The sequence below is a fragment of the Rhodamnia argentea genome, chromosome 6 (assembly GCF_020921035.1).
Source record: "Rhodamnia argentea isolate NSW1041297 chromosome 6, ASM2092103v1, whole genome shotgun sequence".
Lineage (NCBI taxonomy): Eukaryota > Viridiplantae > Streptophyta > Magnoliopsida > Myrtales > Myrtaceae > Rhodamnia > Rhodamnia argentea.
This window is the reverse complement of record NC_063155.1, coordinates 12589663-12661295: the sequence shown is the minus strand read 5'-3', so window position 1 is coordinate 12661295 and position 71633 is coordinate 12589663. Positions and strand designations below refer to the sequence as shown.

At 41.0% G+C, this 71633-nt stretch overlaps 4 protein-coding genes and 1 non-coding gene across 8 annotated transcripts; 1 reads left to right on the top strand and 4 right to left on the bottom strand.

Moving 5' to 3' along the window:
• Positions 1-22559: 22559 nt before the first annotated feature.
• LOC115728815 (11S globulin seed storage protein 2-like) lies at positions 22560-24794 on the bottom strand. Its single transcript, XM_030659214.2, has 4 exons — positions 24423-24794; positions 23985-24274; positions 23286-23768; positions 22560-23174 (listed from the first exon to the last, which is right to left on the bottom strand). Exons 1-4 carry the CDS (start codon positions 24727-24729, stop codon positions 22782-22784), a joined length of 1473 nt encoding a protein of 490 aa, XP_030515074.2. The 5' UTR covers positions 24730-24794; the 3' UTR covers positions 22560-22781.
• Positions 24795-31986: 7192 nt separating this feature from the next.
• LOC115728823 lies at positions 31987-32768 on the top strand. The gene has a single exon (XM_030659227.2). It carries the CDS (start codon positions 32055-32057, stop codon positions 32637-32639), a length of 585 nt encoding a protein of 194 aa, XP_030515087.2. The 5' UTR covers positions 31987-32054; the 3' UTR covers positions 32640-32768.
• A 2221-nt stretch (positions 32769-34989) lies between these two features.
• Positions 34990-39468, bottom strand: LOC115728822 (pre-mRNA-splicing factor SLU7-A-like). Its single transcript, XM_030659226.2, has 10 exons — positions 39278-39468; positions 38599-38762; positions 38376-38488; positions 37455-37868; positions 37123-37258; positions 36699-36998; positions 36285-36501; positions 35916-36019; positions 35471-35539; positions 34990-35367 (listed from the first exon to the last, which is right to left on the bottom strand). The coding sequence occupies exons 1-10, from the start codon at positions 39291-39293 to the stop codon at positions 35290-35292; spliced, it is 1611 nt and encodes a 536-aa protein (XP_030515086.1). The 5' UTR covers positions 39294-39468; the 3' UTR covers positions 34990-35289.
• An 8453-nt stretch (positions 39469-47921) lies between these two features.
• TRNAQ-CUG lies at positions 47922-47993 on the bottom strand. Its single transcript has one exon. It is a non-coding gene; the product is annotated as a tRNA-Gln (tRNA).
• A 2781-nt stretch (positions 47994-50774) lies between these two features.
• Positions 50775-56438, bottom strand: LOC115727987 (protein root UVB sensitive 2, chloroplastic). Of its 4 annotated transcripts, XM_048281164.1 has the most exons (11): positions 56243-56437; positions 55988-56134; positions 55781-55869; positions 55601-55685; positions 55367-55426; positions 55191-55284; positions 54970-55067; positions 54589-54768; positions 52666-52788; positions 52084-52528; positions 50775-51468 (listed from the first exon to the last, which is right to left on the bottom strand). In XM_048281164.1, exons 1-10 carry the CDS (start codon positions 56252-56254, stop codon positions 52103-52105), a joined length of 1314 nt encoding a protein of 437 aa, XP_048137121.1. In that variant the 5' UTR covers positions 56255-56437; the 3' UTR covers positions 50775-51468; positions 52084-52102. The 4 variants fall into 4 exon arrangements, with proteins under 4 accessions (XP_048137121.1, XP_030514173.1, XP_030514172.1 ...); XM_030658313.2 differs by lacking the exon at positions 50775-51468 and having other exon boundaries at positions 51958-52528; positions 55988-56129; positions 56243-56438; XM_030658312.2 differs by lacking the exon at positions 50775-51468 and having other exon boundaries at positions 51958-52528; positions 56243-56436.
• Positions 56439-71633: the final 15195 nt, after the last annotated feature.

Below are 71633 nucleotides of genomic sequence, written 5' to 3'. Positions count from 1 at the left end.
ATAGGTATCGATCCAATGTATAAAACCCCCAAGTTGATTCATTCGATTAGGCTTGCATTGGCCTTCAATTTGATGGTTGAAGTTCACCCACGAACCTGCAAAATCACGCGAGTCACCCGAGGAAGAAGACATCAGCTGACCGGTTCGACCGGTTCGACCGGCGGTCGGACCGGTCCGAACCGGTTCAGACGTGTTTTATGCACAATTTTCCAAATTAATCAAAATCGGTAAGGAATTTTTGCAATTAATTTTCAAAATTGGACTTAGGGGCTTGGATATTATCTAGAAATGTAATTTTGCCCAAAATTTCCCATCAATTTATACAAAACCCCCAAATTTTAAATTTGCCCAAATTGGGGAAAACTTCAATTGGATGTGTAATTGATCAAATTGGACCATGAGACCCATTCCAATTGATTTAGAATGCATGAAAACATAGGGGACCAGTCCAATTTTTCCACGAAAGTCCCTCAATTAAAAGTAATTTCAAAAATTGACCAATTGAGGGACTAAATTGAAAAATATTTTGGGGATTTTGCCTAGTTCGTGCAATTCGCGCAATTGTGGGTGCAATTGATCAAATTGAAGTTCAAAGGGACTACGATTGAATGACTAGACACAAAATGTGCAAAAATTGCAAATAAAAAGATTCAATTGGTATTTTTTATGAAAATTCAACTCTAGGTGTTGTGAAGTAACTCCTAAAATTGAACTCAATTTTTGATTTTTCTTGAGGTCAATATGAAAAGGGAATTAAAAGAGAAATATTGAACATTTTTCTGTATTTTTGCGACCTCGAAAAGTATTTTTTATGAATTTTTCAAGTATTTTCCTATTTTCGAAAATAGAAAAAAATGCGAAAAACATGAAAAATTATTTTTTGTTCCAAATTGGTTCCTTAAGCTTGGCCAAGGCTTCCAATGTTGATTTTATAATTTTTGATTTTTTGTGAATTTTTAATGAATTTTGGAAAATAAAACTAAAGGAAAACCGACTAAAAAATTCAGTGTCAACAAATGCCCCTCTTTGAAAGTAATCTCGCTTAGAGGTTGCTTTCAAAGACAATGTGACACCTGGATCTTTTGTCGACTCTACTGGGGAAAAATCTAAAGAAAATAAGTCTTGACATCAAATTGCTTTACCTTTGCAGTTTAAGCTCTAACTCCGTGGGGAATTATTTCCAATTTATGCTCATTTCATGTGAAAGAGAGATGAGAAGAGAGAGAGACTTACCCGTAGCTCACCTGTCTATGGTTTGAGATTTGTTGATCCGAGGTTGAAAAATTGAATGCATGGAATTACCTGTGGACGGTTTGGCGCGATTTTGCAATGGTCGCCGTCCGTCACGGTGTCGAGTGGTGATTTGAAGATTTGGAAGGAAGGTTCACCCTTGTAACAAAGGGGTTTCACCTATTTAAAATGGGTTTGACTATCCACTAGGGATTCATCATTTAAAAAAGGGGGGCGGATAGGCTTTTGTCTATGCAACTACTCACCGTCTCGAAAGAGGAAGTTCACCCTTGTAACAAAGGGGTTTCACTTATTTAAAAGAGATTGGCTATCCTCCATGCGGGGACTCACCATCTAAAAAGCAGATCGGCTGCGTCTCTCCAACTACTAACCGTCCGAGGGGGGAGGTTCACCCTTGTAACAAAGGGGTTTCACCTATTTAAAAGAGATTGGCTATCCTCTATGCGGGGACTCACCATCTAAAAAGCGGATCGGCTTTCGTCTCTCCAAACTACTAACCGTTCGAGGGAGGAGGTTCACCCTTGTAACAAAGGGGTTTCACCTATTTAAAAGAGATTGGCTATCCTCCATGCGGGGACTCACCATCTAAAAAGCGCATCGGCTTTCGTCTCTCCAGCTACTAACCGTCTCGGGAGGGGAGGTTCACCCTTGTAACAAAGGGGTTTCACCTATTTAAAAGAGATTGGCTATCCTCCATGCGGGGACTCACCATCTAAAAAGCAGATCGGTTTTCGTCTCTCCAGCCTACTAACCGTCCGGAGAGGGTGCCATCTCGAGGACCTAGGTTGACTAGTGTACCTACGTAGCTCAAACCCTATTTCAAATTTTCAAAAAGGCGGATCGGTTTTCGTCTCTCCAGCTACTAACCGTCCGAGAGGGTGCCATCTCGAGGACCTAGGTTGACTAGTGTACCTACGGAGCTCAAACCCTATTTCAAATTTTCAAAAAGGCAGATCGGTTTTCGTCTCTCCAGCTACTAACCGTCCGAGAGGGTGCCATCTGAGGACCTAGGTTGACTAGTGTACCTACAGAGCTCAAACCCTATTTCAAATTTTTTAAATAAGCAGATCGGTTTTCGTCTCTCCAAATTACTAACCGTCTAAGAGGGTGCCATCCGAGGACCTAGGTTGACTAGTGTACCTACGGAGCTCAAACCCTATTTCAAATTTTCAAATAAGCAGATCGGTTTTCGTCTCTCCAGCTACTAACCGTCCGAGAGGGTGCCATCCGAGGACCTAGGTTGACTAGTGTACCTACGTAGCTCAAACCCTATTTCAAATTTTCAAATAAGCAGATCGGTTTTCGTCTCTCCAGCTACTAACCGTCCGAGAGGGTGCCATCCGAGGACCTAGGTTGACTAGTGTACCTACAGAGCTCAAACCCTATTTCAAATTTTCAAAGTTGAGAATCCGAGGACCTGGGGATGCCAAAAGACCCGCAGAGAATCCAAGTTAATCAAATTTTAAAATGCAACTTTTCCGAGAATTTGGGATCACCAGGGAACCCGCGAAAGTTGAGTCAAATATCATTGGAATGACAATTTTAAATTCCGGGGAGAAACTTAAGAATTCCAGACAAGTTTTCAAAGTGTATTTGCGAAAGAAATGTATCCAATCACAATTTCAAATTTTTACGAGGATGGATTCCGAATGACACATCCCGAGTGTTCTACAAAAAGGTTGTCTTAAAATTTTTCCAAAAGGGTTTTCCTTCATCCAAGAGGGCTTCTCACCATTTTGGAAAGGCTTTTCTTAAAATTCGAATCGCTCACGTAAAACCTAACCTTGAGGTTTCGGGATCATTCGAGATGCATACAATCCGACTAATCGTAGAAGGCATTTTAAAAGGGACCGTAATTCAAGCCAGGTCAAAGGCTTATCAAAGGATATTCATTTTGAGGTTTAGAAATGAATTTTGATCGAAATAGCTTCTTCGGTCTACAAGTCAAGAACCCTGAAGACCCGATAAGACAGGATTGTACTTACCTCTTTAAGCGGTAGCTTCCTCGTGTGATCTCTCGCATCAACCCGAAACACCTCTTAGATCGAAAAGTCTTGGTAACAAGTTGTATCTTGGCTTAAGGTGGGCTCTTTAAGAATGGCCATATTTTCAAAAGAGGGGTGAACTTTGGTGATCACCTTAACATTCTTCCAAAGCATGCGTTTGCTTTTTGCAATAGATTCATAATCGTTCTTTCTTCAATGATTTTGAGGATTTTCCTCTTTTCATCTTGATGATTTTTTTAGAATTTGCCCCTTTTCGGGATGCTCTTTTCATGGGCTTTGGCCTTGCTTTTACCAGGCACTTTGCTTTTTCTAGCCCTTTCATTCTTCATCATTTTTGCAATCGACCGGCTCTTTTGAGACCAGCATCAAGAATTTTTCCAAATTATGCATTTTGACTTATTGCCGGTAATTCCTTTGCTTGCCCCAAAGTGGGGAGGGTGATCACCAATAAGGGTTTAGAAACGAATATTCAAAGGTTCAAATTGGCTCTTCAAAGGGTAAGTGTTTGGGGATATAGAAATGCGAATGCTTTTCTTCGCTTTGAGGTGTCCCGAGTCTTTGCTAGAAATCCCTTGAAGCTATCACAAAAAGATTGATGCAGGTTAGCACAATAAAGTCTTACCCGATCTTTTCTCCAAGGAATCATCCAATGAACCCCCAAACATGCTCCGGTGTGGGGTGGTTCTTGGATGGGTTATATTCATAAAATTCCCCCTTTTGGCTCGATTGGTTATCAAGGGATATAAATGTGTATGGATAATTTTGAAATGGAAATGCCTTTCATCATTTCAATCCATGTAATCACCGCGAATGATCCCTACGTCCCAAAATTAAGCTCTTTCGCTCCATCACTCTCACTCATCACTCAAGTGTATCGGGACGTGTTTGAGGACAATGCTTGCCTCTTCTCATTTGAAGGATCATTCTTTTGAAAAGCTTTCAAAGCATGCCCTTTTATAGAAACTCAGGTATTTCATCAAAAATTCATCATTCGCAAAAAATCTTCATTGAGAGGGTATTCAAAAGACGTTTCGAAATTTGAAAGGAATGTTTCTTTGAAAAAGCTCTGTTGCTTTGCAAATCCAAATTTTTCTTAATTTCAAGCACGACGGTGTATGAAAATACTTTGTAAAGGAGGAGAACCTCAAACCTGTCTTCTTCAAATATTGACTTCTATCCCCCGTAAAAAACAAAAGGAAACAATCAGTTCAAGATATTTAAAAATTTCAAATCCCGGAGCGACTCCTTTCTACCTCCTTCGGATGTCGACTCCCGTTTCCCGTAAAAATAAAAGGAAACAAATCAGTTAAAGATATTCAAAATTTCAATTCCCGGAGCGACTCCTTTCTACCTCCTTCGGATGTCGACTCCCGTTTCCATCGTAAAGAACAAAAAGAAACAATCAGTCCAAGATATTCAAAATCCGTGATCCAAAGTAACGTATAACTTCCCTTTTGATCAATTGCTCGCAAAGTTCTTCATGATTCCCAATTCACCTGCAAAAATACGAATATATGCAAATGCATGTATGCAAATGTCATGCGAATGCAAAATTTTCATGTGACTCGATCCGCTCATCAACCGCTCCCAAGCTCAATTTTATTTCAAGGATAATATCTCTTCACGGCGTCCGCATTTACTGGACTTGTCAAATCTTCTCCGTCCATGTTTACAAGTATAAGAGCTCCCCGGATAAGACTTTCCGAATCACGTAGGGGCCTTCATAATTTGGCATAAATTTGCCTCCCGGGTGTTGTGCATTTGGAAGCATTTTCTTCACAACTAGCATCCCCGCTTCAAAATTTCTAGGCTTAACCTTCTTGTTAAAAGCTCGCCACCTTCTTCCGGTAGCTTTGACCATGACAGATAGCCCTTAATCGCCTTTCATCAATCAAATTCAATTGTTCGTGTCTCCGCCGGTCCCACTCATCCTCTCGTGAGTTCTATTTGAGACAGGATCCTTAAAGAGGGGATTTCCACCTCTACCGGTAGGACTGCTTCCATACCGTATACCAAAGAATAGGAGTTGCCCCGGGTTGAAGTACGAATGGAAGTTCGGTAGGCCATGAGAGCATACGGCAATCTTTCATGCCAATCTCTATATTTCTCAACAGTTTTGGCCAATATCTTCTTGATGTTCTTGTTTGCCGCTTCCACGCCTCCGTTCATTTGTGGGCGGTAAGGTGAAGAATTAAGGTGTCGTACCTTAAATTGTTCCAATAGTTGATCGACAACCTTGTTATTCGGATTAGAGCCATTGTCTCGTAATGATGGCTCTTGGCACTCCATATCTTGAGTTGATATCTCGCTTGATAAACTTAGCCACACTATTCGCGGTGACATTGGCATATGAGCTGGCTTCAATCCATTTAGTGAAGTAGTCAATAGCCACCAAAATAAAGCGATGTCCGTTTGAGGCCTTTGGGTTGATAGGGCCAATCATATCAATTCCCCACATGCAGAATGGCCATGGCTCGACATTTGATGTAGTTCGGTTGGCGGCGCATTTATCCCCGTCGCCGTATACCCGGCATTGATGACAGGGATCTAACATGCTGGTTGCAATCCGACTCGATAGTCAACCAGTAATACCCGAGTCTCATGATCTTCTTGGCGAGAAGGTGACCATTCATATGCGGTCCTCATTCCCCTTCATGAATCTCTTTCATAATGAGATTTGCTTCTTTGGAATTCACGCACCTCAACGGACCGAGTCAAAGGATCTCTTGTATAGGATATGTCCGCTGAGGAAAAATTTAGATGCCATCTTGCTTATGTACTTTTTATCTTCCGGTTGGACCGTCCTGCGGGGAATTCGCCCTTCGCAGGGTAATTCTTGATGTCATGGTACCACGGTTCTTCATCGGCTCTTCTTCAATGACCATGCAAGTATGCGGGTTGCTCCAAGATGTCAATCCTTAATGGCTCTATCTCAAGACCATTTTGCACTTGTAACATGGCTGATAATGTGGCCAAAGCATCAGCAAAATGGTTCCGAGTTCTCGCGATATTCAAAAGTGATCTCCTCAAAATGTTGGATCGCCTCCTCGAGGTACTTATGATAAGGAATAAGCTTGGGATCCTTTGTCTTCCACTCCCCTTGAGTTTGTAAAATGATTAGCATGGAATCTCCATATACCAAGAGCTTCTTCACCTTTAATGAGATGGCCAATTGTAATCCTAGTATGCAGGCTTCATATTCAGAAATGTTGTTGGTGCGGGGAATACCAACTTGGCTGAAACTGGATAATGTTGATCTTCGGGGGATATCAAAACCGCCCCCAAGACTTCGATCCAAAGGAGGTTCACTGCGCCGTCGAAGTACATTGTCCATTTGTCTTCAGATATATTCAGGATTTGACCTCCCTTGTTTTGCTCAAACGTCCTTAGGAGGGTTCTCGCCTAGCATATCAGCAATCGCTCTTCCCTTGACAGATTTTTGGGGAGAGGTTTTGATATCGAACTCGAAAGCAAGTATTTGCCATTTAGCCATCTTTCCCAACAACGTTGGTTTCTCCAAAAGGTATTTGATGGGGTCATTCTCAAGTGACCAATTCTATATGATAATGCAAACGTATACTGCCTCAATCCGTGGAGGACCTGAACCAATGCTACGCAAGTCCTTTCCACTCGCCGGATACTTGACTTCGATGTTGTAAACTTTTTGCTCAAATAATATATGGCCCGCTCTTTACGATCCTTGGGGTTAGTTTGGGCAAGTAAAGCTCCCAAGGATTCATCATTAACCGTCGATATAGAGTTAGAGGAATGTTAGGGATAGGAGGTACCAATACCGGAGGTTGTACCGGATATTCCTTGATCTTCTCAAATGCTTGTTGGCATTCCGCATCCCATTTCACCTTTGCACCTTTCTTTAGCAACTTGAAGAAGGGTTTCGCCGTTTCCCGATAGTTGGGATATGAATCTGGATATATAATTCAATCTTCCCAAGAAACCCCTTACTTCTTTAACAAGAATAGGAGTTCCTATTTCCCATATGGCTTTAATCTTGGAAGGGTCAATTTCAATACCACGGCCGCTCACCACAAATCCTAGCAGCTTTCCGGATCTTGCGCCAAATACGCATTTCAGCAGATTCAACTTGAGCTTATACTTTCTCAATCGATCAAATAACTTCTTCAGCACTTTAACATGGTCTTCTCCAGGCTTGGACTTGGCAATCATATCATCCACATAGACCTCGATCTCCTTATGTATCATATCATGAAAAAGGGTCACCATAGCCCTCTCGATATGTTGCACCTGCATTTTTCAACCCAAATGGCATCACCTTGTAACAAAAAGTTCCCCATTGTGTAGTGAATGAGGTCTTGATCTTATCTTCTTCCTTCAAGCATGATCCGATTATATCCCGAGAATCCATCCATAAAGGAGAACAATTCAAAACCCGCAAGATCTGTCGACGAGCACATCAATGTGCGGTAGGGGAAAATCATCCTTGGGACTAGCTTTGTTCAAGTCCCGATAATCCACGCATATTCTAATTCTCCCATCCTTCTTCTTAACTCGGTACGATATTGGCGACCCAATCAAAGATATGGGACAGCCTCGATAAATCCAACTTTAAGGAGCTTCATCACCTCTTCCTTGATTTTATCCGCCGCTCAGGATTCATTCTTCCGGGTGATTGATTTATTGGTGTGCAAGAAGGATCCGTGGGCAAAGCATGCTCCACAATCTCACGATCTAGACCCGGCATGTCAAGATACGACCAGGCGAAGATATCTTGATATTCCTTGAGTAACACCGTCATTCTTAAAATATCTCGCAGCATGAGTGTCCTCCTATTTTCACTTCCTTGACGCAAATGAATCTCCCAAATTAATAGTGATAGGTTCTTCGAAATAGGAGGCTTAGATTCTTCGAAACAATCCCATTCTTTCTTGATATCGCTCACATCAACCTCGTCTATATCAACTTCGCATGCATAGTCATCGAGCCGATCTCGAGTCACATATTAACCTGTTATGTATGGGTGGGATGACATGCCCGAAATGCACCATGAAAGGTTAGTATTTAAAGATGATAAAATTGAAGGATGCATGATTTTTATCATGAAAACATTTTTCAAATTCCAATTTTTTAGACAAAGAAAGGAGAACTAGTCCACGATCTTCCGGACATCCCGGTTCTCAAAAGCTATTTAAAATCCAAGATCATATGGCGGATCGGCCTCAAGTTTCATGGTAGAATCAATTGTCATCATCGGACCAATCCGTTACTCCACATGTCTCGTAATCAAGTTTGTGATGATTTTCATTAATAGATGCAACTAAGAACAATACAAGATCGCACTTCCCGGATCACAAGATGTGACCCAAAGGGTGCTAAAACATTCAAAAAGTTTTAAAGCAAGTGGAGTAATCAAAATGCATTAAAAGATAAAGTTCGAAAGAGCCTTTTACTCGGGGGTGGGGAAATCATCGTTCAGCCACTCAATTATCACGTTCACCCGATTATCCAGGAACGGGTTGAATAAGTCCGGCTCGCATTCTCGAAATGTCCTCATCTTCCAGCCATTTGCCTCCCTTAGAGAATACCTCGAATAAAGGGTTTAGGAGCATTTTTCCTCTAGCTTTCCATACATCGGTGCCTATGAAACGGCCACCTTGGCGTCCACGGCGTCCACGGTCTCCATAACAATTGTTTCGACCTCGGCCTCGACCGGTGTTATTTTTCGCTATTCCATTATAACCCGCACCAACCTTGTGGTCATTTGAGTCCAAATTCAAAGGGTTACGGATTCCCCGACCATGTTTCCCTAATCCAAGACACCGGAATAAATCCATTCGAGAGTAGCACTTTTCCCGCCATAGTCGCAGGTTTCGAAAGCTCGTATAGCCACCTTTGCATCCGGTGACACATGCATGACAGATACAATGTCAAAGGTGTGATAACTCAGCTCCTCCTCTTTTGAGGGTTCAATGTATGGGACCATCCCTTTTAAAGCGGCTCGATGCCCCGTCTCGCCATGGACGGTGATCAATTGACCCTTGACCACAAATTTTAACTTTTGATGCAGAGAGGAAGGTACCGCTCCGTACACATGAATCCACGGTCTTCCCGGGGAGCAAGGTGAAGGCGCTTGGAATATCCAATACTTGGAACGGTATAGAAAATGTTACCGGTCCAATGACAATGTCCAATTCGATCTCTCCTACAACATTCTTGGAGACTCCATCAAATGATCGGATGGTGGCCTTGGATGTCTTCACAAAATCTTCATTGATCCCCAAGCTTCTCAAAGTGCTTAGTGGACACAAAGTTGAAAGCGGAACCATTATCAATCAAGACGTGAGGCACCTCTTTTCCGTGACACCTCACAGCCTATGTAAAGGGCTTTGTTGTGGACCCGCCCTTCTTTCGGGAAGTCTTCGTCCGAGAAGGATATCTGGTCCTTCGAAGGATAGCACCCACAAAGTCTCCCAATTGCACTTCGTTAATTGTCTCCCGAACATGCACCTCATCCAAAGACCTTCAAAAGGGCGTCTTTGTGCTTTTCAGAATTTTTGAAGAGATCCAAGAAGGAAATCGCAAGGGCATCTTCCGTAGCTTGGTCAACGACATCATATTCACCGGTCCTCACGACCGATTGCAACTTCTCAACCTCTTCCGCAGCTTGGGATTCTCTTTTCGTAATCCACTTCTCTCGGGGATAACATCTTCCGGATCTCATTATGGCGTCAATCTCGCCCGTTCCATAATCCCAATGAACCGCCCTTGAGTTGTACTCTTCCACAAAGCGGTAATTTAATCCTCACCGGTATGATCTTTTCTCGGTAGTGATTCGATGTTGATGGTTTTTCCGAACTAGAAGCTTCTAACTCCCAGCCTATCAACTTTGTTCAAATCAATCACAAAACGAATTGGGGCATCTACCATCCCAATCATTTCATCCTCATGAACGTCATCGTGGTTATGTTCTAGACCTGGCCTTACCAAGTGGCATTTTCTTCATCGAAATCCTCTCGCCTTTCTCTTCGACTCTCAGATAATCCCTTCAATCCTCATGCCAATCTCCACCATATGTTGGAACGATGAGTACGTGTATGCATACATGCGATCAAAGTATTCCGCCGGAAGTGACTTTAGTACAAACTCCAGCATTTCTCTCTCCGACAACGGCGGCTGCACCATTACAACAGCGTGTTTCTTCCACCTTCTTGCAAAGAGCTCAAAACTCTCATCTTCATCTTTCCGGATGTTCAACAAATTAGCCTTAGTGAAATAACCCCTAATCCCAGCCTTCAAAGTGACGTAAGAAGTGCTCCGATAAATCCTCCCACTGGGACCCAATCTAGGTCAATTAATCGAAACCATGCTAATGCGGGGCCCGTTAAACTATGTCCGAAATTCCGGATCAATGTTTCATCATCTTCATGGTGGCCAATCATTTGGCGGAGATAATATGAGATATGCGCCGAGGACACCCAGCGCCATTATACTTCGTGCGGAAGGTCACTCTCGGGTTCGCACCTTGAGGCGGGACGTTTCTTGCTTGAGTAAGTGGCGTAATCAGCCTCCTTCAACTCATCCATTTTCCTCGACACGTCATCTCCTTGTTCTTGCAGTAGAACGATCTTTCGATTCTCCGTGTCTCCATGGTCCGCCGTATCTCCAGAATCCGCACGCTTTCTTCTATCGCCATAGTATTCCTTTTGGTCGTCAATTGCGATAAATCTGCTACCATAGTTGTTAAATGACGCATGTGCGTCTCAGATTAGAAAGTCGCATATCGACCTCTCGATTCTCCCTGTTCATTCCGAGGAGCCGCTTGGTCCTTAACTTCATCGATCGTTCCCACAAATTCATCGCTTGCGGGGTCATCCATTCCACCCCACCCATCGGGGACTACATCTCCGTAGTCAACAAAGAAACTCGGGGGCGCCCGAATATAGCACTTTAAAGTTGTACCCACCACTATCTTCCCCAGGTTATCAACTATTTCGCCCCTCTCTAGGGCTTTCGCAAAATCTTCTATCGCCTCGGCGGGCCTTATCCAGACGGACTTCATATTCGTCTATGTCTTCAATTTCTTGACCATCTTTGATGCTCATCAAATATCCCGAGGGTATTTTTAAAAGAGCTCCCCTCGTAGGTTTCATTGCGAACTCCTCGTACAAAGATGTCTACCGCCACGTAGGTCCCCTTGAAAGCGACATTTTCCATTCTTCCTATGACGCCCAAGCTAATTAATTTTTCCAAGCAAGCCTCTTTTTGCTCCCGGAAATACTCTCTCCTTCCGGGTATTGCGAGGCCAATGTCAAGATATCCCGCATTTTACTCATGTCCACTATGAATTCCGGAACCTCATCCTCTTCACCTCCAAAATCGCGTTTACCTCGCGATGCTCGAGTAGCGGGTTCCGCTGCACATTTGGTTCAGCTTTATCAAACTCTAGAACTTTTCCGTCGATCAATGCTTGCACCTTGAACTTCAAAGCGAGACAGCTTGTCCGCGTTATGCCCCCTTTCTCCCATATGGTATACGCACGTCCGGGTCTCATCATACCCAGGAAATCTTGGCGGGTGAGCTCTAGGTGGCTCTTTTGCAACTAAGCGATTTTCCAATAGCATGGGTAACAATTTGGATAAGGGTCGGGGTAGTGGGGTAAAAACAACCGGGTTCTTTTTTCCGAATTCCGGTGGTTTGGAAGTAGTCCAGAGGACGTTCCTTGGGTAGGAATTGAAGGCGAGAAATTTCGGGCTTTGGCGGGTTAGGGACAAAGGCTACTTCTCCAGCTTGCTCCCTAATATCCCTTCTCAAAGGGTATTGGCATTTGAAAGGCGCCTCGTATCTTCTTCTCTCTTAATGCCCACTCGTGGCGTTCCGCCACCTTGATTAGGTGCGCAAATGTCCGACACCCGCAGGTGTTCGGTTTGTCGAAAAATTCAAATGGAAGGGCCTTGAGAAACAGATCTATTAGTTCTTCTTCCGGGACGGGTGGCTTTACTCGCACAGCCAGTGCTCTCCATCTCCGGGCGTAGGCGCGAACGGCCTCGCTCTTTCCTTTTACGGTCCTTAAAAGGTCCTCTCTAGTTAGGGCGGTCAAAGTGTTAAATTTGTATTGCCGAAGGAACTCGTCTCGCGCGCTTTATCCCAATCGGCGAGCCTCTCTCGGCTCCAATTCAATGAACCACGCCAGGGCTGCCCTGTGATAGGCTTTCCCGGAAAGTGTTAACCAAGAGTGGAATGTTGTCGGAGAATCGGGACATTCGGCGCAAGTAATACTTCAAGTGCGCCTTGGGACACCCGGTCCCATTATATCTTCTTACAAAGTCCCGGTTCCTTGTAATCGCCAGGAACTTCTATCTTTTCGAACGGTGCAACCTTGTCGAATCTCGAGAGCTCATAACCTTGACTCGCCAAACACTCTTCGATCTTAGCGAGCCTCTTAATTTCCTCTTCCATTTTGAGGACTTGCTTCTCCTTTTTCTCCGGGTCAATCACAATGGGAGGATCCTTAGGCGGTCTTTCCGGATTCGTAGTTGGATTAGCGGCGGGCGCCGGATTAGCATTTGCTCCATCGGATGGCCCCGCAGAGCTTGAGAATTAGGGTCAACGGGGTATCTCCCCCGGCTTGCAATCATCATTGCCTTCATCTCCGCCACCATTGTGGCGATCACATTCATTTGATTCTCCGGATTACCCACACGAGGTGCGAGCTCTTCTTGTTCCATCCTTAACTTGCGCGTTTTGCTACGAGTCCTCGTATTTATCGCTCACCTGTTTTCGAGGATATCAAATCAGTATGGGAAATATTAAATGATTGGAGACATTGATCCGTGGTAATTGACTTTTCTATATGTATGCATGAAATGCTCATAAAAGAAATAATATGTATTTATTACAAACCAAATTGTTCAAAAGTATCTAAAAGATAACAAATATGTAAAATCTAAATGGGGGAATGGATCTATCCAAGTCGGGGACGCTTCCACTCTTCTTGCTCTTCCGATCCATCGGAATCCCACAAGTATGGGTCTTCTCCTTCTTCCGACATCCACTGCTCCGGATCCTCAAGAATGTATGGTTCTACTCCCGGTACATATGGTACTATGTACTCCGGCTCATATGACTCCACTTCTTCAATCCGAGGAGATACGCACTCGGGTACATATGGCTCTACCATTGATTGGCGATACTCCTTAAACTTCTTGATATACTCCTTGGAAGCTCTATGAATGTTCATCTCATTATCCAAATAATCCGGCCACTCAACTTGTTGCAGTGGGGAGTTCTTCAAAGCATGAAGGATAAGCTTGATCCGAGCCCGATACAACTCCTTTGTTTCCTTAGTGAGCTTTCCTCGTGTCATATCAAATGAGAAAATCCCGGGACAAACATCCGGTGGTATCTCTTGTAGAACTCCAAATTGCCTCACCACTCGAATGGGGTAATACGCCACAGCGCCGGTACATCCCAATAAGGGAATAGGGTTATCTTCAATACCCGAAATGCGAGCTTCTACGATCTTGGGCCAAGTCAAACGCCATCTAATATGCTCGGGTTTCAAATTGTCCAATAGCTCAACCCACTTTTTGAATGAGTATTTGGGTACAAGGGATTGACACTTAAGGAAGGATCTAAGGGGGTGAACGTGCTCATTGATCTCATAACACCCCACCCGGAGTTGGAAAGTCTTTATATGAGAGGTGAACCACAAGTGGAGTAATCCGCTAGACGCTTGGAAAACGGCCTTTTTTGAAGACTTGGAACGATTCAGGGAGAGAAAAGTCTCAGCTAAGATCATGTACGAATAATCCCAAAGCGACAACACGCTTGTCCGGCTATATGGGTTATGGAGGGGTCAAAAGTAGTCCTAGAAGTCGGGAATAGAACGAATGCAAAGAAAGCCAAGATAAACACCTTTCCCGATTTATGACCGGTTTCGGTGGGTAGAGAGGAATAGTTATCGAAAAGGAACGAGAATGTGAATTTGTTGGAATTGGACTTGCAAACTTTTTCAATTTCAGAAGTTTTAAGGCGAAGGAAACTCGATAACGAACGAGTGGAGTCCATGTCCAAAGGGGGTTGAGCTATACGTTCTTCAAATTTGGCCCCGATAATAGCGGTATACTCCTCAAGCGTAGGGGTCAATTCCAATCCTCGAAAGTTGAATGTCATTGTTCGCGCGTCCCATGCCTTGGCTAGTGCTTGAATGAGCGCCGGTTGGTATTCCACTTTGATCAAATCTACAAGTCGTCCCAAACGTCCTTCCACATAGGCTTTGTTGACGATGTCGAGGCGATCCCACCATATAGCGAGTTCCTTGCGCGGTATTGGGATGATTTTGATGTCTCCATTCCCCATGATCTACAAATGCAAAAAATGATGATCCTAAAGTCAATTACCACAGCTTTAATATGCATATGTATGTAATGTGATGCAAATGCGCTAACCAAATTCCATGTCATCTTTTGGTAACATGAGGGTCAACTACTCCCACTTGACCCAAATAAGCCAAATAGGGTAATTATGGACCAAATCTCACCCAAAGATGGCATGTAATTTGATTAGGATCGTTTAAGCGTAATCGGGGTAAAAAGTCGTTCACAAATTGACAACTCATGAAATTTACAAGTCTAATACAATAAAGTCAAAAAAGATAGAACATGATAATATCTAGAGATGTTCGGACAATAAATGTCGATGAAAGTACATAATAGACTCAAAATATAATGAAACCTAGAAAATGCCCCAAAGTCGTACTAATCTAGACAGTGGGAATGGTATCCTCATCCGATGAAATCTCTACTATCTCGGGAAGTTTGATATCTTCTTCATCATCGGAGGATATGGTGATGATTTCCTTCTTCTTGATCGAGGAGTGTTTTGGGGCCGTCTTGGTCGCACGTGGCTTTCTTGCCAACTTCATGTATAACTCCCAGATTCTTTCTTTCTCGCGCTCGAGTTCCAAATATCGTCCACATCGGGTATAATCGCAACTCTCGCTACGGATGCGGTTTCGTCCGTTGAGCTCTCGTCCGTGAACAAATCCGAAAATTCGGAATGAAGCGGGTACTCGGTCCTCGCGTCGAATGGTCCTCCGCTCCCATGTGAATACATCGGGTACAACAACACGACTTTGGGGCGCCATCTATCCTAAAAAGGAAAATTTGACTTTCAACCCCGATCACTTAAACGATCTTACAAATTGTGATGATATGTAATGAAAATGCATGATTTGCAAAATTTAAATTTACAAGTTCAAAATAAAAAGGGTAGAAAGCCTTACCAACCGATGTTACTCTCTTTTTTGGTTTTTGGTTTTAGGTATACCAACCATCCATTTCACATGCGCATGAGACAAGTGAGGTTTAACTCTAAAGAAATCAAAAAGGCTCGGGTATGGACCTAAAAAGGCTCCCGCTATACAAATCGAGGGCCGCCCACAAGCGCAATCAAACAACAAGTGGGTAGGACCATCAATCTTACATAGCGAGCGGGATCAAATATGGTCAACCCAAGTGCAATCAAACACAAGAGCTTCGCATACCGATCCCTATCTATGGCGACCTAAGAGGTGATTTCGCGGCTCGGGTTTAGGCGCTTGTGTGTGCAAAGGTCGTGATCCTCGAAATATGCAAGACATGCACCACAATTTATATTCAAAACACCGCTTCAAAATTTGCATAAATAAACAAACAATCCAAAACTCCATATCTCGCATCAAAAATGGTTAGCACAGACGCCACCCCTTATAACTCCCATCCGCATCAACATTTAACACTTTTTTGTTAGTGGACGTACCTCATCTTCAAGAGCATCCGGAGAAAACGAGGTTAGAAAACAATCAGCATTTTTATCGGCTTAAATCCTCTTAAAGACATCCCCACGGAGTCGCCGGTCTGTCGCGACCCTCCGGAAATTTCTTTCCCGGGGTGGAATAGGGCTAACGAGCCGATCCCTCCTTTTATAGACATATATATGGGGGATCGCGAGTCTCTCCCAAGACCCATTACTCGAATCGCGATGTCGGGTAAAATTTATCAAATATCGAAATTGACCTTGTGTGGTCGGGTGGCATGTGCGAGGTGTACATGCAATTCGGAGTCGCCACCGATCGATTTATTGGAAGGTACGATCGGAAAACCTTACCGAGCGGTCGGGAGAAACCGTTCGGTTCCGCGAAAACCAGAGATTTTGGGTCCGGGGACTTGGTTACGCCAAGTTTCAAATTTGACGCCCTTTCGGTTACCGATGTTGATTGTTTTTCTAACCTAAGATTTCATGCAGATACGATATCGGATGAGGTAGGTCCTAAAAAAATCGAGTATTCATGCGGATGGGAATTTTCTATCCTAATCAATCACAATCGAGGAATTAATGCGCAATCAAAATCATTACAAGCAATCAAATCAATCAATCAAGGTTTGATATGTCTAAAATGGCCCTATCGGCCCACACAAAAATCAATTTTGGGTATCGGGGTGATTTGGTAAAAATTTGGGGCGAAGGCCCGTAAGGGTAGAATGGTCATTTTTGGGAGTTCGGGACCCAAAAATCACAAAATTAGGGTCGGGCCAGTTGAATGTGGCCATTTCCCATTTTTTGTAATTTTATGGAATTTTTCTAATTTTTTTCTATTTTTTTGGAATTTTCATTTATTTTTTAAAAATATTGGAAATTTTCCCGATCGAAATTAATCGACCCTCGAAGTCTCAAAAATTTTCGATCCAGACTTTATGAGTCCCGAATCGATCTACAAATTTTTAGAAATTTTTTATGAAAATCGGGAATTTTTATGAATTTTCTAAGTATTTTTACAATTTTTTTGGATTTTTGGAAATTTCTTTTTTATTTTTTTTATTATTTTTATTACTAAACCGGACCGGGTCAACCCGGTCAACGACCGGTCAACCCGGTCCGACCGCCTCGGACTCGCCCGCAATACCTAAAACGACAACGTACGTATATACCTATTTATTTGATTTTTTTTATGAATTTCTAAACCTAATTTCTAATATTCTGAATATAAAAGAAAATAACGGACGGTTGAGATCAACTTCAAGATTAATCTCGACCGTCCGTGAGTCTCAAAGCAAAACGACGCCGTGTCTACTCCCGCCCACAAAACGACGCCGTATTTCAATTTCAAATGAACGGCCAAGATTAAGTCTTTGGATTCCATCTCGCCCATCAACTCGCTTAGGCTAAAACGACAGCGTATTGAACATTTAACGTACGGCCACGATCGATCCCCGAACTAATCCTAGCCGTCGCCTCGTCTAGCTATAAAACGACGACACTTTATTTAAAAACCTTGAACGGTCACGATTGGCTCTAGATCCGATCCGAGCCGTTCGTCCGCCTACGACTCAAAAACGACGTCGCATCCTTTAATATCGCGAACGGTCACGATTAAACTTGGACTCGATCCCCACCGTTCATCACGTCCCGTAACCAAAACGACGCCGCCCGGACTCTAATCAAACGGCACCGTTTCATTTATTTTCTATTTTCTTCCTAATATACCAATATCTAGAAAATATAAAAATTAGATCTAACGGTCCGAAATTAAACCTACCTAATTTTCACCACCGTTAGATCAAAGCCGATCGGGATTGTTCGCGCCAACGACCAAGCCACCTCGGCATGAACCGGACCTATCACCGAATGACACCTAGGACGCCGACTCGTTGACCATGACATGTCGCCTTCTTCTTCAACCTAGCGACGACACGTAATGGACGGCCGAGAACGCTCCGGCGAGATCTAACGGCGAGATCTCGCCGGAATGACGCGAGACCAACACCGGACGACTCGCTCGAGACTTCCGCATCAACATATCCAAAGATTAAGTGATTGTATGCACAGAATCAACATATATCAAGCTCACACAAGATCGAGATCGCATGGTTCAATCAAGCAAAAAAGAGCATTACAGTTCAATTCCTTCACACGTAAGCTCGAAGATGAGTTGAGGAAACTTACCTCGAGTCCCGATCGGACTCGCGAAGGCCGGAGAGGTCCGGCCGCGTTCGGCCGCACCGCGATGATTGGAGGTTTCGACTCGGGATGTTCGAGCAAGATTGATGCAAAAACCGGATACGAGCATGGTCGGTGAGGCTCGTGCATCAAAAGGCACACAACAATTTCACGAATCATGCTTAGGATGTGAGGATGCCATGATTACACAGTAGCGAGATAGGAAGATTAACTCACCGATTCCGGAGCTCGCAACTTGACCGAGCTGTCGCGATCGAATCCTGGAGCCTAAACGAAGCTTCTGGACGTGATTTCAAGTCTTGATTCGCTCTGGATTGGCCTCACCAAGAGCTCACGATCGAGCTCGAGTTCTCAACCGAGCGAGCGGGAGAACGAGCTCTCTCTCGTTTTCTCTCTCTCTCTCTAGCTCTATCAACAACTTGCGAAACGTAATGAGCCCCCTCTCGGATCGAGAACCTTCTTGGCTATTTATACCCAACCTTTGAAAAATGCGCGCGCGGGAGCTTGAGCTGGCCGAGCACTTCACACGCGCACACACGTGCCATTTGGGTCGCCGGACGGCGACGGAATCTGTTATGATTCCGTCCAAGTCCGTCAAGTCCCCGTTGAGCCTTAAACGAACACGAATTGCATCACGGTTTTGCAAATGTTGACTTTCTCGTGGCCGGAACTTTGATGGCCCACCGGAGCTCCCTCCGGCGACCATTGGTCGCGAAACTAATCCCAATCAATAGGTATCGATCCAATGTATAAAACCCCCAAGTTGATTCATTCGATTAGGCTTGCATTGGCCTTCAATTTGATGGTTGAAGTTCACCCACGAACCTGCAAAATCACGCGAGTCACCTGAGGAAGAAGACACATTACGGGACCGGTTCGACCGGTTCGACCGGCGGCCAGACCGGTCCGAACCGGTTCGAGGCGTGTTTATGCACAATTTTCCAAATTAATCAAAATCGGTAAGGAATTTTTGCAATTAATTTTCAAAATTGGACTTAGGGGCTTGGATATTATCTAGAAATGTAATTTTGCCCAAAATTTCCCATCAATTTATACAAAACCCCCAAATTTTAAATTTGCCCAAATTGGGGAAAACTTCAATTGGATGTGTAATTGATCAAATTGGACCATGAGACCCATTCCAGTTGATTTAGAATGCATGAAAACATAGGGGACCAGTCCAATTTTTCCACGAAAGTCCCTCAATTAAAAGTAATTTCAAAAATTGACCAATTGAGGGACTAAATTGAAAATATTTTGGGGATTTTGCCTAATTCGTGCAATTCGCGCAATTGTGGGTGCAATTGATCAAATTGAAGTTCAAAGGGACTGCGATTGAATGACTAGACACAAAATGTGCAAAAATTGCAAATAAAAAGATTCAATTGGTATTTTTTATGAAAATTCAACTCTAGGTGTTGTGAAGTAACTCCTAAAATTGAACTCAATTTTTGATTTTTCTTGAGGTCAATATGAAAAGGGAATTAAAAGAGAAATATTGAACATTTTTCTGTATTTTTGCGACCTCGAAAAGTATTTTTTATGAATTTTTCAAGTATTTTCCTATTTTCGAAAATAAAAAAAAATGCGAAAAACATGAAAAATTATTTTTTGTTCCAAATTGGTTCCTTAAGCTTGGCCAAGGCTTCCAATGTTGATTTTATAATTTTTGATTTTTTGTGAATTTTTAATGAATTTTGGAAAATAAAACTAAAGGAAAACCGACTAAAAAATTCAGGTGTCAACACCCACCTTCACACGAAGGCCGCCAACAGTGGTACGTCTTACTTAAGGATGAGTAGGGACCGTCTAGAAAGCCAAAACTTCAATACAAGAATTTAGAATCAATAAATTTTAAGGAAGCATAAATTAATTTTTACGATCCATTATAATTTTGCTCGGGTGTATATCATGTTTTACCTCAACTTGTGCAAATAAATCATGGAAGAGATTAGATAATTAATCAGGGGACTATATAGCATTCAGTACTATGCAAAAGAATTTAAGTAATTACACCAAATTCATACTAATAAGAATGAATAAATCAAAATCAAAACAAGGTACATAAAAAGTACTTCATGAAAAGTCTAAGTTGAACAAACAAAGAGATTTGAAAAATAGTGATCATACGATTATTAAAAATATTTTTTTGACATATTTATCGACCTAAAATTGTTTATAGTTGCAATAATATTCATATGGTTGTGCTTCACCCTAAAAGCCCATATATTAGAAACCAAAAGTCAATTAAATTCATGAACGGAGAATTAACCCTCAAATGGTTTAATAAAATCAAAGGTAAATGAAATATTTAGCCGTTGGGTCTATAGAAGTTGGATTATGATTGAAATTTACTCCTGATTCTTGGTCTTAAGTGGATTGGATTAATACTCCCGTCCCTCATGACGTTTCTAATTCTATGATTGTGTGTGGCAACTTGAATTTCTAACCATGATAAAACTGGATATGAGAGAATACGAAATTATGAATTTTACAATATTCAAAAATTATTCGATAAATCGCAATAATAAAATTTGGTATTTTTGTATTCTATCATGTCCATTATATGATAGTTATTGTGTATTAGTATAACTCATATATATTTCCTTATATGTGGTCCACAAAAAAATACCATCTTTCGTTGGTGTCATGATCCATATCTAATGAGGTGAAAAAAAAAAAAAAACACAAACTGCCAGGTGCAATAATAGCAAAATCATCCAAATTCCCATATTATGACTCCTCACCAACGAAGCTGCTTGTAAAGATAATAATGCAGGCCTAGAATTTGAAATGGAATGAATCTCACAAATTCTCATCTAATTAATCCACGATTATTATCGGAAATGCACAAACAGAAAGTATTGCCGTCTCTTTCTCAAGATTCATTGCGAAAGAACCCGAAAATGATCAAACGGAAAGAATCTCTCGCCAATTCATTGCTAAAATAATTGAAATACACAAATGCAGACCGATTTCAGTGATTATTTCATGGCTATTATACGATCTAATCCTTAAACAGAAAATGAGCTTATTGTAGCACTCTGGGGCTAAAATCAACTATGACAAGAGATGCAAACAAACTATAGAGACATCGACGAAATAGATGAGCCAAGAATATCATGTCTAGTAAACGAGAGAAAACACAATCATTCACCATTGCAATTTCGAAATGTATGGTGATTTGACTTTTTCACTACTTCTTTCGAAAATGAACTGAAAAGCACAGAGGATCTCGTGCTACTTTCATGAAATGTAGACATGAAATAGAGATTCAAAAAGGAGGTGGAGCTTCGACTCTCTCGGCTGCTTTCTTGAAGTTTCAAGATGAATCAAAGAGTCATGAAGGAGTGCTAAAACTTCAACGTGAACTAGAAGAGAAGGAGAAGGAAAATGATGGTTTCTCGGAAAATAACTTTTATACCATGCACTTGAGAAATCTTATTTACCTTCCCTCCTCCACATGGGATTCAGACAACAACCAAACATATATAAAAATATGGCTTTTATTTTGACTACCAAACATATCATATAAATATAGTTTACTGTTGGTCCATGACATTGGATTACTTTGAGATGGTTTTCTTGATGGAGGCGTGAAATGCCGATGAAATGGTTGGTATTTTTTTTTTATTTCCCCTTTTTTTATTTTCGTCGCCAATTGCTGTGCTGATTTCAGGCAGGTTTGGATAACTTACAATACAATCTCAATAAGAGTAGCAATCATATAGGTATAGCATGAGGAAGGTGCTCCCCACCTTCTTTACTTTGAGAAAGCAGAAATAATTTGATAAGCAGCAATGAAATGAATTCTTTCTTTTCTTTGAGCCTTTATTTACTTGATATCAAATCTATGAGGAACTGTCCTAAGGCATTCTAAACCTTGCTTTCCACAACCAAACAAAGAAATATCCCTTTATTCGTGGGGAAAGCTTATATCCCAAATCAAGGGCTAAGGGGTCTGCCTGTTGCGACTTTTAAACGTAGTTATAATCTTCATTCTTCAAAAGCAAATATCATTTTTCTAACAACCAAGAGGCAAGGATGCAAATGCCCCTTTTCTAATTTTTGCTCTTCTAAAGCAATTATCATTTTTCTTGTAACCAAGAGGCACAGATGTAAACGCCCCCGTACGAGACGACCCCTAAGGATCACAGACCTATCAAATTCAGACATTTAGTACGTGCAAGTAGTAGAGTACTGGAGGTGATATAAACAGTTGACCTTCCAATTCTGAGTAGAAAGTTCCCCGTGTCCAACCGACTACGCAAACCCTAATGATTGGATCAGCAACCCCTTTTATCATCAGAGCAAGCAAGCACATTTACATTTAGAAAGAAGGCCACTTTATTATTATTTGATTAACCCAAAAGTTCCTCATGAACATGCTCTTAGCTCACTTCTCAATCCCGCCAACAACTTAACCTTCTCTTACTGTAGAAGAAGGATTTTTTTCCTTTTGCGTCGCAGTGACCTCTACTACCCTACCATACCACAGTTTTACCATAACCTTCGTGCTACTTAGGCAACAAAATGTACGACGGACTAAAATTAGTCCGACAAGGACCGACTCCGGCAGCTCGGGGACAAGAGGAACGTCTGGTGCTCACGGTTGTATTTGAGCTCCTGAGCGTCCCTTGGCGACATCTGGAAGGAGTTGGTGATGACCTCGAGCGGGAGGGCCCTGAACACCGAGGTGTAACCCGCCAGCGGGCTCTTCATGGGCTGGCTCGAGGTCTTGAAGGTGATCCACTCGAACCCGCCGTCGCCTGCCCTCGATACCGTCGCGTAGAACTGCGGGATCACGAACATGCTGCCCTCGCTCACCCGTTCGTCAAACACGTTCTGCCCGTCCTGCCCGACTATCTGCACGTGCGCCTCGCCACGGGTCACGTACACGATCCTGTGGTCGGTCATCGACCAGTGCGGCGTGTACAGCGCATTCTGTGGTACAAAAGATTGGAGTTAATTGGACATGTTTAATTTGGACAATAGAGGATCTAGTATTTCGTTAAAAGTATGAATCGCATGTGGATTTCACGTGAGTCTCGTTACCGGAAGAAGACGGCCTCGCTCAGCGCTCATGTCCATATCACGCAGGATAGGGAGCTTGTGCATGTCGACGACGTTGACCCGCCCGGCCTGCCTCGAGAACACGTCAGCTTCCCTTCGGATGTCGACGTTCTGCTTGATCCTCATGGTGCAGAACATCTCGTCGAACCAGTTTTCCGAGGCCAACGACCAGCGACCGCCCTGTCCCCTTCGCCTTCGCATCCTCTCCTCCTGCTCCTCCTCGTACTCCTCATCGTACTCCTCGTCCTCCTCGGGGGCTACCACTCTCAGCCTCTCACCAACGTCGATCATGATTCCCCTGTTGTTCTGCTGTTGCAGCCTCTGAGCTATCTGCATCGGAACGTTGTAGGACTCGGCGAGGAGTTCGGTGTCAAAGGCTTGGAAGATGTTTTGGATGCTGTACCGCCCGCCCCGGCGGCCCTGTTGGCGGCCCTGCCCTCCGAAGCCTCCAGCGAGGAAGAAAGCCTGTTCATTTTCCAAAGTTCAGCCACATGCGATAGGTCAAAGTAGAAAAATTGCCCTAATTCCGTTTCTCTTTCAATAAAATGGATATTTAAACTTTTCGGTCTGACAAATTTCATGTTAATTTCACAATATTTACATGCATGCCCAAAATTTAGTTCGACATATCCGTGGATGCAATTCAAATGGACAAAAAGCTTGGGAATGATATGTCATTACCCTTAGCCTTTGATCGAGCTGGTTGCCCTGATTGTTGAGATCGATGATGGAGATGGCAATGAGTTCTTCATTGCCGTCGTTGTGGCACCAATGTACCGTGCCTTCGGGGATGGCAATGATGTCGCCCCGGCGGATCCGGTGAACCTTCTGGTGTTGGTCTCTCCTTCCCCTGTCCCCTTGCTGGCCCTCTTCCTGCCATCTCCTACCTCTTCCGCTGCTGCCGCCAGAGGATCGACCCGAGTGGTATGTCTCGGGACATCCCGGGTAGTTTATCCCCAGCAATCCCCGACCTGTGATCCGATTTCGATGTCAAATTGCATGAGATACATTTTTTAAGTTATGGAGTAAGGGCATGCAATTCCCGATCATGAAAGGAAAAAGCATGCAAAAACATTAATCATATGCGGAAATGTGGTTATGCCACGAAAATGATATGACCTTGCTCAATGAAGACCAAGCGAGGAGCGTTGATGAACTCCGGCAAGAAGAGCGCGTTGGGGTGCAGGATGTTGCGGACAGCGGCAACCCCAGCGCACTGGAACTGATCGTCATCCTCGGACCAGAGCTCGGTGAAGCCACCCTCGGACTCGAAGCGCTGGTCCGGCTGGGTGGCCCTGATCCTCCAGAGCCTGCATTGCTGGGCGTCGTCGAGCCCGGTCGTGGCGGAGCCCTTCCCCAAGGCCACGTGCACGAGCAAGCAGAGGGTCGCGGCCAGGAAAGGTAGTCTCAAATTACCCATGGACATCGATGTGAGAGAGAGAGAAGAAGAAGAAGAAGACCAAGAGAGAAATAACTAGTAGAGAGATGAGAGATGGTCGGGGGCGAGAGCGGTGGTTATATAAGGAGTGGAAGTGGGCCGTGTGGTGAACCGGTTCTGCATGTAATTGCATGGAAGGAATGTCGTGATGCCGAGGGAGTGAAGCCACATTGCATAGGGTTGGAGAGTGTGAGGAGCGAGTGTGTTATGTGTTGGACATGCATGGTGTTCTTGGTTACGCGTGCTCTCTGGCCTGGCCTTTGTGAGAGGAGGGTGAGTGTTGTTGCCGGAGAGAGAGAAGAGGGGGGTGGGTGGGGGTGGGGGTGTGTGTGGTGTTTGGGACCGGACATTTGTCTTGGTCGCTCTTCCATTTTTGTCCATTGCCATGCAAGAGATTTTTGTTTGTCTTGGTCGCTCTTCCATTTTTGTCCATTGCCATGCAAGAGATTTTTGTCGGGCTATGATTCCTATTCCCCATCGAAAGAAAAGCTCAGGATTCTGTTCATGGATGAGCGGGCAGGGGTCCGACGGGGGTAGCGTTCCATGACGCCGTAGAGCTTTCATAGTTTGGATTCTTATTTTATTGATAGTTTAAGCTTTGGCCCATAAATAACTATTGATATGTATAATCACTTGGTCTTGTAATTGAGAATTATAATAGAGAGAATAAATGTGAATTAGAACAAAATCTTGTGTCTTGCTTTTGTTTTCACATCTTTACCTTTATATTTGTGCGCTGAATCCTAACAAATTTTAAGCCTAATTAATCATGTTTCATATGCATTATATAGGCTTTGCTTCTATTGATGTTTCAGTATCCCAACGTTTTACTCATTCATGTATTCGGTTACTAGTTTTTCAGATAGGTCACATCCATACAAATGGACATTTCGATTGGTTGAATTGAAACTCCATTTGCAGAACAAGGATGGAGATAGATCCCAAGTGACTTGGTAGCGTCCCCCGTGTACTATATCCATCTACTGACTTCACTTATTCAGCCTTTTAATTTGGTTCACATCGCCAAAACCTTCCTCTCTCTCCCTCTCATCTCCCTTCTTTTATCTATGTGGAGGGGAGGGTTTGAGATAGATCTATCCCTCCCCTCTCTTTGTTAACTGATTTAATTCTCTATTTCTTTTTCATGTTTTTCTCTCATTTGTGAAGCCATTTTTCTTCCGACCTAGTTTAAATCCAGAAGCTTCTCTCTCCCATTTTCAAGAATATTTTTTAGCGTATATTTTTGGGGTTTCGTTTCTCTTGGATTTCGTTAGCGTACAAGTCGAGCTTTCAAAGGAGATCGGAGGAGCTTTGTGAAGGTTTATCTCTCACTATCAGATATGTATTCATTCATCCTTTTTATTTTGCATGGCAATGGCGTTGGGGACGCCGAAACCTAGCTGCGTACCATCGAAAGGTAAAGCCAAAGCAACAGATAAAGATCTCAGTGTGTGCTCATTACTAAAGACAGATTCGGTGGCCGGCCGCCGATTTTGGTTTGAAGAAGTCATAAATTTGGCTTTTGAGTTGTGACTCCTATTTTTGTTGTGATAATTTATCTTGTTATTTGGAGTTTATTTTGTTTTGAAGGGACTACGATGTTTCACTCTATTTTTTTGCGAATATAAATGAAATGTTGCTTTGACCAAACAAAAAAAAAAAAAAATTGCTCGGATCTTCTTCTTGTCAAAGGAACTTTTTTTCAACAATGCCTATGATTAGCGGGTTATAATTAGCAACGTATGCCGGTCATCCAAATGCAAATTTACCAAAATTGCTAAGTAGCGTAGGTGATATCCATGTTTGTAATCCATCAATTAGAAGACCCGGATAGGGAAAAATACGGCATTTCTCCAAATATACGACCCAAAAAGAAAAAAATCGAACTTTGTCCTTTCTTTCTCTATGTTTTTCTCCTTCCCTTTCATTCTATTTAAGTCCGTTTGGTTGCAATAACGAAACACACGGCTAAAATAATAGTTATTATGGGGTTGATTTAATGAATAACATATGTAATAAGGGTGAACAGTATAAAAAACCCCTTGGCAATCAAGATTCATTAGTTTAATATCCCATTCAAATAATAAAGATAGGGAGAAGTCAGTATTAAACAGGAGTGAGCATGAATTCCGGGCAAGATGGGGAATCGAATCGGACTGACCCTAAAATAGGTCTGATTCCCTATTCCTGGATTGAGGGGGTCAGTTTCCACTATTTTGAAACCGGCACTATGTGGTCCGGTCCTTGAATTGGAACTGAATTGGATCGGGAATCGAATAATCGGAGCAAACCGAAGGTAACCCTAAAACTAGTAGTTTAAAAGGATCTTTTCATCAATTTTTTCATACTAGTAGGTAGAAATGGCCATGGGCCGATTTGGGCTCGGAACCGGCCCGTTGACCAACCAGAATTGGCCCATTGGTCCGGCCCGCCGGTTCCAAACCGGGCAATTAGCCGTTGGGCTTAGGCCCAACGACTTTTAAGCCTTAAAAAAAATGGGGGAAAGAGCCGTTGGGCTCTTTCCCTTGCGGCCCATCCGACCGTTGCATTGCAACAGTCCACCGTCCCCCCCCTCCCCACCTTTTTTTTTTTCATAATTTATTAAAACTATCCTTAATCTTTATAAATACCTCTCTCCTCCTTTCATTTTTTCTCACAAATTTTCTCAATTCTCTCAATTTTTTGAATCGGCTTTCTATTCATTCTCTAAAAAAAAAAAAAATGGCAAGTGGAAGCGGATCTGATGACAAGGGAAAGAGCGCAATACCAATGGGGGATTCCGATTATCCTCATGAATATGATACTTGTGAGTTTGCATATTGGGTAGACGATGATGATAATATCAATGTTATTCCAAGCGTCGAGCACGTCCCAATGCAAAAAGGTCTTCATCCTCCTATCGACGTCGAAGAAATATGAATAAGAAAGGAGCCGGAACATGAGGGTACATCTAGCATATGGGAACACTTCATCAAGGAACATTTAGACGAAAACAAGTATTAGGTAAAATATAAATATTATGGGGCAACATACAAATTTACAGTTGGAGGCGGGTATGGAACATTTCAATGACATCCGAGGTCGAAACATCCAATGAAAGTGGGGATCGACACCAGCCAACAACAAATTTCTAAATATACCAATTCTAGCACTTCTCCTTTATTTTATTACTATGAAAAAGTTTATAAAAAAGAATTAGCTAGATTTGTTGCCACTGAACGTTTATCGTTTAATTTTGGTGAAAAAAATTAGTTTTAGTCATTTTATAAACACTGCACGTACTCCACAAGCATGACCTGTTCCTAGGAATACGCTTAAAAGCCAACTTATTGGGCTTCATAAAAAAGAATAGCAGGAGTTGAAATTTTTTTTATGAATTTTGATGGATGTGTGCATATATGTAGTGACATTTGGAGTGATCCTTAGCAAACTCATTCTTATATGGATATCACATATTATTGGATGGGTGACGATTGGAACATTCAAAAAAAAGTTATTGCATTTCGTGTTTTTGATGATAGGTATATGACCAATAATATTTATAGAGTAATTATGCAAGTTTTAGAAGAATATGATTTGATTAATAAAATTTTTTAATTAGTTTTGATAATGACGCAATAAATACCGCTTCCATTCCCGGTTTAGAAAGGATTTGTAAATCTGCTTTTGGTGGGCAATTTTTTCATGTTAAATGTGCTTGCCATGTTTTAAATTTATGTGTATAAGATGATTTATGAATTCTTGATGCTTTTACGAGCCTAATAAAGAAGCAATTAAATTTTTTATGGAAACATTTCCAAATTATGAAAGAATGGGGCAAATTTTGTAAAGCACATAAAAGAAAGCCAAAAAGATTTTTAAAAGATATTCCTACTTGTTGGAATTCTACGTACTAGTTGCTTTATTAATCTTTTGCATATAAAGATTTATGATGTACGTTTATTTCGAATAATGTTTCTGAAATTAATTTATTACCACAAGAGTGGGATATTTGCAAAAAAATTTAGTTTTTTTTTTAAAGTTTTTTACGATGCAACTTATACTTTATCCAGTGTTTATTATCCTACTACGCATTTATTTTTAATAGAGTGTATGAATATTGCTAGTGTTTTTTAAGAATACGAAAAAGATGATCGTTTAGCTCCAACTATTATAGCAATGTAAACAAAATGACTGCATTATTATTCCGAAATTCCTCTTATTTATTTGGTTGATTTTTTTTTTTATCCATGTACCAAATTAGATGATTTAGGTGATTATTTGACTACGTATTATGAATGTTTTCATTTGAATGAAGTGATAGATGTTAGAACTATACAAGCAATGGTTAAACAAGCAATAGTAGAATTGTATAATGAATTTTGTAATAGACATAATCTAGGAGGTGGTAGTGGATTTTCCCAACATAGTGACATACAAAGGGAGGAGGTGGAATTAGTAGAGGGCCCAAAATGCTTATGAGTAGGGAAAAAAAAAAAACAAAATGGAGCAGACAGATAATATTTTTGAAATAAAGATCTATTTAACTATTTCTTTTGAGTTTGATGTTTTCGAAGGCGGCACAAATTTCAACATTCTAGAGTGGTGGAAGATGCATTCAACCGAATTCCCAATCCTGGCTCTCATCGCAATACAGGTTTTAGCAACTCCTTGTTCAATAGTTGCGGTTGAACAATCATTTAGCGTTGGAGGTAACATTTTGGATGACCGACGTTCAAGATTACATCCGGATTCGATGGAGGCTTAGCTTGTGTTGATGATTGGACAAAGTCTAAACATCGACAACAAGAGATGGATTGCAACAATGAAATCGATTTCTTCGATGATGATGGAGATACCGCCACCACGGATACTGAAATGGGTAGCGACGATTGAGGTAAGTTGGGGTTATCAAAGGTAAAAAAACTAAATAGGCTTTGATTCTTCTATCGCCAAAAAGATATGTAGGCGCTTAATGATAATTCATTAAGTTCAAGCCCATTTCCTCCTCCCTTTTTTTTTTCTCCCAAATTTGAATACAATTTATATTTGATAATTTATTATTTCATAATTTTATAATTTATTATTTTTTTATTTCATAATTCATTATTTTAAAATTAAATTTAAAAATCGGCAAAACTATAACCGGTCCTTGAACCGGTCCAGAACCGGAATTGGAACCGCCCCTTAAGGTTCCGGTTCCGGTTCCGATTCAAAGGTGGCCACGGATCGGAATCGTTGGTTCATGAATCGGAACCGGCCGGCTCCGAACCGTGGCCACCACTACTAGTAGGATTGAACTTTCAGATTGCAAAATATTATTCCATTACCAATGTTATTCAATATGGTTTTAATTATGAGGATCAGTTATAAATTTGCCCAGGTGCAGGTGGAAGATATGTTTCCATTAAAATCCACCGACAACATACATTTGTATCCATTGCAGGAGAAATATAGTATACTATTGCATTTTCAATTTCTTCAAATAAACTAATCATTACTCTTTTACACGAGCTTCTAATTTACTCTGGAATCAACATGAGAACATAATACAACCCCTTAATAGTTTACTCTTGAATGAACCGCAGGTTCGGTTAGAGTTTACATGGTAGTTTTTAAGTTCCAAAAACGGAAAACCGATCTCGGCAAGATAGGTTTTAGGTTTCGGGTAGAATCGGGATCTACCATGAGAGCCGCTCATCCCTAATATTATAGTATTATTACTCGTTCCACTATTAATTTATAAATATCCTTAAATAGATGTATCGAAATCTCCGTTCCATTCATTCCCAATTTTGTAACAATCATATAATAAAACAGACACCATGCCAGTTACATTTTCTTGCAGCATTCCGCTTGCTACACTATATCAAGCTCAGAATCATGATAGCAGGTGGAGGTTGCCAGTCACAGTGGGACTGGGGCCGGTGGATTATAATGCAAAGTACTTACAGGAATCATATATAAACTTTGATGAGGATATGCGAAGGATATCTCATCTGCTGATTCTAAATTCTCCATCTTAATCTTGTACATGCACAAACATCGGCATGAGTAAGCTAGCTTAATTATTTTTGGGGCTTTTTTAGCATAACAATTTTTGGATAACTTGTGAGAATAACACTAAATCATGAATCATAAATTCTAAATTCTTAAAAAGTAGACTCCACAATAATTCTTAATTATTGGTTATTTATGTTTTTTAGGACAAAACAGATAGTTAGTTTTAGAGTCCCCTATCAATTCTCTATTCCATACTTTCAACTTATGTTATCCCACCGTATATGAGTGGTTAGACGTTGCCAATAAGTCGGTTACAAGACACTATGCACAACACGGGTCAGCAACGCAGAAGCCGAAGCTTCGATGGCTCACCCTAGGCGCGGGTCGCTATAACACAAGCCTACCCGACGGTAACCATCCCAAGATGACGTGAAGTCTACTTTTCCCACCGTCACTTTCTCAAGTTGAGAGAAAATATTTATTTTTTTCCCCTCCATCCTTAGAGAATACTCTCAAGTTTAACATCTCAAAGTTAAGACAAAATAGTTTAGGAACTTATTTAAGTCCGATCCCACTATATATGAGTGGTAATATCATATGTGGTTATATCATATGGATCCCATCTCACACCATTGAAAGACTCATATGAAGTGAGCTCATCTAGATCAGGACCACCTAATTATTACGCCCGGATACCAACAAAAGATGCGTATAAATTCCGTTATTTTTCTACTGAAATTTAGTGCCGTTTTTAAACTACTGAACACGCTAAATTTTCAACTTCCCTTTGGTAATTGTTACATATTAATCGGGTTTCAGCCGATTCTTCAGCCATATGATGATGTGTTGTCCAAGTGGCATAACGCGTATTGCACACGTGTCCATCGCAGCAGCAATTTGCCAGAAAACTGGTCGAACTTCAATCGAAAGGCATCAATTCCAAAAGAGAAGGGAAAGTTCAGTGATTCGCGCGATTGAAACTAAGTTCAGTGACCTGATCATCACAGATTCTATTTACAGTAGAGCGACTCAAAAGATATCATTGAAGACAGAACTACAAATTCGAAGAATCTTTTAATACAGAAAGACCAATAGCACTTCACGTTCCGGATATGAAGAAGCCACGGCCAAAGCGGCCCAGAAATCTAGCGTAAGAACCAAGCTGATCCACAGAATCCCGCAGCGGGAAACCTAAGCCATCCCATGAAATCTTCAGTCCCCCGACTCAAGAAAATACAAAAAGAATCTTATACTCTATTTTTCATTATAAAGGAGCCATTTCTATACTCCCAGAAACATAGCATAAGCTTTTCTTGGCTCTCTCCTTGCTCATGTCTTGCCTGAGTCTGAGGCTTCCGCCTCCCAAGAAGGCCTGGAAGATTCTCACCTCCAAGCTTCAGAGGAAGCTCCCCAAGCTCCGCAGGCCAAGACCTGTCTACAAATTGCCCAAAACTCAAGTTCTCGCCGCTGCTCCTTCAGGAGCCGAGGAGTCTGTCTTTGTCGTGAAGCAACCCGGCCGGCAGCACAGGCAGAGACCTCGGCGAGTCCACTCGTCGGTCGTTTTCAACGTTCGGCGTCACGTGTTCAAGAAGCAGCAAGCGCATGTGTTTGTCGATAAGCTCTTCAAGGAGCCCCTGGAAGGGATCATAGAGCATCATTGCCTAGACACTCTTCCTGTGAAGTATATGCCAAGTCCCAAGAGCCTCGCTGCCATTGATCGCTCTGCCCTGGAGGCAGGAATGAGTGACGGGGATCACGACGGAAGTGACGCAAAGACATGTGAAGCGGACGACATGTGGGAGTCGGTAGGGCTGGCATCGCCGCTGACTCACAGGATTGATGAGAGAGCCGAGGAGTTCATCTCCAAGTTTCGAGCTGAAATGGAGCGTCAGGAGATGGTGGCACGGAGTTTGTAGCTGATAACTTCATACACACACTTCTTCTTGTTCTTCTTTTTTTCCCCCTCCCCTTTGGATTTGTGAATACTGCCATCAAACTCAACCTTCTGTTGTACATATACTTTGCATAATAGAGCCTAGATTTCCAATACGCCGTACGATCAAGCATGGCCTGAATTTGGCATGAATCGGCTCGTGGTGTTGGATACTTAATCCGATCTAATAGATACTTAAAAGAGGAAACATGCCCAATATATCACTAGATTCATTGATCGACAAAGATACATCACGAGAACATACCTTATTGATCACCAGTTAAAAGCTCTTTGCGATCTCGGAGTTTTTCTCCGTCAAAACGACAATCGACAATAGGAGAGGAGCGTTCTTTGTTCTCTGTTTTCTTGGAAGTGACAGAATGGAGTAACTGGAAAGAACGATGGGGAGGACGTTAGTTATTGACGTAAAATCAACCAACGTGATCTTTCACGTTTGAAGTAGATAACCGCTTAAGGGGATGTGATTGCCCGCATGAGCGCACACCGTAACCTTGTGGACCCCACTTTAATTTAATCTAATATGTGGAGATAGCAGGCATCCGTTGATAAATTTGAGTGATGTCCAGGAATAAATCCACCAACTCTTGGGAAAATTCTGATCAAAACAACAGTCCAGAGGAAAGTGAAAGCTAGGACGAGCACTTTCCTTTGAATTGGACTAGGATGTAACGAGTTCTCAAGAGTACACAAGTTCTTCGTTCCACATGTCCATCAGGCTCAATTATGTGAGATAATCTACACATGAATTGGATCATGGACTGAGAAAGGCATTGCCTCTTTCATTGTACTCTAAACCAGAGGTGTAAATATGGGTTATTAATCCACTTTTTAACTCACTTTTATACACTTCATAAATGAATTCACTAAATATAAATTATGGATCAAATATGAGTCTAAACTTATAAGATATATTTAAATATGGATGTTAATGGGTTTTAGCTCTTTCTATTTTCAATCCATATTTTATCCATGGAATGTAGCTTTCCAAGCATTGCTTATAAATGGGTTATGGCTTTCCAAGCCCTCCCGCCATCGCCTAGCGCCACCACCCACCGCCTCCGCTCGCCCCGCTGCCGCCCCTCGCCACAGCCCACAGCCACAGCCCGCCCGCCTCCACCGCCACCCCCAGCGAGGCTCGAAAGCCCCTTCACCGTCACCAGTAAGCTCTTCCAATCTGGCTATGCGTTGTTGGACTTTGTGCAAAATTGGTGCTTTCTTCTCCATATGAGCTCTACAAATGCACACATATCAACTTCTTCTTCGGCTACTTCACCGAAAGATCTTGAAAAGGGCTTCTTCTTCCCCTGCAATAATAATCCAACACAAAACACTTCTGCAGAAAGAAACAGGACTACTGGAAACTCTGACCTGTAACCAGAATGTACATAAGAACTCTCCTGAGACAAGCGAAAAGCAAAGAAGAGGAAGAGAGAAACGAAGGTTGAGTGCCATCATGCCGCGACCCTGTATCTTGCTTTCCAGTACGAGTGCGAGTTCGAGCGCGTGTGGATATATAGACGAGAAAGAAGGGGGCGGCTTAGGAGGAAATGGATCTGTGAAGTCGACCCAAAAGATGAAAAAGAAGACAAAAGTCAAATTAATTATATTATCATGGAAAGGCGGGCCCCACATTTGCCCCACGTGCAACTCTGCAAGAGAGGCCATGCGTTGTTGGTCTTATCTTTTGTTGTTGCGCTGTTATCTTTCCCTTTCCCTTTCCTTTTCCCCTTCCCCTGAATCAAATAACGAACCCAACACGACGGTAAATGATGTCGGAGGTGAAAAAGCTCGCACCTTTCGTCTTGCTTGCCTAAGCACAAGCCTCACAATGCATACGAACGCTGAGCACCACTGTGATCAGGCGGGCGAGGGGCAGCAGCAGCGGGCAGGCAGCAAAGGAGGGAGAGGTATCAATATGGATTGAATTGGGTATGAATCAGATATGGATAATTAAATTTTGAAAATAAATCAAAACGAATTAAATAAACCGATATGAATCAGACCATATTCGATCCGACCCATCTATTTGACACCTGTACTCCAAACATGAACGCTTCTGTTTGGAGTCCTAAGAGATTTCTGGACAACAGGGATATGCAAACGATGAAGGGAACATTCATTCTCCTTCGTGGAGGTGGAGATAATTCTACGATGTAAGCCGATATGGCGGCAGAGAGAGTAGCAAGTGTTCAGGAAAAATCGCTCTCTTAACGCTATGAACTGGAGATATCCCTCATCAGGTTCAGTAAAACGTCGTCCAAAGACGCGCAGATAGATCAAAGGAGGTGAAATGGGATACCACCCTAACACAGGAAAACAAAGAAGTGCAACTAAACAAGACTTCATTGAATACATCACATACTTATATCAATAAACAAACTAAACAACCAAAAGCATAAGAATTCCCCAATATTCAGCTTTGTATTCATCCTACAGCAGAAACAATAGCCACAAAAGAGAATTGCCAACAGATGCCACGAGGCTGGATTCAATACAGAATAGTAGGGGAACACTAGCATATGGTTATTGTGAGGCACCATAAACGATCACATTACATCTATAGTGGATGTGTTCCAGGTAGACCAGCTGACTATTACATGCTATTTATCTACCTAGCTCAGAAATGATTTCATTGGATCATCATGGTGTATCTTCTTCATCCGATACGCCTCCATCTCCTCAGCAGTAACCTGTAAGTAATAGGTAATTATAGCAACACACAAGCCACAAAAAATTGAGAGGAGTGGAATTCCAGTTAGTCTGTGGTACTCCCAAATTGAGAGAGGGGGATACCTCATCCTCCCATCTGACATTGTATTTGCGCTTCCTTTCATCTTTCTCTTCTCGCTTTCTTATATCCTCCTGTGCAAAGTGAATCAAACAAGAATTAGCAGAATTAAACAAGGGCTGTCTATGACTCAACCATCGCCTTCCATTGCTTCTCCAAACCACAAATCAAATGCATAACATTCTGTTGCCTTTCCCTTGCTATTATAGCGAGCGTCCCCTCTGCAGTACAGTATACACTACTAAACTAAGAACTAAATTTATTCTGAGTAACAATGACTGGTTACCCTCAATGTCATCATCGACTTTCAATGGTAGCCAGACTCCAACATTGTATTTGTTGATCTATATGAAATTCCCACTTCTTTCCTTAATTATCCCTTTTTAAGAGGAAATAGGTTGGAAAGGACGAAATAAAGAATGAACAGAGAACTGAAAATGGTCCAGTTACCTTCTTAAGTGCTTCAGCAAGAAGTTTCTGGTCCAACTCCAAATCATCAGGGACATCACTTCCCCAGGTAGCCAGCCTCTTCTCCTCCACTGGGGCAGCTTCCTCTGTTTCCACATTTAAGCAATGCCAGACCAAAAATCACCAAAGCAGTTATATAGAGTCCAAATTCCACTTTGGAAAAGTACATTACAACAACCATAATAAATAAATAAATAAATAAACAAACCCAAGCAACAAAGAAGCATCTGATAACTTTTCGGTCAAAATAATCAAAGAAGCTGAACAAGAAAGGTAAAACTGAGTACAAATAGTTTTTCCAGCAAATGATCCTCTAAAGGCAGAAACATTAGGGTGAAAAAGTGGACTGACCTTCTGTCGCCCCTTTTCGAGCAATATTTGATTTCATTAGTTCATTTACTGCCTCAGCAGCTTCAATTCCGGCAGTGCCCGTACAGTAGCTATTCCTTATAGTCTGTTTGCAGCACTTGTAGCCCCATTGATGATCCTTCCACCATGAACCCCAAACACAAGTGTGGTTATTAATAAAAACATCCTCCTCATACTTGCTTCTGGGCAGTGCCAACTCCTGAAATAGCACAAGAAGCTGATTAAGTATCTCAATGTTGTCGAATGAATTGGAAATATCCTCATGATTCAGGAAAAGCAAACCTGATATTAGCAGGGAGAATGAGGAATGACATAGCAAATTCAGGTGGAGAGTTTTAGCAAGTGCATTTCATGAATGAAATGGACAAACATCAAAACCTTAACTAGAAACCCCACCTGCCCCTTAATGATCCTGCCAGCACGATCATATTCCACCTCTCTCTCACTCTGTCCCAGAAGCAACTCTCTTGGGAGCTCTTCCTCTGAGGCTGCATTGCCATACCTCTCCAGGATGGTATCCTTTGTTTGAAACTTCAATTTGTCCTTAATAACTTTATAGTTCTTGTAAAGCAGCTCAGCTTGAGATGGTGCTGCTTGCATGTGGATGTCTTGCCCTTTCTCAAATGCTTCCCAAGCATGTATATTAAGCTGCTTAAATTCAAGAGCTTGACCGCTATTTCTGTATTGGTTATCACCCTGAAAGTAAGAATCAATTGATTAATAAAATATTTATGCCTTTTTTTTTGTCAGAAAAATATTTATGCCTTGAAAAGTAAGGAAATGAGCTAGAGTTACAGCCAAAAAACTTCAAAGAACTTACCTCATAGAACTTCTCATTTGGATCAGCCTCTGGAAGGGGATCCTCACGCATGGACCGAGTTTTGGGATCATAATGAGCTGAATTGACATCAAGATTCAGCAGGTACTTTGCCGTATCCTCCCGAATACGAAGGTTCCTAACAAATAAATCAACTTAGTAATGTCCAGAATATGAAGAATAGAGGGGAAGAAAACTCATTCATGTAGACTTTGTAAACCTTCAAATATCATATAAATACTAACAGTTTAAGTGGCTTTATTTGCTTGTTAATGTTTGTAAAACATTGAAACAAAGAAAAGACTGATAATGTCAAAGCAAAAGGTTCCACCTACCTAACAGTTCCAGTACTTCCACCACCTGTTGTGCGAACACGCTTCTCAACCTTTGCAAAGTCCATCTGCTTGCTTTCATCAACCTTTGCCTCATCCACCCTTAAGTCATCGTCCTCATCTTCCTCATCGCTATCACCATCCTCACCATTTTCGTTATTGTTCTTCTCCTCTAATTTCTTCAGCTGTTGTTCCTTAAGATATTTTCTTCGAGCATTATCCCTAGCTTCATATCTCTCAATCACAAGAGCATAGCTTGATGCATCATACCCATTCCACCGGTCTCTCTTACCATCATAGTCAAGCTCAAAGGTCTCTATCTTTTCATCAGGTGCAATGTGTTTACTTGTCCATTTGGCTCCCACTTTCCGAGGTCTTTCCATGCATGACCTCAAATCATGAGTCATGGCACCACAGCTGCAGAAGCCAACACAGAATTGCATTTAGCCACCATTTCTCAGCTAATATTGGTACAAAACAAGCAAATTACAGTCGACAATATAGAAGAGGTAGAGGCCATGATGAGACAAAACTAAACACCATAAGGTACCAAAATCATACTCTCTTCCCTAGTGAAAACCAACAACAGAAGGTAAATTGAGAATTCAAATTTTGAAATCAGAAAAACTCATCTTCACACTTTGAAAAGCTATAAAAATGCAAAAAACTGCAAGTTTGCTTTTTGGTAGGTCCAAAGAGGACACAGGGTGCAAAAAAAGAAACCGAAAATGTCATCCCATTAACCTCCTCAAACGTGATCATATTTAAGTTGAAGAAGCAATTCATGGGTTGTGACTTCTGGGAAATGCGATAGAGTCAACAAAAAGAATCCCCTAAACTGGCAAGCCCCAACAAACCCACCCCAAAAAAAAAAAAAAAAAACCCACATACACACAGAGAAGAGAAAGAGAGAGTCTTCCTTACTTCTGGCATGCACCTTTCCGGTACTTGTCAGCCTGAAAAATTTTCGCGCCTCTGTCATACCAAGATTTCGTGTAATTTGGATCTGATTTCCATTTCCTTTGATGTTTCAAGCTCTAACAACATAAGAAACATAAAGTCAATTCAGCCCCTTCTCTATCATACACAGTGCACAGTGTTGTAAGAACATCTACAGGATGCAAAAGGAAACAAGAATTCAACTTACAGGTCTCTCAGCGTTGAGATACCATGGTGCAGATGACATGTACTGTGGAATATGAGGATTAATTTCCTTTCCATCTTCATCAACCTCAGCTGGAGCAAGTCCGGCTTTTCGTGCTTCTTCCAACTCAATCTGTTTCCTGTGGTCCTCCCTAGATTTAAAAGCCACTGCAGACACCATAACATAAGCTTCCGTTAAAAATCGAAGCGACATACAATTAACATCTTCTAACACCAAAAATCCCGCATTAGACCTACTCTAAAATAACATCAGAATCTGTTCTCTTCTTCCTATTCAGCAGATGTTATTTTTCTTTAAACGGCATACAAGTGTAAGAAAAACAACATCTCATCAAAAGCCTGCGGGGCAAACAGTTTAGAAGCTTAGCCTATATAATTAACACATATTCTCCATTTTAAACGGGAACGAAAACACGATTTCCTGCTCTAATCGCAGAAAAGCCGCCATAGAATTCAGCGACGCGCAAACCAAAACAAGGCGAAATCGAGCACACCGCACAAAATAATGTCGGAAAAGCTCCAAAAACAAGACGATGATCGCGATGCAGAAGAGCGAAGTGAAATAAAAACACTGAGATTGGGCAATCCCCGAATAAAAAAGAACGAAATCAGCCTGAAATGGAAAAGTCGGTCGACGTTAGGAATTAGGGTTCGATACGCACCAGAAGCCGTCGCCATGATTTCTCCTGTATGAGCTCAACCCAACACCACCGAGGACAGTCGCAATCAGTTGAGCTAGCTGGGTGGGGATTCAGAGAAAATCGAAGTTCGGAGATCGAGAGCGAGCGAGCGAGCGAGCGAGCGCGAGAGAGAAAGAGGAGGAGATCGCCTCCTTGTTTTTTTTTTTATTTTTCGGTTGATGAGATATGTGTCCGACGTGGCTAAATACGTTTCTGCCCCTCACGAACCCGAAGAGGCCTAGAGGCGGTTTAACCTCATGGTCAAACCGCACGAAACCCCTTTTTTTTTCAGTTAGATTTTTTAATTTTATACTTTTTAAATTGATTTATTTTTTCGTTAAAACATCATTGGAAATGCTAATAAGTTACATTTAACATTCCCCAAAGAAGGAAAAGAACCTGAAAAAACAAAAATAAAATACAAAATAGACGAGAAGGGGAAGGAAACGTACGGCTGGCGGAGGCGCCGCCACCGATCGGGGACCGTCGTCACCAATCGGGGACCGTCGTCTTTTGCCAACCTCAAGTAAAACCGATGTAAACAATGGTAGCCACCTTCGCGATCCGGGAGGATCCAAACTCATATGCGATCTAAATATCAATGATCTCTCGCAAAACCAAACCCCCGGCAATATTGTCGGTCCTTGTCAAGTTTATCCACGACCAGGCCTAAGAACTCTAAACTCCAAAGCGGGCAAGGCGCGATTATCATGATCTCTCTTACACTTCAATTTCTTTTCTTTTCCATTTTTTTTTTTGGTTTTATTTATATGTTCCACGTGAGCAAAGAGTTGGAATAGCACAATAATGTGACATGACATGGATATCCACGTATACATGTGGCGCCACCGTGATCTTTCACGCCAATATTTGAGTCCATGTATTTGACGCAAGGACAAACTTGAACAAAAGAAATATATGATTCAAGGCCTCCATTGGGAAGTTGAACAAATTTGAAAGAGTTTTAAGGACTACTGATGACGTTTTCATTCCTTTATTTAACTCCTCTTTCTTATGTAGATGCCGCACCGCTTACAATTCAGATATTAGATTAGCGAACTACGAGCAAGCCCACCATGGGCAAATTATCTTCTCTCTTGACTTTTGACATGATTTGGGTTCACATCAAAACGATGACTTTTCTCCCTCTGCAAGAGCTCGAGAGTTAAAAAGAGAGAGATATGGTGACAACAGGGGAAAATGAAGGAGATTATTAACTTTTCTCACTCATTATGGGCCCGAAAGTTTGACCCATTGCATAAATATTCATCCTCTGGTGAAGTTCTTCACCTTTTCAAGTACTGGGACTTCCACAAAAATGAAAAAGGTTTTAGGACAAAATCGATCCCAAAAAAAAAAAGAAAAAGAAAAGAAAAGGAGACGTTCTAGGACAACAGCGTCAATGCACAAAAGGAGCATGCTATATGTATGAGAACATACTCTACTGAAATGTGATTAGCAATGCTCGGTCTCTGTCTGAGCAGGAAAGTGAGGTTTTCCAATTCTCTCACATGATTAGCTCACTTGTCAGTTTTTCTACTTCACCTATGTCTAGAATTAGCTTCCTTTCTTGGCGCAACAAGAACAAACGACTTAGCTTGTCATTTGTCTTAAACTCTTTCTTATTACTAGTCATGGGCGCCTTAGTCCAGAAACACTTGATAGTGCATCCAACAAAAGAGATGTCATCATTATTCTCTTCGCTTGTACAACTTGAAATCAAAAGACAAACCCATCGTACACCCATCACAGATGACCCTGCGAAAGTCGGAGCACGTCCAAACTACCTAGTTCCTCAATATCAAGGCAACAAAGCCCGAGTGCCAGGAATGTGGAAAGAAGTAAGCTGAGCAGCACTCGATGGAACAGGTACATCAAGTACTCGTGCATGCGTTTTGCAGGGATAGAAGTGGAAAGCAGGGAGCAAGAAGCACGTGCTCGCAAGGTTGAAAACCACATTGCCAATCCTCGGAAGCTACTCCTATCACAGTAAAAAATGTCCAGCACAGTTTGGTGTTGTTTGTGAGAACTACAGAAAGCAATGGTTCAAACAAGGAGAAGTGTAAATACTGTTGTCCAAGTGTTGTCTCGTGGGTCTTTGAGAGGCCACCGCTCCCATTGAATGGGGCTCCTCAGGGACAAGAACCTCTTCCTGCCAATCTGCAGTTAATAGGAGAAGGCGTGAGTGGGAATGTGGTTGATGGGAATGAACAATGGGATGCTGCTTGTCAGGATCCCCCTCCTCCGACAGCTCATGCCATTGCGGACATGTTCCAGGCTTTGATGAAGAAAATGGAAGTTCTCTGGCTTCCGTGAAGGGATTAAAGTTTATATGTGCTACAAGCAGAGGCGGAAGTTCTCGTCATCAGCGTTGTTTCTTTGGCTATAGGGGTATTTGCTTCTCACCAAATAAACTTGAAATAGTTCTTCCCCGTTTTTTATGCCCTGTATTGAATGCTGATTTCCCAGATAAGCACATTTTTCTGGTCTGTTTCTTTCATAGGTTAACCATCCTACTGAACTTGGTAGCGGATCAGGCTTTAATGAAGCACATTCCACTACCAAGTTCAGTGGGCTGGTTAACTTATGAAAGACAGACCAGAAAAATGTGCTTTATCTCGAAAATCAGTGTTCAATACAAGGGATAAAAATCAGGGAAGAACGACTTCCAAACTTATCTGGTGAGAAACAGATACCCCGATAGCCAAAGAAACAATGCTGGTGTCACCATCAACAGCATTGCCTGCATAAAAACTGGGGAAAAATCACAGCAGTCGGTGAGATAAACAGGTTATGCTTCCAATGAAAGCTATCCAAATGCGCATGCCGTATTAGGGAGAGACCCTGGAGGAAAGCTCAGACTAAATGGAGAAATTTCTCACTTGTAATTGTTGAATGACACATAAAAGCAAAGACCGATCAGAAGAGAGCTATCTGTGCAATTCCTTCAATCCTATTTGAGTTCCACCTACTATGAATGAAAATTTTCCCTAAGCAACAAACTGTTCTTAGGTTGATTGTGCAGCAGAATGAGTTTAAAGGCAGGCATGTGAATGGTGCATCCAGTCTGACCCCCAAAAAAAAAAAAAAAGGTCTATCCAGCCATTTGTCCAGGTTTCTAGCACAAGAGCTTCAGCTTAAGAAGATGAGGGCTGTAAAAGGGAATCCACCTATCTCCCAGGAAGTGAACTGGAAATCCCTAGAATCAGGCATTCCATTGCATGCGAAACTAACCTTGGAAAGGTAATACCAATATCCTTATCAAGAAGTATAGTTGCAGGAAATTCATTTCAGATTACCGAGCCAGGAACCATATTTAATATCTATGTTAGACGAGCCAAATTTCTCTCTCATCCAAGTGATTGTTTTTACCATGCTAATTGCTTTATGGACAATTTCGGTTCATCGGGTATCAAATCCCTTATGTATTCCTGCGCAATAATGGCACGTTCCCCTATCTTTAAGCTTTATACACACAAAAATAATAGATTATTGCAAATTAACTTTCATTGAGATTTGGCTTCTTATGTAACGTTGCCCTTTGGCTGTCCTCAATGATGCTAGATAGTTGCTTGGTTACTCACTGGCTTAAGTACACCACAAGTACCATAAGTTGTGTATGGCGTTCACTTTAGTGTCAAAATTTTCAAATCAATCACTTTAGTGCTAAGTTTTTGTAACTTCGATCACTTAAGTACCAACTTCTTTTAAAAACGATCACTTTAGTGCCGGAGCTAACGTGGCTTGTCGAAAATTCGACACGTGCTATTTTTTATTAATTTTTGAGATAACGTGGCTCGGTGAAATTGACACTAAAGTGATCGTTTTTTAAAAACATTGGTACTTAAGTGATTGTTTTTAAAAAAAGTTGGTACTTAAGTGATCGTTTTGAAAGTTTTGGCAATTTGACACGTGTTATTTTTTTATTAATATTTGAGATGACGTGGCTCGGTGAAATTGACACTAAAGTGATCGTTTTTTTAAAAACATTGGCACTTAAATGATCGTTTTTAAAAAAAGTTGGCACTTAAGTGATCGTTTTGAAAGTTTTGGCACTCAAGTGATCGAAGTTACAAAAACTTAGTATTAAAGTGATCGATTTGAAAGTTTTGGCACTAAAGTGAATGCCGTACACAACTTATGGCACTAAAGTGAACGCCATACACAACTTATGGCACTTGGGGTGTACTTAAGCCGTTACTCACTATAGAAGGAATTAGGCTGAAAATCCTAGAACTATTTTTTCAATTTGCTATGCTAGGCTGTCTATCAAGTTCAGTACCCCGCTTGTGACAAGTGCATGATATTAGCAACAGAGTATTAAGATGACTCTCTGGGTCATCATTGTAAATGGTTCAACGTACTAAAAATACCTACTTCATCTTTTGATAACAAGCCACTGTGAATTGTTCATTTTTTGGACTTTGCAACTTCTGATAGTTCTCTCATCATTAATAAATTGGGACATGTTAAAACACATGGGAACAACTATGACAAAAGGCAAACCGTAGAGCAAACGGGTCCCACATACAATATATCCAAAACTAGTTTCTTCCAGTTTGGATTCTTGGACGTGCAAGGGTATCCCGTAAAGGTAGCAGATTTAGCAAACAGCCGACCTCCTAGATGAATAAAATCCAACAAAACAAGTAAACATGCACAATGCACATACTTTTGTTAAGGGAAAAAAATGTAAAGAATACAAGAATGAAAACAAAAGTAGGATTGCTGACTGGATTAATCAATTAGAACACATAATCTAGACTGATCCGATTTGCTAATGGATCATACAAGCTCTCCATCAACTTGAAACAGAGATAAAAGCAGACCGCAAGCCCTGGCGAAAGCTATTCCAAAAGCTTCAGAAATTCATAATGATAGACATCTAACTGTGAGAAAATTTCGCTTTTCAAGAATTACAAAACAAAAATTACGGATCCATATTAAATTATGGATGCAAAATACTCAAGGGAACAAATTACCTCTTCAAGTTTATCATAAGAAGCACTGAAGACGTTCGTTCCTCCAGCAGTCTGGCCTCCCAAAGCCGCAATCTCACCTTTCCTTAGCATTATCCTTTTCTTCATCTATCTCAAGCTAAAACAAAAATTGCAGAAGAAAAACCTTGAGCATGAAGTGAACTTATGCACCCACGTAGTTCGACCGAAATACTCTCACTTCCTGAGTTAACCTTGTATATATACATTAAAGCACACAAGAAGCACACTTGGCAACAGCATAAGTAACTTTCTCGCGGCCAATCGAGAACTCACGTGTTTCTCTGTGGCGGCGGTGATAGTGTCGATCATGTAGCCAACGCGGTGGCTCTGGAAGAGCCGCCAGTGCTCGCTCTGGAGATCTTTGACGATGAGACGCTCGAGCTGCTCCACCTCCTCGTCAGCCCCGCGCGCCACCTCCAGCAACGTCGACTCCATCCTCTAGCCCGCGTTGCGCGGCTGCAGCAGATTCCCCGTCTCTTTCTCTCGCGCCGGTCGACTGGAATTTTGTGGTTAAGTTTCAAAAGATGGCTGACGGCCTGACAGCTCCCCTCGTCCTCAGACAGACCACTAACGTTGTCGTTTTGGCCCCATCACACTGACAAAGAAAAACGAAATTCTTTAATTGGTTTATATCATCAACCATTTTTCGCTTCAAATTGAGTCAAAGGCTGCATAATTCGCATCAGACTTCCGACAGGATATTTGTTATTTTATCCGGTGCTTGGGTGCCCTCCTGAGCGGACAAAATGTCACATAATAAATCCTAGGAAAGATGTGAGACAGACCTAGACTGGATAAAAAATATATATATAAATAAATACACTAAAAGTTTTAAATTACTCTTTTGAGAATAATTTGAATCCTAAAAATTTTAAAAAGTACAATCAGATCGTAAAACTTACTAATGGTACAATCAAGTTATGCTATAACTTCTATTAATTCCGTTTAATTTGACTAATGAAGAATGCTAACCTAATTTTTTATTCCATTTTCTAGACACTTGATATCATATAGGGCTCACTAATCGCTACATTAGACAAAAATGAAAAATTAAAAAGAAAAAATAAAAAAAAGGGGCAAGAATTTTATAAAAGTAAAACAGCTGAATTTTTGTTAAAAAAAAATAACATAAAAGGCGAGACCTTGCCCTTGCCATGGCAAAATTCTTCATCAAGTTTCATCCTTGGGCAATTTTCTTCTCCTCCAACTCATTTTCCTCCCAGTCAAGTCATTGCTCATATGACTTATCTCCTGGATTGCGATCATCATATGTGTGTCGCCAATTCTCCTCTCTTGCGGATTTGGACAAGCTCCCGAACGTCATGGCCCACCAATCTCAACCCTCTCTTTGTTCAGGTGCTCGTCTTCATTCTCTTCTTCTCCATGTTTCTTCTTGTTGTTGCTGATGGATCTCCTTCATCGCGTCTTCCCATTGCTCTCCCGCTAGGGTCTCCTGGGCTTGCTCGGTCGACGAGGGAGGAGGCACTTCCGGTTCCGTTGATTAACTCTCAAGCTCAACTCAAAACCTGTCGATTGAACCGGCTCGATCCTTACCTTTTGCAAGCAAAGGCCAATTTCGGCTACAATGTATTCGATGGGTTGAATATGAAGATGTCGATTTCACATGCTAGTTGTCGACTCGCAAGACTAGTTGTCTCCTAGGCTTGCTCGGTCGATGAGGGAGGAGGCACTTCCGGTTCCGTCGATTAACTCTCAAGCCCAACTCAAAACCTGTCGATTGAACCAGCTCGATCCTTACCTTTTGCAGGCAAAGGCCAATTTCGGCTACAATGTATTCGATGGGTTGAATATGAAGATGTCGATTTCACATGCTAGTTGTCGACTCGCAAGACTAGTTGTCTCCTAGGTTTGCTAGGTCAACGAGGGAGGAGGCACTTCCAATTCCGTTGATTAACTCTCAAGCCCAACTCAAAACCCATCGATTGAACCAGCTCGATCCTTACCTTTTGCAAGCAAAGGCCAATTTCGGCTACAATGTATTCGATGGGTTCAATATGAAGATGTCGATTCCACGTGCTAGTTGTCGACTCGTAGGACTAGTTGTCGGATCAACTATTAAGATATCATTTTACAAGTTTGTTATCAATTTCGAAGCTACTAATCGATTACCTAGTGACTGCAGGTTGCTTTGGACTATTTCTTTGTTGTTTGTCGATCTTCCAAGGTGTCTACTCATCGCCTAAACCGACGAACGAGTTTAAAGGATCGAGTCAAGTTACAATGCATTTACTTAGTTCAATACATTTAGTGCTAATTATTAAGCGTCTTTATTATAAGTTTTATGACTTTTAAGTCCTAGTTTTTCTGAGTCTTTATTATAGTGTTGTTTACAAGAGATTTAATTATATATGACCACTCCAAGGGTCATTTCGATTTTTATGATTTCAAGACTCTTTTTTGTTGTTTAGCATAATTTCTTTCTAAATAGACACTTAATCTTATTTGTAAGACATGAGACTGTTTCATGAGTATAAGATATTTTCCTCGATTGACCGAATTTCTATTTGATTCTTTATCCCAGTTCCTTGAGGGTGTATTGAAAGGTGCATTCCTTAGATGGTGTGCTTTCTTTCAGTCTTGTTGGTGAACTTCTTTTATTCGAAGCCTTTATTCTTAGCCGGTGATGTTCCTTTAAGTCTTGGTGATAAACTTCTCTCGATCATAATTTTTAGCTGACGGGACATCCTTTTTATGTCTTAGTGATGGTCATCTTCTATGATGAATTCGCATTATCACTCAAATCACATCCCGATCATGTACACAAGCATCAACGAACGAGGTAACCCTCGGTCGACGAAAGAGCAAACCAACGACTCTGATGTCTATTGCCATCCGTAAGAGAACTTATGTGAAGCAAAATAGGACTTCACTGGGCCAAAACAACAATAGGAAAAATTAATAAAAAAGTTCAAAATCTATTGCAATTATGGTAATTCAGTCTTAATTTTTATTTTTGCCAATTGAGTGCTAAACCCTTTTTACAATTGTGCTAATTCGGTTGATCCGGCCAATTTTGGTTGGCCGGTGCCGACATAGCAATGACGTGGCAATTTTATTTAATGTTTTAATATGTTTCTAACTTTTTAATTATTTTTTTCTTTTATTTTTCCTTTTAATCTTTTCTTTCTCTTTGTTTTTTTTTTTCATCTTCTTCCTCCAACCAATCATTGGCCTGAGATGAAGCTTGCCCAGCAACAACAAGGGCTTGTTAAAAAATTTGCACATAGATCTTTGGCATTGAATAAATAATGATGTATCAATGGCAAAGCTCACCCATCACGATTCATTTCTAAATCATACATTTCTCGTGAAACAGACGGAGTATTTAAAATTTGCACTTAGATATTTCGAATTGAATAAATAATAGTGATGTATCAAGTTCTAAGCGCTAGTTTCTCTAAGGCCGTGATTCGGACTTTAACTTTGAAAGGGAAAAAAAAAAAAAGAATAGTAAAACGCAAAATTTTAGTTAAGTAAGAATGAATTTGAGCGCACAATAAAACTGTCAAGAGCTATTGTATACTGAAAAGTCGCATACTTTTATTATTTTGTTTTTATACTAGCTTTACTCATGGAGAAAAAAATTAGTACAAAGAGCATGAAAAAGGTTCCACCGAGATTTGAACTCGGGTTACTGGATTCAGAGTCCAATGTCCTGACCACTAGACCATGGAACCATCTCACGGGGGATATTTCCAACAAAATTATTTTGACTTATTAGTGATGAACGCATTCATTTACTTATGCAAAAGCTTCAAGCCCTCTTCGCCAAATCTCTTCTTTTTTCCTTTTCTTGTCAGATCGAGGCCATCAAAATATTCTTCTTGATGATATCCTTATACTTTCTCTTTTCTCTTATTCCTTCCGTTTTTTTTTTTTTTGGGGTCGAATCTTATTCCTTCTGTTTAATTAAAACTTTCTTCACTCATGTCCTCCACCTTTTCGTCGACGTGCCCCACTGCCATTTTATAATCCCCCACAGCTGAATTGAATTTGACAAAGCTCTTACTTTCCTATAAAGAGTTGATGCACCACCAGTATCAGTTATATCGCTACATTAAAACACAGGTATAAATTAATCCACCTAATGAGCTTTTGCAAACAAAGGGTGCCTTGTCCCACATAAACTAGAAGTGAGTGTATGGGCCAATATATAAGTGAAAGGCTTTTCTAGTCTCTCGATGATTTTTAATTATTTTAATAAAAGTTTGGATTTATAATTATAACATAACAATTGTTTCCTAGAGAATCTATCCATTTTTTAAAATGAAAAGTCATGTCCGAATTTACACTTTTTTATACATGAAGAAAAAAAGTTAAGTTCTTTCCGGAATAGCATGAAACATTGTGTTCTTTTCGCAACTATAAAGTCAACGATTCTGTTCAACATTCGCTTAGTTTAACTTTCTGGATTTACACTTTTTCATACATGAAGCAAAAAATAGTTCTTTCTGGAATAGCACGAAACATTGTGTTCTTTTCGCAACTATAAATTCAACGATTCTGTTCAACATTCGCTTAGTTTCACGTCCATTTTCTTTTCTTTTAGAAGAAGTTCAACCGTTGTTTTCCTTTTGAGTTTTTGGAGAAGTATTGGCATTGCTATTTGATATTTTCATTACGTGGCTTTGTTTTATCACAGAGTATTTTTGCCGGTAACCATATTTTCTGTATTACCTGACATGTTAAGTCAACGTACTCAGTTCTATAAGTGGAAATGAACCGAGAAACTAGAATGTCGATGGTGTATTCGGTCGAGGTTGTTCTCTTCGGACCATCTCCTTGAACACCGTGTATACTGCTTCAGAACATAGTCGACCAAGTATGCTGTGAAGCTCAATGGATGGTAGTAGCAGGACAAGTGACACATTGGGTCCAGGGTGCCCTTTTGTTTTGATTTGTAGTAGGAAACCTGATGCAATTCGTGACTTTTACGGTCGCGACTTGGTCCTGGATAGTTTGCAATAACATACAAGAAAACTCTTCGGGTCTATTTGGAAATGGACTTAATTTTGCTTGCCCGCTAAGACAGAAAGAAGGGTTGTTTTGATTTTCTACAGATTAGGAGCTGTTTAATCTTTAGATTTGATCGTGTTTGAGTAATTGAGCGCTGACTCTAACATGATCAAGTCGATATTAGCTGAAGCAGTGAATTTCGCCGGTTCAACTTTTGACTCTATCGAATTCTAGCTGTTACTTAGTATTATCTCTTTGACAATGGCTATACAACGACGACATAGCGTTGCAAAATATAGGCTAAATCCTGGTCCGTCACTGGAAACAGCTACACATTCTTAGATTTGGCTTTATATATAAGGTTCCACACTCGTTGCCGAAAGAGTGTAATTTGCAGATTCCCCTAGTTCCACTTGTGTGAGGAAATCCCAGTTGCAATTGCTTGGAAGAACTAGGAAGCGTGAACTCCACAAAGTGAGATACACACGAGCAAGAAGGATCTCCTGACAAAATGTATATACATATGCTTCTGAGAACAGGCAATTCATTAAATAGGAAATTCTCTGCAAAGAAAGATAGAGAACTGAGGTAAAAGGGAAGCTGAAGATGACTTCTTTCGAGAGGATTGCAACTCTGGTGCTTGTGTCATTCGTTCCTCACGACAAGGTCGTAGGAGATCCTCTGGTTAAGACGCTTTTCTACGCGTCATGCAACAGCCATTGGTTCGATGGGTCGATAACGTACGTGAATGCCATGGAAGAAGTTTTCCACGACGTGCTTTCACACACTCCACTTTCGGGTTACGATTACTGCTGCAAGATCCCGGTAGATGAACCCGGCACTCGTTTCTTCTACGGTCATGGACAGTGCAGGGGAAAGATTCAATTATCAGATTGTGCCAATTGTTTGATTGCTGCAATCGGTGTTATCGGAAGGATTGCCTTGCGAGATTCGGGGCTACTTGTCAGCTTAAGGACTCTAGATTTAGATACAAGTTGTACTCTGTTTACAGATAATTGAAGTTGTCGTCAATGGTCATGGAGCTGTTCAATAAAGCGAGCGTGTTGGATCTGTTGAAAGCTTTCAAGAGCTGCACCAGACCTAAGTTCATATTTCTGGCTCTTATAGACCTTTTTTTTCAAAGATAAATAGCCCAAGGAGTTCTAAAACGCGCGATCATAGTGCAATCTAACTCTTAAAGCTTTCAATTAGAGTAATGATGTCGGTCTCCTCTGAATAAGAGATATCCCGACATGTCCTTTCTTGATATTTTTGTTGGCTAAGCGACTTGAGCAATAAAAAAGTCAAAAAGTTTCCTCCCTCGAACGGCGAGCTTTCCTATTGTCCGAAAAAGCGAAACCACGTCCACTATAAGAACAGTTGCAAATTGCGACGGTTGTTATGCAGCACAAGAACGTGTTTCAATCATCCCCGCGCTTCCAAGGACGTCTTCCAAGCGGAAAACACCAGCAGTGCGGGAAGTTTAGGTAACGAACCTGTACTTTACCGAGGGACGTGTATTTCTCGCCGCTGCTCGAAACCCAGAAATGTGTTTTGCAACCGAGTCCTAAAGCTGACATCGAGCGCGGCTCCTTTATGTTTGCGCATAGGGATGCCGGAAGGATTGTCCGGAGTTTTTCTTTTTTTTTTTCTTTTGTTTTGGTCGAGAGAATGTCCCAAGTTGGGACATGAGAAAACATAGGGATCGCTTGTTAGTTGATCGACTAACTCGAAACAACTGCCCTTCAAAGCAACAACTACCTTGAATCTTTTTAGCTCTTCCTCTCTTTCTGTTACCGAGGGCCAATTTGAGCCCTAAGCCCGGACTCCTTAGCCCGGATTTTGGGTTACAGGTTAATTCTTGGAGCTGAGCTTTGGTTGACAAGGTGGTGCCTAACATTCATCCTTGAATGAAAAGCACGCTCACTAGCATCCTTGGGATGATGACGGTAGATACATTCAGGAATGAACTTGATTCCTTTCTATTTTAAGAAAAAAGAGACGGCTTGAAGCCTGCAACTGTTGGTGTGGTTCTATTTTTCTGCTTTTCTCCTTTGGCTAACTTGTCACTGGCGTATTTCTTCAACTATGCCCATGAGAGCTACATAATTTGGAATAGGGCTCTTTGTCTTCACATGTTTCTCTCTCCTTGATATCATTCAAGACAGATTTTCCCTGTTTGTCGGTCTTCTTTATCTGATAAACAAAATTGAATGCAGTCATTTCTTATTTTACTCAATTTTTCTCTTGACTAAATAGGTCAATAGAACATATAAGCAAAGCAGCTATTAACTTGGAATCATCCTTCTCCTCAGCTGTAAATCTGTTTGGGAAAATACTAAATAAGTCAAAATTACAAATAAACGCGTTATATGCCCTTATTTTCTCCAATAAAAACTTGAAATAGACTTTATTTTAAGTAAGAGCCTGAAATAGCTATGCCAATCTCAAATAAGAATCTCAAATGACTACAACAATTTCAAATAAAGGCCTCCCTTGTCGGTTGGCTAAATATTCCAACCGATTAACGGAAATTTTTTTTTAAAATTAAAAGACATAAATGCCCTTGCTAGTCGGAAAGTCAAGCCTTTATTTGAAACAAAATCCACTTCAAACCCTTATTTGAGAAAATAAGAACACTTCAAGCTCTTATTTAAAATAATGTCCACTTCAAGCCCTTATTTCAGAATGAGGGCACTTCATGCCCTTATTTGGAATTTTCTTAATTCGTTTTAAGGGAGAAAAACCCGAGAAAAAAGAACAAGGCTACGGTAGAGATGGTGTGACAATTATCCAAAAGAATGTGTATACCATCTAAACAACAATAGCGCTACCATGCAAATCGACTTCCCGTTCCGTCAAGAAACTGATCTGTATGCCATCCTTTGGCTTGTACCTCAGCTAAAAACGGGGAAAAGGTATTACTCATCTTTAGGTAAGCGTCTTGCAAGACTTGCGTGCTCATCTCATGAGAAGACTTCTCCATGCATCCAACATACGCGGCAACCAACCAACCCCTCAATGCATCTTCACCTGTTGCATTGTGCTCGAGGACCATGTCGATCCATTTGCTGCCACGACTTAAAAAGAACTTCTCCTCCGGAAGTTTTTCCTTCCATTCATGAATCTTCGAAGGCCTAAAAACATCATGAAAAGCTCTTCCAACTTTCACGTTCCCAGCTTCTTCTATAAGTCGCCCGGGAAAGAGGAGGTCTTCCTGATAACGTATATCAGCTGGGCTCGATACTTTTCCCGTCTGCATCAATTCAAGGGAAAAGAATTAAATAATGAGATAGATATTCTGTAACTTTGGACATTGAGAATGTTGAAAATTCCCAAATTCATAACAATCTAATGAATCAGCCAGTCCAGACTCCATAGTTTAGGATCAACCTTAAGAAATTCGGCTACAATCATAGCAGTTCTCTGTGGATTTAATGTGTTCACTGGGGCAGCTCGCATCTCTTCGGTGACACTATATATGTGTATGGCAGAGAGGAGAGGTCCTGCAAGCAGCTGCAAGAATTTTGAAATGATTTCACTAAAATGAAAACAAAAAATGCTTGAAGACTGGTATATTAGATGTAGCAATCTAGTGATTTCTGGAATTGCCTGGGACTTGCGAATTTAATCTGCATGAGATGCTAAACCTGATAGGGCTTCCAATAAGGGAAGCAAATAGAGCTCTTTTGGAGATGACAACATATAAGTAAACTTGACCTTTTCTTTTATCCGTTTTGGATCTACATGTATGTGACTGATTAAAAAAAGAAAGAAAGTGAAGCAAGTTCCTTAATGTGCATCAAACATTTTCATTTGAGTATTGAACTTTTACTCAAAGGAGTAGAAAGAGTAGAGATAGTTCCAGGAACCATAATTGAGGTATTCAATAAGATACACGCATTAGACACTGACAATTGTCAAGTTGACTTCAAATTTCAAGAGAACTTTCAGAACTTTTCATCAAGTTCATCATTTAGGAAATGTACCAAAAACCAGCAACACCTGAACCCAACTGATATCAGATGAACTATGGACAATTTATATGTAAAGCACATGAACAGATAATGGAGTACTAATTTGAAATATATTTCTACAGCAATTTCACAAGTTCAATACCCACTTAGCTCAACTTATCCCGTGCATAAGTGACCTAACCATACATCTTGGGAATTACAAATCAAATATCCCAACTCTCCAACAAGTCCTATTTAATCTGATCCAAAGAAAGAACCCTTTTGGATAAAATTAAACATAGAACATTCATCATTATTCCTAGGGTTCACTTGGGTTCTGTCGAGAAGTTGGGATTATTTACTATTTAACTTTCGGTTTCACCAATTACAGAGTTTTGATGTAAATAGCATACTAGAACCTTCTGGAAAATAACACTATACGGGGCACCCGTTGGTGCCATCTGGAATGGAAATCTTTTCCCTTATTGATGAAAACAGGCAAGCTGTCCCAAGGATTTGGCAAACATTGTGTTTTTCGAAAGAAGTAAAGGCTGCTGCTTCTTTCCAATTAAATACTACTCAAGTCAGCCAAGAGCGAGCATTTTTATTACTGGACAGATGTCTGAATTTGCAAAAGCAGCCATTGATAAGTTCTGAGCTAAGTCCATTTATCATTTGGGGCAATAAAAAATGACCGAAGTACTTTTAATGCAGGAGTAATTGCGTTCTCAATTATGAAATATGAGCCTGATTTTAAAAAATACAGATTTTGGTCCGTGTTTCACTACTCTCACACACAAATCGAGCTAAACTACAACGTTATACATAACCATACATACATTGCAAATGAACTGACACAATTTGATGTATTTATCAAAGTAGCTATTAATAAACTAGAAAGGGCACAAATGCAAGATAAATAAATTATTTGGCACACACATTCATAAAATTTTACAAAAATGAGAATCAAAATGAGTTCATAACCTGAGTTCGGCACGTGCGCTACTTAATAACTCCTAAAAAAAAGAGGCTCAGGGACTAAAACCTCAATTTTCAACTACTTCTGTATCTGTTGAAGTAACTAGTTGAGTGGGTTATAGTTTAGACTCTTATTTTTTCTATTTTTAATTTTTTTGCAACTAAATTAAGTAGGGCCAATTGCACCCACTCATTATGTGGAGGAGCTGCCAACAAAAAGCCTCAGATTGCATCCAATTTGCTCAGAGGACAGATGCAACAAAATATAAACAATGAAGAACAAAAAACCTTGTGGTTGCCATTTCAAATAAATAGGCACTAATAGAGTTAGTACCGAAAATAAATGCCACAGTGAAAAATCAAGCTCTTGTAGGCACTATACCTTTCCTTGCATTGATGAACATATGGTTGATGCTAGCTGGATGCCAACACCCATACCAACAACATTAAAAAGAGTTGAGATAGCCTCCCCCTTAGCGAAAAGGTCACTAAGATTGCCTTCTTTAGCAAAAGAAGAATAAATTGGTAATCTTGTCGCTCTTGCCGCCACAACTGCCATTCCCTATCAAGTTATGAAGCAAAATATAAATTTCTGAAAGAAAAACTACATGTATGAAAACAATTGGAGAAAATAATAATCAGACATTGCTTGAATTGCCATGATACAGATTGTTCAATTCTTTTCTACAGATGCTCATTCCTAAATGATATCAAGATGTGGAGAGAAGTGTAAGCACTATTATTTAAAGACAAGCACGGGTACCTTCGCAAAGTTGCCGAGTCCGGCCATCTCAAGGAAAAGATTGGGACATAGGGGAGAAAGAACTTCCATGCCAGTACCAAAATCATACAGCACATCAGCTGCAGAGACAATTTTATGAAAGAGGATATTGATCAAGTTGAAGATGGTATTACCTTATTTAAAATCTAGATGGCACTAATAGAGTGACACAGGAGACTGATATATCCTACTAAAATACAAACCTAAAATCCTCCACCGCTTAGGCTCTGAATCCATTCGAGCACCCAAATTGCTGCATATGAGCTTCCCCACATGCTGCATCCCATCCTTTAGAATCTGTGTTGAGAAAACAAAAACCAACATATCTTCAAACACCCCAACAGGCCAAAAATGATGCCACTCTATGATTATAACTTACCCAACTCACGACAGTCGCCTGAGCCGGGGTAGGCCTCAATCCTGCAGCAAAGAGAAGGGACTGCAGAGGAGTTAGCACATGGAAAAATGTCCTCCAGCAACATATGTCAGTGATTCTCCAAGTAAAATGAGACATCTTTAGCCACAGAAGGGCTAAAACTTGCAATATGCACCAAATCACCGAAATTGACATGCCATCAAACTAGGATGTTTTGTTTAGGCATCGCGGATAGACCTGAGTTGATAACACAGAGAGAGCAGCACTTGAGAGGTGTTGCAGAGCCCTAAATTGTGTGTACCTCAAATAACCTTCATTCACACTGTACAGGATCAGAATCAAGAAATACTTTTTAAAATTAACCCAACGCAATCTTCATCTTAAACAGTGAAAAGAGATACAAATCAGAGCTTTTACCTGTAGGGGTATCCTGAAGGGAAGAACTTGTTCAGAAAGGAATCGACCACCCTATGTGCAACAGGTCTCGAGTCATCGAGCAATTTCACCTAACATCAATGACCCACATGTTTCGCGCTTCGAATCATTCAAGCGAAAGAACAAGCACCGGAATTCAAGAAGAAATTAGAAAGGGGGAGAGAGACTGGGACTGTGACCACGACTTACGGAGAGCTGACCATGGGGTTCGAATTGGAAGCGGCGAGAGACGGAATCCGAGGTCTCGACCCAGTGGACAGGGCCTACTTCGTGCCATTTGAGCTGAAGCTGAGGCTGAGGCTGGGTCTCCCTCGTCTTCTTCTGCATTATCTTGTCCTGATTGAATTGATTTCAAGAATGGCAACAGATGATGAAGAACGGGGCCTCAGTGTAGATAGAATTGGAGAAAGAGAGAGAGAAAGAGAGAGGGGCAAGGTAATGTACCAGCAAGTTCATGGAGAGTTTTTCCAAAGCCGTTGGGAGTTGGGATAATCTCTGTGCGCAGACGTTTTCCTTTTTCCCTTCTCTCCCTTCTCCCACAATTTCCTGGCAGACAATGAATGAAATTGAAAACCAAGAAGACCATGAGGTTTAAAAGAACAACTATCGAAAAGTTCTTCCGAAGAGAAGTACATAGAGGTGGAAAAACGACCCGACCCGTGGAAACTATAACCAACCGAGCCCGAGATCATAAGAATAGTACAACTGGCTCAACTACCACGTTTTGTTTTGTTTTGTTTTGTTTTTTTGTTAATACCGTAGAAAACTCCAAATCGATATATTTGTGACAAATTTATTCCAAATTATTTTTTTATCACAAAAAATCTCAAATTAGTATGCTTGTGATAAATTTACGTTAAACTATTTTTTAATCACTAAAACCCTTAACCGATATTTTTTTGATAAATTTATCATAAACTAATTTTTTTTATCAAGAAAAAGCCCAAGTCGGTACACCTATGACAAATTTATCCTCTGTTAAATTGGATTAATACTATGAAAAACCCTAATTGATAAACCTATGACAAACAGAGGGTAAAAATCCCAACCGGTGTACTCGTAAATTGCCATATGCCATTCAATTTAGCAATTTAATGGTTAAATTTAACGAAAATCACCGGAGGGTAAATTTGTCATAGGTATACTAATTTAAGGTAAATTTGTTATAAATGTACAAGTTTGAGATTTTTAGTTGTCAAAAGAATATTTTGAAATAAATATGTCACAGGTATACCAGTTTGGAGTATTTCATGATATTAATCCTTTTTTTTAATCTAACCAACAAAATTTTGCCGTCTCCCCAAGTGAATAAAACAACGGTTACAAACTAGGAAGCGTACACACTCTTCAAGGGTCTTTGAGTTCGTGTTTGATGCGTGTCGAACGCACACTCTGCCATGCGACCGACACGTGATCAACACATGTGAAACATCCGATATGTGGTAATTCATTCTATGCTCTTTTCTTGTTATTTATTTATTTATTTGTGGAATTGAATGAAATAATCATAAAAATGTTAATTTATCATGTATATATAGAAATATACATTCAATATATAACGTGTCAGAATTCTCTATTTTTTAAATCGGCGTGTCGTGTCATAGTCGCGTATTGGTGCTACCGAGGCCACAACACAGTTCAATGGGTTCGACAACATTGACACTGTCCAAGTGTAGCTCTAGCGACCGAATGCATCATATGCTCAAGCGTTCTCATCTGCTGCTTTTAGCTGATGAACAAATTTTGCCTTCTGCATTTCTAATCGTCTTGCTTAGTTTGACAACTCTCCAACTTTAAATCTCGCATATGTGATTCCTTCTCACTTCATCGACCTCTACGCACCTTTAAATAAATCAAGAAGAGGGTTGCGGGAGTGGAGGTGTGGTGGCAACAAGTTTAGCTAAATCAAATGCATTAGACATCAAAGAATATCAGAAGTTAAGAATATGACACTTTCCTACTAGACATTATTTATGCATTCAAAAATCTTAAAACCTGATATAAGATTACACTCAGTCAATCTAATAGACGTTGTATGATTACTGGTGAGTATCTCGAAGAAGATGCCAAATTAACGAGTTATTTTCATCGTCTTCTTTGCATCTGCTAGGGAAGGAATTTCATTTCAACGCCCCCAACCGCTGGAGAGCCTTTCACGCTCTTCTTCTTCTGATAGCTTTGACGCATGGACTCACAGGTGGTGGAAGAAATAGCAAGCATCTTCTCAAGAGCAAAACTCTTTAAATTCCTCGCCCCAGGAGACATTGTAGAGGGCACACCCCAAGGTTGCAGATTGCTTAAGTTTGATTTTCTACCAATCAATAAATAATGAGTGGAAATGATTGACTTAGAGGGCACAAGCTTAAGTATATATGTAGCAGTTAATAATGCATCTCCCTAATATGAGATAGGTAGATTTGTCTATGCCATCATAGATCTAACAATTTTCAATAGGCTTAAGTACACTACAAGTATCAAAAGTTGTGTATGGCGCTCACTTTAGTGTCAAAACTTTCAAAACGATCACTTAAGTGCCAAAATTTTTTAAAAACGATCACTTCATTGCCAAAATTTTCAAAACGATCACTTATGTGCCAATTTTTTTTAAAAACGATAATTTAAGTGTCAATTTTTTTTAAAAAATGATCACTTCAGTGTCAACTCCACTGAAACACGTTAGCTCAAATATTAATAAAAAATTAGCACGTGTCGGATTTCTGACAAGTCACGTCGGATCAAATTGAAGTTAGCACTGAAGTGATCGTTTTTAGAAGAAGTTGGCACTTAAGTGATCTTTTTAAAAAGAGTTGTCACTTAAGTGATCGTTTTGAAAATTTTAGTACTAAAGTGAGCGCCATACATAAGTTTTGGCACTTTTAGTGTACTTTAGCCATTTTCAATAGGGTTTTATTCCTTTTCTCAGCAACTCCATTTTACTGCGGAGTACACCGAGAGTATACAAACCTCGGCAACGCCGACATGGCGAGATAGGAGTTAAATGTCTTATAATACCCTTTTCATCACAAAGAAACTTGAATTGTTTAAATAGATACTCGTGTTTGTGATTAGTTCTTACTTTCTTTATTGTTTTGTTTAACCGATTCTCTACCAAACTTATATATCTTCTAAATCAATCTAATGCTTCTGACTTATGGGAGATCAAAAAATATAATTGTAACACGTGAAGTCATCTATAAAAAGTGATGAAATATGAGCTCAATGTCTTGCCCTCACATTAATTGAACACAAAAGGTTTTCTATTTGCTTTTCTTGCTAGAAAATGTTCGCATATGATTAGATCGATTTTAGCAAGTGACCCTAAAAGGCATTCTCTAGCTAATCTTTGCATTCTTTATAACCCAATGTGCCCTAGTATAGCATGCCAAATATTTGCATCAATTTTCACATTACCGGAAGATACAATTAAAGAAAAACAACCATCAACATTGACATTAAACACATCATAGTTAATGTCTAAAATCATAAAATCATTTAGTGCATGACCAAAATCATAATAAACTGTTCCAAACTTAATATCAAAATAATTACCATGAAAATTCAAAACATAATCTAAGCTTGGAAGAGTAGCTACAAAGACCAAGTTTCGTCAAATATCGGGAGCATAGAGGACATGATGTAGAAATAGAGTTCGACCACCACATAAGTTTAATTTACATGTGTTGATACCATTCACTTCAATTCTAGAGTTATTTCCAATAGATATCCATATATTTTCAGCCTATATCGGACGATATTGCACAAATTTTCCCCGGTCTCTAACTACATGACCTGTGACTTCCGAGTCTACAGTCCATATAAAATGAGATTAAGTAAGCATTGCAATGCCAGAAACAAAAAGCATTATTTAAAGTAATGGTGTAATTTGGTAGCTCTTTCAGTTTAATGTATTCACAAGCGAAGTAACCCCCAATTAAAATTATAGAATTTCATCTTGGCCTTGTCCTTCTTCCCATCTTGCTTCTTGCAGCACAGGGTTTTAATTCTCTTAGGTGTCTGACTTGTCTCATTCTCTTTGTTGTTGAATTTATAATTCCTCTCGCGCTTGAAGCCCGGAGTTTCGCGCAAACTAACTTCAACAATATGAGCATGTGTAGAGGATCTTGCAGCCTCTAGGCGCTTATCCCCTAACTTCAAATGACATACTATATCATCAAAAGAAGTGATATTCTCAATGAGTCGTGTTGATTTTCATAAGCTCCTAAATTTTGGCAAGAGACCTAATAGTAGCCCGAACGTGTTGTTCATTAGTTAGGATATGACCTACTATCTTTAACTCTCTTATCATATTTGACATCTCTCGAAGATATTGCCTCATTATTTGATTTTGGCACTTTCGATATGTGTCAAACTTGATGGCGAATCTCCTCAATTTAGTGGTGGACGTACCGCTAAACTTATCTTTTAGGGCAATCCAAATTCCTTGAGCATTCTCAAAGCCTTCAATCTCACATATGAGATCATCTTGCATACAACTTAGCGTGATACGAGCAATACTATTTTTCTTTTTCCAAGCTTGAAAAGCTTCTTGATCTCTTCGTGTCTGAGCAAAAGCTCCTAGCACGGGTGGAACCATGGTGTGGTTGAGAGTCTCCAAAATCTACTACTCTTCGAGGATGTATTGAACCTTTCCATGTCAAATATTATAATTATCATCATTCAGTTTCTCACCCTTGTTGAGGTTAGTCACAATGGCAAAGCCATAATAAATGATAACTCTTCATAAACATAATAAACGCAGAATTAAAGCCAATATATTTTTCACATTAACACACAAATTTATTTTGTAGCAAAAACAAACTAAACAACTTACAATTCAACAAAAGACACCGAAATAAAAGTTCACTATGTTTTCAATCGGTTTTGATAATATGATTGTCTCATTATCATGAATTTTGCTCAATTTGTAAAAAATTTAAGTTCTAGGTATGCCAACCTATGAACTCCCATTGGAAAAGATAATTAAAAAGGCATCATGTAATGACCATGTTATCTTGTAATCATAAAAAGGCATAGCATGATATGAACTAATAAACAAATAATTCATGCATCAATTATAATCAAATGCATAATACAAGATAGGAAGTCATCTCTTGCCATTGTTCAAGTTTGTTGGGAATTGAAATTACAAGTCTTTAATTAATTAAAATATATGTGGATCACTAGACATATAGGGCGTGCATGAAATCCATTCAATTTCTCTTTCTTTGTTCCAAATCTATTTCTGGAATAGGTTTGGAACAGCAATTTGTTTAGTAACGTAATTCTATTTTTCCATTTCTAAAACAAATTTCTGTTTCAGAAATAGATTTAAAGGAAAAATGAGAAATAAAAATTTTCTACTTCTTAGAGAAATAGAAATAAAAATTTGCCTCCCGCCTCACCACCGGCCGTCGCCGCCACCCATCGCCGGTCGTCGTTGCTCGCCGGGGACCATTATCGACCACCGCTGTCACGCCCCGTGTCTTATTGGCACGCCAACATCCCTCACACGCTTATTTCTTCCAGGATCGATAACGGCGAGAAATTTCAACGCGATACAATATGCACATGCGGAAGCGATGCAACACCCAAATGATAGAATTAAACAGAATGACTTGAGAAGACGAGAGATTTTTCATAACATAAAGAGATGATCATTCTTACAACGCATAGGAACAAGATGCATGAGGATACGAGGGAGACGGTCAGCTTAAGGTAAAAGGGACCTCCCACGAAAGTACTACACCTAAGGGTTAGACTCGTCGACGGAGGACTCGACGGCTAGAGAAGCACACCCGGTGGGGACACTCACATCCGGCTCGGACTCCGCGGTGTCCATGGGGTCGTCATCGGCATCCCTCGACTCTATGATCTCTCCTCCCTCGCCCGGGTCCTCGGGCTCCGGAAGCTCTGACTCGGCGGACTCGTCCTCGGGAACGGTGGCCTCCATATGCCCTGCGGCTTTCAGCACCTCGTCCGGTATGATACACTCTCTTAGAGGTCCAAAAAGCGTGTCTCCATCCTTATACGTCCGGGATACAAAAGTATACGGTGTCCGACTATCACCTCCATCATCTACCCATAAGGTGTCAACCTTCCTATGGTACACGTGACTCGGTCCTACCGGGTACAATGTGGTTACTGATTCAAAATCCTTCGGTGATCCAAAAAGTATCGGCATCCTCGGGGTCGGGGGTCCGAAAAGGTTTGGAATACAACTAAGAGAATAAATCTCAATAAGCTAACCCCTAAGCCTCGACTAGGATAACAGTACCTCCAAGCAATTTAATTGAGACACAAAACCCAACATACCACTAGTAGTAATAATAACTTTGAAATCATCAATTTAAGAGAATTGATACCATGCACACTTCGAATCAATATTTCACCAAATCTATAGTAACAAGCTTCGTACTTAGGCACTTATCAACAATTCAATCACAATGCGCGGCAATAAATTCAAGTGGATTAGTTCCAAGAATCAGGTCCGCAATTATCATTTCGGACTATTCAAAATCACATTCCTCGCGTCATATAGGCGCCTCAGGGTAATCGTATCACCTTCCCCGCATCATATAGGCGCCTTAGGGTATTCATATCACCTTCACATTTACCAACACATTTCCCCGCGTCTTATAGGCGCCTCGGGGTATTCATAAACAACATCCCCGCGTCATATAGGCGCATCGGGGTATTCAGCACGTTTTCATCCACAAATCATGCAAATCGTATTACATGCCCACAATTCAATCGATTCTCATAAACAAAACTCCATGATCAAGTACAAGCAGAATCAAGCCCGATTCTTAATAATTGACTCGCACCACTCATCACATGGCCAAGTGCACTAGGGCACATTACTGATTCAATTAATAATTTCTCAACTCATCATGCCATGGCCGAATAGTAATAAGGCCCAATTGACATCACAACATGGCATAGCACATACATTAGCTCTAGTCGCATAATCGGACTCTCAAGGCAATATCATAGCACCCATTGCACCCATGACTAACATCGCACTAATTGACATCTAGTCATGCACATAAGCCACAATAAATCACTTAGCCCTTACATACACAATAGGTCAACATGACACCTCTAATCCAAATTCTAACCACCTAAAACTCCAATTCAAGTCCCCAAGATCATCCAAACACTTATTTCCATTTTCGGTTACGCCATGAACAGTAACCTGTCGCGATGAACGATAACCGTCTTCAATGAACAGTAAATATCTTCAATGAACAGTAATCCGAGATCTCATACCCATGCTTATTGACCTCTAATTAGGCCCAATCATCCATTCCTAACATAAAAATCCCACATTCCAACACTCAAGATCATCCAAATCTCATTTCTCATTTTCGGATTACTTACTGTGAACAGTAACCCGTCGGCCCAAAATCACTAAATCCACTCCTAAACATGCTCATTAGTAACCCATTAGCCTACTCAAGGATTAGGGAGTTGCTTACTTGAGTTTGAGCTTGAAACTCCTCCAAATGAGCCAAAAATCACCTTCTCAAGTCTCCGGCAAACCCACGGCCGAACGGCGACGGTGAGGCGGGCGGCCGAGCGAACGAAATAGAGGGAGAGGAAAGAGAGAGTTTGGGTGAGTGAGAGAGAAAATGTGTGGGAGGGTGAGTGTTATCCAAGAGTGAAGAAGAAGAATAGAGGGAAAGCTTGTAGGAGAAGCTTGGGCTCTTGGATGTGACATAAAGTGGTGGTGGTTGAGAGGAATTAATGAGGAAAAGATTGGTAGGTGGGTGGTTGAGAGGAATTAATGGGGAAAAATTGGTAGGTGGGTGGTTGAGAGGAATTAATGAGGAAAAGATTGGTAGGTGGGTGGTTGAGGGGAATTAATGGGGAAAAGACAAAAAATTCAAACTCCATTAATAATTTTGGCTTTTGCAATTAATATCCGAGACAATTTGGTAACTTATAATTTTGAGTGAACGGAGAATTCTCAAGCAAACACCGATAAGCGGACCGATGAGTACTGGACTAAAGGAGACGACGTCAAATTAATAAATGAAGAAATCCTCGGATGTCCCGGCTTCTAATTTCGAAGTCTACTTCGCGCTCAAAATCGACCGATTGAGAATTCAATATATCTCGGATCGACGGGCGGCTCTCGGGAGATACGCGTATCGACCCGTGATTTGCGTCACGTTTAAGAATTATTCGAATCACGGCGACCCCGGTTGTCATGTAATTGTGAGGGTAATTACCGGTCCCAAAAGGACGCGATCGTCAGACATCGGTTCAGGTTGATTCGCAAATTATGCCATGGTCGGGCGGAATCACCCGCGAACCAATTGCTCAATGCTAGCAAATCGTTCTGACACAATTCTAGATCGATCCACGATGGTTCAAAATACACCATCGACAATCCTTATGGTCGTGGTACTAATCCGCAATCGAGTTCTTTAGTCCACGTACTTAGATCCTATTTGGCCATTCCCTTTTTGGTCGATTAACTCTAAAGAGATCAATTCTGAGCAAGATTACTGAAATACATCGATACTCATTTTATTCATTCATAAACTTCAAAATGGGGTCGGAATCCGAAATGTGACAACCGCCACCTACCTCCAAATAAAGCCGCAGCTGGCGACCTCTTCCGACCACCATCGGCCACCGCAAGCAATCGCCGCCGCCGCCGCCGCCACCACGCCCATTGTCGATCACTACCGCCACCGCTACCTTCAATCATCGCCGCCACCGCCATCGTCAATTACCCCCGGCTGCTTTCAATCACTGCCGACCACTATTGACCACTGCCACCTACCTCCGGCCATTGCTGGTGACCTCTTCCGACCACCATCGGCCATCGCGAGCAATCTCCACCGCCGCCGCAGCCATCGTCGATCACTGCCACCGCCGCCACCGTCAATCGCCGCTACCAACGGCCATGTTGGCCGCCATCCACCGCAGGCCGTCGCCGCTTGCCACCACCATTGTTGGCCGTCGCCGCCGACCTCCACCACTACCACCACCATCGCCGCCGCCGCCTACCCGCCAACCGAACTTCTATTTTAGAATTAAAAATTTTATATAGTTATCAAACACATTTTTTTGGTCAAAAACTCATTTAGAAATAGAAATAGAAAAAACTATTTCTAGCTAGAAATCTATTTTACGGAATATAATGATTTTCATTTACCCCCTTAATTTCATGGATAAAAATATTCACCAAATTGCGTGCAAGGGAACAATAAGAAATATATATGCACCTAGGAGCAAAATTGTAAATTAACTAGCAAGGGTCAAACTGGAAAAATGTCGGGCGAGGGCAAAATTGTAAAAAGATGAGCGGGTGCATGAAGCTCACGGACACACACTTGAGGTCGTGGGTGTGCGTGTGGTGAACACATGCCCGAAGTCTGATCGGCGCATGTGATCCATGCGCATTTTCCTCTCCGTGTGATATTTCCTCCTTTGCCTTGTTCATCCCTTGCCTTTTTTCCATCGTCTCCGTAGTGGGTGGTTGTGGGTGAGGGCGCGTCTGGCATCCACCAGAGGCATGTGACCACTCAAAATTCTCGTCTCAACGAGACGACTCCGTCTATGTAATCAAAAACAATTTTCATTAGATAAAAATTCCGAAAAAATTGCTAACAGTAGGATCATCTTTAACTCTTAGATGGGTTTTTTGCACCCGATTTGTTTTCAGCCATTCATATAGCAATATCGATGTATTTAAAATGCAAAAGAATTGGACAACAATTTCCTAATGATCTTCATATTAATCAACAAGCCAAAACTCAATGGAAAAACAAGACAGAGATCTTAACAAGGCTTTGATACCAATATGGGAAGAATTCAAGGAGAAAATATCTAACCTTTTGATGCTCAATAAGAGAGTTACCGAGGAATATTGGTTGAATCACCGGTGCGCTATGGACGAATCCGCAACTCCACAATGGTCCAAACATAATCACAAGAAAAATATTCTCGTTCCACAGCTTAAATGCCGATTGTCTTTGTCACCCCCCGATCCCAGAGCACGCAACAACTTTACCAAATCGCCTCAAGTAAAAAAAGGACGACGTCCCAGGTGCGTCATCGACCTATTATTTTTATCTTTTAATTAACACAAACGGAACGTATAATTCTCATGCAATAAATCAAATAATAGGGATAGAAAAGTAGGGTATCGATAACATCAAATAAGTTAGCAACAAATTTTTATTTATTTTATATATACTTCTTAGCCCTCGGGAATCACAGTAATATCTACGAGCCCACTCTCTCGAGCGCCTCCACATGACCAACAAAAAAATACGGGGGTCGTCGGGGTTAACTCGTATCAACATCAACTAGAGGGGCTATCCTCATCCTCTCAAGTCATAACAAAAGGTCGAATTAAAAAGTTTCTATAGTCACACTCAAGGGTGAAAACCCGGCGGGGGTCTAGAGGTCAAGTCCTCAGAATCCATGTCGCTGTCCGGATCCTCCATCTTCTCATTCGGAGTATCTAAGTTCATAAAGTCCTATGTCTGGCTTGGGGCCGCAGAAGGTGGTCCATTAAAACCTCAGAGGGGTCCATATAGGAGGTCACAATCACGGATGAACCAGGCTTTAAAAACATGAGGTACCAAATGACCTAGTCTTTCTTCCACCCAAATAGTGGTAGTGTGATGCTCCCATAATTGGTTAGATCCAAGAATAGGGAAGTGGACAATATTGTATGACCGGTCTATAGGAACCCCGAACCTCACCGGCTACACTAAAGGCATCACGGACCTAAAAATATTTAATAACAACCGGTGAGATATAAAATCTCCGTGAATTAACGTCTAAGTCCGAGCGGGATACTGACTCGCTCAAGGCATCCTATACATACAAGGCAATATCAATAGCAAATCAATAGCGTGCAACTCGTATCATATTATACTGATCAAGAATAATATCATATCGAATTATCAATCACATGTAATCTTACCCTACCTTGGTCCACACATGAACAATTTATAAATACATGCTATTAATTGCGTACGGCTAAGGCATATAACCAAAACACTCATCACAATTTACATACACAATGCACCACATGTGTTCCAGTTATTAATGATCGATCTCGGTCTAACAAAACCATGCCCTTCCGACGGAACCGGGCTTCGTCCTAGTCCTTCGACGATGGCTACCAACAAGCCATGTAGTTCCAACTACCCTCGGCATGGACTAATAGTCAAGCATTTACGTAAAGAGCATCGGTTCATCACAAGCTGCGACCGGCATCCGATAAGTCATGTGGTCCTAAGTACCATCGGTATGAACTTACCAGGCTCGAACCCTTGTACCCGGAGGTCGGCTTCGCCTTCACGTACCCGAGAAGATGGTATCCATTATGTGTGCAAACAAGCATGATAGGTAACCAGCCAATTTTATATTTTTACATTTAATTCAAATGAATCCACAAACACTCGTGCTCAATACTTGGCTCAAGGCCATTTTTATGCTCAAAATTCTGGTTCACATGCGATCACATATACGTGTATATTATTCACCAAACTTTGCATTTATAAATAGAATAACCAATCATCAAATGCACATAAGTCATAATATTCCACAGTCATCAAATAATCACTCAATAATAATGTGGTAATTACACAATAATAATCTAATAATTAATTAATAGCTAATTATTTAACCAAGCCATATTCAATTAATTCGACTCGATTACTTAGTCTAGATTTCAATTAATATACCAAAATACTCAGCGAGCTCAACGTTGAATAAATAATTCATTCACAGATAATTAAATTATCCGGCCCAGCTAAATATTTTAACTTAACAAATAACGATAAAACTAATCCTTAAACGCAGTTAACGCCCTATTCATAGTTTAAGGTTCAACTTACAACTCCCGTGTTTGATGTCGGGTCGGGCGTGAGGCGACGCAAGTTCAAAATAAATCCATTGTTCAGGTTCGCGGCAACCAACATAACTCACACATCGGGTCTTCGAATTGACGCGTTGTTGACACTCGATTTTTAATCAAGTTTTATTTTCGGAAAATTCACAAAAATTCATAAAAAAATAAAAAAAAATTGAAAAATCAAGTTTGGTAGCCTTGGACATGCTTAAGGAACCAATTTTGAACAAAAAATAATTTTTCATATTTTTCACATTTTTTTTATATTTTCGAAAAATAGGAAAATACAAGAAAATTCGTAAAAAATACTTCCCGAGGTCACAAAAATATAGAAAAGTGTCCTATATTTTTATTTTAATTCCTTCTTCATATTGACCTCAAGAAAAATTAAAAATTGAATTCAATTTTAGGAGTTTCTTCACAACACCAAGGGTGAAATTCACATAAAAAAATACAAATTGAGTCTTTTTATTTGCAATTTTTGCACATTTTGGGTCAAGACATTCAATTTTAGCCCTCTGAAGCTTCAATTTGATCCATTGCACCCTCAATTACACGGATTGCACGAATTGGGCAAAATTTCTAAAATCTTTGCAATTTAGTCCCTCAACTTTCTAATTTTTGAAATTACTTTTAATCAAGGGACTTTTGTGGCAAAATTGAACTGTCCCCCTAGGTTTTCATATATTCTAAATCGATTGGCAGGGGTGACTTGGTCCAATTTGATCAATTAGGCATTCAATTGAAGTTTTCCCCAATTTGGGATTTTAGAAAAATTTGGGGTTTTTATAGAAATTGATGAAAACTTTTCGGCAAAACCACATTTGTAGATAATATTTAGGCCCCTAAGTGCAATTTTAAGGTTTAATTGTGAAAATTCCTCACGGATTTTGATTAATTTTGAAAATTAATCGCTTGAACAGTCCCAGACCGGTCGGACCGTCGGTCGAACCGGTCCAACACAGTGTTGTCTTCTTCCCCAAATTCGCGACAATCTGCAGATTACACGATGAACTTTGGTGAACAAATTGAGGATCAATTCAAGCCCAATTGAATCAATTCATGTGGGGGTTTTGTTCCTCGAGCCGGGGCGTGTCGATTGCCACCGGTGACAAGACCAATGGTCGCCGAGCACGGCGGACGGAGCGATCAAAGTCCCGGCGAAGCAAAAGTCAACGTTATCAAACCAGAGTTCAATTCATGCTCGTTTTGACTCGACGGAGGGTCTAACGGACTTGGACAGAATCACAACCGATTTCGTCACTGTTCGGCGACCTAATTACACGTGGGTGCACGTGCGGGAAGCTCGGCGAAGGCTCACCCGTGCGCGCCAAATTTCGAAAGCTTAGTATAAAAGGCTGAGAAGATTCGAGAGAGAGGAGAGGCTCATTGTGTTCGTAACCAACTCAAAAAGCTAGAGAGAGAGAGAGAGAGAGAGAGAAAGCGAGAGAGAGCTCGTCTTCTCGCCCGCGCGATCGAGGATTTGAGCTCGAGTTGCGGGTTCTTCGCCGGACCAATCCAGAGTGAATCAATACCTCGGATCAAGTCCGGAAGCTTCGTGCAAGCTCCAAGAGTCGATCGTACCAGCTCAATCAACTCGCGAGCTCCAAAATAGGTGAGTCGAACTTCCAATCTCTCTATTGTGTGATCATGGCATCTCACTTCCACGAGCATGATTCCCGCAATTGATGTGTGCGTTTTTATTCTCGAACCTCACCGACCACAATCGCAACTCGTTTACGCATTGATTTCTCTCAAATATCTCGAGTCAAACCTTCAACATATCTCGGTCTGACCGAGCACTAGCCAGGCAATCCTAGCCATTGCGAGCTCAATCGGAGCTCGAGGTAAGTGCTATGAACTCCTAATTATGCTCGCTTGTGAATGAATCGACTCGTTATGCTCTGGATTGTGTGATCGAACTCTGCGACATTGATGTTGTGCGAAGCTTGTTATTCGCGATTTAGCTGATAGAAATGCTTGATTCTGAGATATGTTAATCTAGATGATTAGGCGAGTCAATTAGTGCCGGTCTCGAGTCATTCCGGCGAGATCTCACCGTTAGATCTCGCCGGAGAAATTCTCGCCGTACGTTCTGTCGCCGGCAAGAGGAAGAAGACAAAGCCGACCCGGTGGTCGGCGGGTCAACAGCCTGAGGTGTCAAGGCTTAATCGGTCCAACTTGTCGTTGACTCGGCTCGGTCGTTGGCGCGAGCGAGCCGAGTCAGATATGATCCGACGGTCGGGATAAATAGCTGAGTTTGATTACGGGCCGTTGGATCTAATTTTTATATTTTTCAGATATTCGTTTTATTAGATGGAAAATACAATAATGCAAAAACGGTGCCGTTTAGGTTAAGTAGCGCACGGCGTCGTTTAGGTTTAGGTCCGATGCGGCGTCGTTTTGTTGGCTGAGCGAACGAACGGCCCCGATCAAGTCCGAGATTTAATCGTGGCCGTTCCTTTTAACCGTGTGGCGTCGTCGTTTTGGACAAGGGCAAGTCGACGGTTCAGATTAGATCTTAGGTTTAATCATGGCCGTCCACACATTAGGCGATGCGTCATCGTTTAGAGGGGGGTGCCGGATGCGTCGTCGTTTTGGTTCGAGCGAGTCGGCGGTTGAGATCAACTTTGAGATTGATCCTGGCCATCCAATTATTTTCTATATTTTCGAATATTCGGAAAATGGTTTTAGAAAATCAAAAAAATTAGAATAAATAGGTGCATCGTCGTTTTGGTGTTGAGCGAGTCCGGTCTGGTTCGGGGTTGGGTTGACCGATTGTTGATCGGGTTGACCCGGTTCGGAATATTAAAAAAATAATAAATAATAATTCATAAAAATTTTCTAAAAATCCAAAAAAATTACTATAATTCATAAAAAATTCCCAAATTTTCCCAAAAAATTTCTAAAAATGCTTAGGTCGATTCGGGACTCTTATAGTCCGGATCGAGAAATTTTGAAGTTTCGAGGGTCGATCCACGTCGATCCGAAAAAAATTTTGACTTTCGGAAAATAAATAAAAAATCCAAAAAAATAGAAAAATTCCAAAAAATTCTAAAAAATCACAAAAAGGGGAAATTGCCACATTCAACTGGCCCGACCCTATTTTGTGATTTTTGGATCTCGAACCTTCTGAAATGACCGTTTTACCCTTCCGAGCCTTTCGTCTCAGAATTTTCCCGAACCATCCCGACACTTAATTGGATCTTTCTATGGGCCGATAGGGCCATATTTGATGTACTACACTTGATTGATTGATTGAGATTATCTTGATTGTGCATTTAATTTTTTGATTGTGATTGATAGATTAACGAATTCCCGTCTGCATGCTTCCTTAGATCATTAGAGCCTACCTCACCCTAAATTTCGTCTGCATGAATTCTTAGATTAGAAAATCACTCAACTTCGGCAACCGAAAGGGCGTCGATGTAAATCTCGGCGTAACCAAGTCCCCGGACCCAAATCTTTGGTTCACGTAAAATCGAACGGTTTCTCCCGATCGCTTGATAGGGTTCCCGATCATACCCTCCAAAAATTGATTGGTGACGACTCCATATGCATGTACACTATGCACATGTCACCCGACCACACTAAGGTCGACCTCGATAAAAATTTTCCTCACATCGCGATTCGAGTAATGGGTCTTGGGAGAGACTCGCACGCCAAGATCCACTGTCAATTGGGTCGGAAGCACGGCTCGTTAACCCCTCGGCGAGAGAGGGAGGGTTGCGATACGCGTCGTTGGTTCGAATCGATTCAAGTTCACGGGTCGGCCTCGGTTCGGGTCTTAATGTTATTGTTCACGGTTGAGTGGGTGTTGGGCCGGCTGTCCAACGGCCAAACAGTGGCTGTGGTGGTCCGAACGGAGTTCAAGTGGCGTGGAACAACAGAGTAAGAGGTATTGGTGACTATGGATGGTCGGATCAAGGGCGCGGAGAGGTCGAACGGGCG

Excerpts from the sequence above, each read along its gene's own strand:
- LOC115727987 (XM_048281164.1), bottom strand. Across the intron at positions 55,285-55,366 it reads AGGCGACTGTCGTGAGTTGG|ATTCTAAAGGATGGGATGCA; the intron begins GTAAGTTATAAT and ends TTCTCAACACAG. Across the intron at positions 54,769-54,969 it reads GACTCGGCAACTTTGCGAAG|GGAATGGCAGTTGTGGCGGC; the intron begins GTACCCGTGCTT and ends ATAACTTGATAG.
- LOC115728822 (XM_030659226.2), bottom strand. Across the intron at positions 37,869-38,375 it reads CGGAAAGGTGCATGCCAGAA|CTGTGGTGCCATGACTCATG; the intron begins GTAAGGAAGACT and ends TGGCTTCTGCAG. Across the intron at positions 36,020-36,284 it reads TCGAAAAGGGGCGACAGAAG|AGGAAGCTGCCCCAGTGGAG; the intron begins GTCAGTCCACTT and ends ATGTGGAAACAG.
- LOC115728823 (XM_030659227.2), top strand. The coding sequence starts at position 32,055 with ATGTCTTGCCTGAGTCTGAGGCTTCCGCCTCCCAAGAAGGCCTGGAAG.
- LOC115728815 (XM_030659214.2), bottom strand. The coding sequence starts at position 24,729 with ATGTCCATGGGTAATTTGAGACTACCTTTCCTGGCCGCGACCCTCTGC. Across the intron at positions 24,275-24,422 it reads CTTGGTCTTCATTGAGCAAG|GTCGGGGATTGCTGGGGATA; the intron begins GTCATATCATTT and ends ATCGGATCACAG. Across the intron at positions 23,175-23,285 it reads AGCGAGGCCGTCTTCTTCCG|AATGCGCTGTACACGCCGCA; the intron begins GTAACGAGACTC and ends TTTGTACCACAG.